Below are 72,089 nucleotides of genomic sequence, written 5' to 3' on the forward strand. Positions count from 1 at the left end.
TTCTTGACCTCTCAATGATCATACTTTTCCCAATAATAAGTTAAACAGATGTTTTCAAATAACTCTGCTATATGTTTCTGCTTACATAAATAAGACGGTCAGCATTTGATAATAAATTGTCATTTAGTAAAATAATGAAGAAAATCTTATATAACAATGCAACATTTAAACTGAACTTCACCTCTTTTATTATTCTTGTTTTATTTCCAAAGGACAATGTTTTTTGGAAATGTTTTCTTTTTGTTATAAAGGTGTTCCAGCTTTTACATAGATCATTGTTAGCAAAATGTAGAAGTCTAGACATTTAGTAAGACGTGTAGGAAAGGAATCCTGCATGAGAAAATATTCCGTAAGAATCTAATCATCATGTTGAAAGTAGCAAACCTAGCATTACTGTGTATGAACTATTGTATATGTGTGAGAAGAAAAGGAGTGATCCTGTTCCCAGGAGACCAGTGAAAGCGATGGGACGTGAGAAGGCGGAGACGCATCATGACCTGCAACATCATTTTCATCTGTTTATAAATGTGCATGTTCCTAGAGTATGTTTACATTTTCTGACCCCACTGGTTAAGACTTTCCCAGACTCACTTGCCATTCCACATCTTTTTGTCCATTGCCGTTTGTGATGCTACTGCTACCGCACATTGAGCCTGCCTCATTTCATGTTGCTTTGAGACTATTGAGTTTCTTGAGCCTCACTTCAGTACAAGTTCTGCTTTGATTGATTATTAACTATTGAATTGATTTATGCTTGATCTCTCTCACTCTCTTGAACTTGAACTCTTTATGGTTTCTGACTGACACCTTTCTGCCTGATTCTTAAAATAGGGAATCTTTCCTTTATGGTACATGCTTTATGCATTTTATGATGAATCTTGTCTAATCATATTTTTTATTATTGCTTTCTGTTCACAATTGACTTATTAAAATGTATACAAATAGAATGTACAGCTTTGAATAAATATGACTTACTAAACTTTAATATGCAAATCCTTTAAACTTGCACCCAAACTCTCATTATTAACTGAATGTAGAATAGAAATTGTAATTAAAAATGGATGTGCTGATATGCTTCTGATCTTCTCTAAAACAATGGCAAAGGTCCATCTGGCCTAAAAAGAGACAGAGGGGATCAGCCCTTGTGATGGTAAACCAAGTTTATTTAAACTGATTTCTACTTCAGCAAGCTCATGACTATTAAGTCTGGTTCCCATAGTTGACCCTGCTCAGTCTCAATCCTCACATTATCCTCACTAGTATCGACTGGCCTCTGCGATAAGCCACTAACTTCCACATCAGTACACAGCCAAAGTAAATGAGCCACTATAGAGTCTTTACTACAGTACAGAACAAGAAGCTCTCTTAATTCTCGGAAGAATGTATTCCTTAACTGGGCAGAAACAGCCTACCAAGCCTATCAAAGCATGTAGGTTGTGCTAGTGATGGCCTTTATCTCCATATGGCACTGGGCAAAGGAGGCGTAGGAGCCCTTATTCCTATGGATTTTCCTACTGCCTTTAATGCAGTATCCTACAATGGTTTTGCTGGGTGCTTCAAAACGAATACTAGGGAGGGTCTTACATGTTTTCCACATAATTGTGGCAAGGTTGTTACCATTTATCCATTCAGTCATTCATTCATTATTGACTTTATTTCGAGTCCAGAATATTCAAGGTATTGGTACAAAATAGCATTTAAGGCTCCGTTATTTAAAACAATAAGTTAGTATAAAAGACATTAAAAAATCTATTAAACATTTGTATAGGGGCCCATGAGAACAAGCACAACTTCCGGTGGAGATACAAAAATGATCATAGTATCTACACATCAATTTCTAAAAGTCGCACTCTCTTTCTCCACATTTCCTGCAAAAATTTAGACATTGCAATAACAAATAGAGGTTTCGTGTCAGATTTTAAAATTCTTAGTGTGGCTGAATAGTTCCTTATGCCTAGGTTCCTACATACTTGTGTGATCCATTTATTCCTAGACTTCTCATAGGCCATTCAACAGAAAACCACATGGACCTCTGTTTCTTCTTCCGTGTGGCACCCAGGACAAAGATAGCAAGAATCACAACCAGGGTATACTTCTAGCTGCTCCTGGCAACTGTAGGAACGACCTGAGCTCCTCCCTGTTGTGTCTTAGCTCCTCAGTGCTCCAAAGGCGACGCCAATATAGCAGTGGTCGGCTTGAGATAAGATCAGCCACAGGGGAGACACCCAGGTCCATCCTTAATGGTACCAGTGGGGTGTTAACTGGCAGTACTGCAATGCTTCGGAGGAATTTGTTTTCAGTTATCGTTAATTTTTTGGAATCACTGTGCCCCCAGAGTTCCGCCCCATACAGGGCAGCGGATCGGGCTTGCACTTTGCAAATCTCCAATAGCGGGCTTATTGCCTTTGATGAACAACCATTATTAATTTTCCTTATCCCACCTATGGTCTGTATGAGCCTCAGATTTGCCTTTTCAATTTGGGGGGTCCAGGCCATTTTATCGTTCAAAGTCAGTCCAAGATATTCAAAGACCCTGACACGCTCCAATGGGATGTCATTCATGGCAGGTTCCGGATAGGTAGACGGTTTGGCACTAAACACCATGTATTTCGTTTTATTGATGTTAATTTGTAGTTTCCTCTTTTTACAAAAGTCAGTGAATTCCTTTAGTACTCTCTGCATCCCCATAGGTGACTTAGAGAGGGGCAGGGTATCATCCGCAAACATTAATGCAGGAAATTTGCGGGAACCCAATTTTGGGGAATCCATATCTTTAGCTTGGTATAGATCTCCCACTAGACCATTGAGGAAAAGGGAAAAAAGGTTTGGCGCCAGTTCACAACCCTGGTGAACCCCTTTATCAACCGGAAATGGGGCCGTCAGGTGTGCATCTCTTCCGTACCTTACTCTGGCAAAAGTGTCTTCATGAAGGCTTTGCAGTTGTAAACAGAGATAAGGGGGAACCCCCATAGTATACAGGATCTTCCATAGTTGGTCTCGGTCAACCATGTAAAAAGCTGACTTAAGATCAACGAATGTAAGGTATAGACTCCCCTGTTCAAGTATGACATGCTTCCAGTGGATCAATTGTAGCCTAAAAAGCTGATCCACTGTGGACATCTTGGCCCTAAAGCCTGCCTGAAGGAGGGTCAGAATGGCCTGATCTTCAATCCAGACTTGCAATCTCCCCAGCAGTAGCCTCCCATTCGTAAACTTCCAAACTGTCAAATGGGGTGTGCCACCGCAATCTTCTCTGGTTCAGCTGTAGCACAACTTATGCATGGGAACATTTGGTAGAATTAACCAGGTGCTTTATAAATCACGTTATTATTATTATTATTATTCACTCAGTTGACTGGCATTTTACACCTATCTGGTTGATTTGCAGTTTATCCACTTGGATACCTAGCTGTCTGTCTATTAAGTCAGCCTTCAAAATGCCTGAATGTAGTTGTTTGTTGGATGACTCGTAATACACCAAAGTTTAATCCTAATGAAACCTATGCCATTATCGAGAAAAACTATGTAACCCCTCACCAGTTACCTTTTGGCCAAGCTCACTGAGTACTGCTTTGGTTTCCTCCCCATCCTTTAGGAATGTGGATTATATAATAGTTAAGGATTCATCTCTGAAGAATCCGGTGAGCAAACTGAAATGTATTCTCTTTTTGCTCACACCTTCGAGACAACTCTCTTCCCTGATCTTTCGGACCGACATAGTCCACAATTGCACGCCCTTCTGACCTATAGGAATATCCTGTATATGTAAGCTTCCCAAATTATCGTGAAACTGAGAGGTAAGTTCAACTTGTGTTTGTTGTACCCTACAAACAGGACAGCCACCACCACCTCAAACAAAAAAAAAAATCAGAATACATTATGCTATGTTGAAACATCTTAAGGCCACTTCTGTACATAGTCCTAGTTAGGATTTAACACATCTTACTCCATTAATATTGTGCATAAAAACTAAGAACTATATAACTCATGAAAAAACACCTGAAATAGCACGCCCAAGGGGAAACTTAACATAAGAGCTAAGATTACACAACAGATAATCAATGAAGAAAATATAGCACATGGATAAATAGGATTCTACTTATACATTAAGGAATTCTTCAAAGCCAGCTGATGCTCCTGCTTAGAGAACCCAGCCCTAGTATCCCCCTGTGGATTAGGCATGGGCGGAAAATCCGTTCCGCTCGCGGATTTTGCGGATTTTCGGGAAATCCGCAATCCGCGAGATTTGCGAATTTCCTGCAAAATCCGCAAATCCGCGAGCAGCGGATTTTGCTCGCACTGCTCGCACTGTTCGCGTGAGTTCGCGCCCCGCGAATAAGTGCGAAATTGCAGAAATACGATCTAAGCAAAACTGAAAGTAACTACTTACCAGGTTCAAAAGTTCAGGCACATCATTAGTAGCCATTTCCTGTAGTGCTTCCTGAGGGGCCCCTCCAGAGTTCAGTTGCCAGTTGAAACTATTATGTGACCCTGCTCTGAACCTCAGAATAGTTACACATATGCCACAAAGGTCATGAATTACAGCTAAGGGAGACAAGCAGGAGCCAGGCTTGAAGTTAAAATCCATTAATCAGCCCCTAATTCATTATTGTCAGTTGGGGCAGGGCAGGTGTTGTAACTAATTTTGCAACAATGAAAGCACTTAGCAAGTGCAAAAGATCACTAATCAGGGCGCACTAAGGAAGCAGGTGCCAGCTAAAAAAATATTCTGTGATACATTAATCAGCCCCAAATTAATTCAGGTCACTTGAGGCAGGGAAGGTGTGCTTTGCTTTGCCGAAAATAATGTACACTGGACAACCAGAGGGTGTGGTGATGAAACAGAGGGTGGCATGGGTGGGCCAGAGGGTGGCATGAGTAGTCAGAGAGTGGCAGTGGTGACAGAGAGTGGCAGTGATGAAGAAGAGTGTCCCAAACAGGTTGGACACGTAGAAACAACAAGTTCGCAAAACTTGCGACCCGACAGGTAAGTTCGCAAATTGCGAAATTGTAAAAACCCTCGCGAACTGGCAGAAACACGGGCGAACACAAAAAAAAAAAAAAATCCGCAAATTCGCGGGAATTCGCGGATTTTGCGGATTGCGAGTTCGCAAATCCGCAAATTCGCGGATTGCCAATCCGCAAAATCCGCTCATGCCTACTGTGGATCCGAACTTCGTTCAGGCTTTTTTACCTCAGTAGAACACCTAGAACCCAGCACACTGTTTTTCACGTTTTCTACTCTCTCCATGTTCCAACACAGTCCAGTAGACTTATTCACCACATTCTTTGCCAAGTCAACTACAGTAAGATCTCTATCGTATTACAGTCTCTCTTCTTTCCTTTTGAAGGAATTTTTATTAACACTACATCACCCTTATTAATTGTAGTTCTTGTTACATTTGAGGTGATTACATCATTTTGCTTTTTTCTTGTTCCACCTTGACTTTCTTCCCTACACTATCTGACTCCTCAACTTTTTCCCTACAATAACATGCTTCACATCGCCTTTCTTTTCCCTACACTATCCTTCGTTCTGTATTGTGGGGCACCTTCATTCAACCAAGAAATCCTTAATACATCTTGGATTATGTACCCTTAAGTGCCTGGAGAGGTGTTAAACCTGTTGTTTAATGTGGGCTATTCCTACACACCAACACATGTGCTTACTAACTTTGTGGGTGAGCTTACAGGCCACACCTATTTTAATGACTAACCCATTTAAGAAGTTTGGCCTCTCCCTAGAAGTGAATTGCACCTGAATTGGCTGAACACAATTCATTGGGTCTCTCTTCTTGAGAAAACACTTCAGTTAAAGACTCCATCACACGCCTGTCATTAGGTTCTTTCCCAAATTGTACCTCTAACCATTTCGACCTATGAGGTATCAACACCAAAGCATACTTCTAAGAAAAAGGGAGTACATTAAATGGTCTCTCGAAATCAATGCATTCAGACACTTTCTGATATCCATGTTTCAACCATAGGTTTGATGTTACACTTAAACTTGTGCCATATTGCTTACACACAACACAATTGTCCATTATCATGACTCAGTCATACCCATGAACAACATCAGATTGTCTCGCTTTGAATGTGTGGATGCCTAATATATATGCCTAAGCAAGCCTGGTCTAGGCTCAGTGCCCTTGCTTGAAATCACATGCACCAGGTACTCTTACACCTTTACACCCAATGCACACATATTTTTCCTAGCTAGCCACAGCCCCGTAACTGATTTCAATGAGAATGTCAAGCTAGAAAAATATTGGAAGACACCATACAGTGTGACAAGCTGTTGGTAAAGCTGTTTTCAAGTCCAGTTTTGAAAAAGCACATGCCCAATTCATCATACTGACCATATCGTATATATTCTTGGCCAGGGATGCCCATCCATCCAAACAGCACTGTTCACACTTTACAAATCTATACATTTTCTTCGTTCATTATTGGTTTGCACAGCACCACGATGAGCAATACCAAAGTAAACTCTCTATAGGTTCAATCGCCCTTTGTTTACACAAGTGACAAAACTCAACTTACTTTTCACCGAAGCACTTACTCCTAAGTAGAGGTTTGCATAATTTGCTTTTGCGCCAAGTCGTGAAATTTTGGTAAAATTATGCATAACTATTCTAAATGCAAATCTGTAATTTTGTGTCATATTTTAGAATGAAAGTGTCCTCACGTCAATTTCTGGCGTGAGAATGCATTAAAACAAAAGCACAGTGATCAGCCAATTGTGTTCTGCAGTGCGCTTTTACAGCGGATGGTGACAGCTGCTATAAATGTTTACAGCAAATTGTGCGTAATTACATGAAGTAGTGTAATTTCAACAAGTGTGATGCGAAATTCCTGTTATTATGCAAATTACACTGGTGTTGTTTAAATGTTGCAAACACAAGCAAATGATGGACAAAGCACTGAAACTTTTCGGACACTCACCCCCAGTCACAGATCTGGGTTGAATCCATCATCGTTCTTTAGCTCACTTCGCCCCCCTAGTTCAGTCATTTAAATGTTGCATACTCCTAAGCATTTATAAGTAATCAAAATCTGTTGGTTTACCCAAGTTTTCTTTGAAAGCCTCTTGATTTTTCTCCATCACCTGATTCAAGTTTCTCCTCACACCCTTCTCCTTTGGTCTACAATAAGTTCTGCTCTTATATCATGGCTTAAGGGGGATGGCCAGACAACTCTGATGATACCAACCTCGTATTTCAATTCTTAACTTGCAGATGTACATCTTTCGAAAGCTGTTATCCACTGTGTTGTTGTCTAGTTTTTTTATTTAGTATTCTTATTTAATTTTATTTATGCCGTGTATGTACATTATTTGATGCTTTATACTGTAACAGACATCATTGCCATTCATTGTATTCTTACTACCTTTTAAGGCTTTTAAATTTTCATGTGTTTATGTTTTTTACAAAATAAATGAACAAACAAATTGTTTTAAATTACTTTGCCATTCTTTGTTCAGTACACTGTTAGACTGATCCAATGTGTGTTGATGTACCTGACAATTTTTAGGACCCTCAAGTTGCCTAGGAATTGTTATATTTGAAACATCTTTCGAAACCCACCTTGCTGGTGAAAATCCACCTGGGTTTCAAATACCACAACAGTTCAATTTTGGGCTCCCTTCAGCTCCAGGAATGACATCTCTGATTTTTGGGTAGTTTCTTTGCACTTTATGTGTCCTTTAATTTAATTGTCAGGTTCGATCCTGAGTCCATAAGCAAGGGAACTTTTACTCTGTCAGTCAAGAAAGATTCAACTGGATCCTTGAACTGTGGTATATTTGCTTCATTTACTTTTACTTTAGTAACTAATACCATATTCTACACGTTATTGGCCATTTCACTTTCCTCATTCATCACATATACTCTGGGCAGCAGTGGCCCATCCTTAAGGGCAGAGGGGCCACGCCCGCACCTTATGGACACCTTATGGAGGTAAACAATGTCTGTTTGGTTGAACAAAGGTCAGCCTGACAGACACTCTTCAGTTTCTCTTCATAAAGGTCAGACAGCCAAGAGCTAGATATGAGTTATATGCGCAGGAGGCTCCTGGTTGCCTGAGCTGAGCTTTGGATGTCACAGCTCCTGTGGGCTTGACCTCCACAGTTCGCCAAAGGTTCTCAAATCCCTTCTCCTTATGACGAAGGGTATTGTCAGTGATAGCCCCGTTGACGGACGTTCCAGTTTTAAGCCCTGAAGTGCCCAGGGCTAAGTGTCTGTCATTGACACCTCGTCACAGAGTGGATGAAGTCAACAGTCTCTCTGACCCCATCCTACTCGGTGATTAGGGGGTACTTTCCACATTAAGCACTGTCAGAGGAAGTGGTGGCTCCTTCGCTAAGGCAAGATTACTTGTAATCTGACAGGCAAGCGGCAGTGACTCTTGGCCTTGGGGGGTTGTGGCGGTGGCAGATTTCCAGCAGCCGCAGCCCGGAAAGTCATAATCGGGCCGTAAAGGCCTATTAATGACTTTGGCGGTCTTGGATCGGGACTGCCACGCTGATGCCCCGCTCTAAGTCTGCCATAGCCGTATGAGGACCGCCTGCCAGATTATGAGTTTTTTAGTCTCTGCTGGGCGGATCTTTGGTGGTCCCACGGCAGGGCCTAGGAAAAAGGCACTGCAATGTGAGCTTTAAACATAGTTCCTGCACCGCATGGACTGGTTCAGTCCATGCCATGCAGAAACTGGGGTGCATGCACACAGGGGGTTAGCAAATACCCCCATGCATGCACCAACATGCATGGGGCAAATGAGGCCCTGTCAGGCCCCCTTTGTTTCCTGACCACCAGCAGTTTCATGGAATAAGAAACTCCATGAGGCCGCTGGTGGCCAGGAAACTCATAATATGCATGGTGGTGCCACGGTGGCACCACCAGCATATTGTGAGCTCCTGGCGGCCGCGCCTGTGCCAGGGAATGTGGTTCCCTGGCAGTTGTGGTGGTCCAATGGAAGTCCACCACCAAAGTAGTAATACTATGGTCGACTGCCGGTGCGACGGTTGTCGGACTACCAGTGAGGTGGTGGCTGGACTGCCGCGCCACCGTGGGTTTGGCGCTCTGCCCTAAGTGTAGAATACTCTACTAACAGCCAATTCACTTTCAAAATGAAATAAATGAAAGCACTAGCCTATGTCTTTGTTACGTGGGTCATCACCCATTATAAATTCCTAATAGAAAGCCCATTCTACCAAGAAATTGAAGACAAATATAGTCCCCTAATGGACTGTTTTAAAGACACTTGTGTTGGCCGATTGCATCAGTAGGACCACAGATGTGAAGTCAAATACCAGATACCATGGTGGAAGTCCATGACAGCACCGTAGCACAGGAAGCCAAAACAAACAACGCTTTGGAAGGATGGCTCAAGCCTTCCAATCCCCACTAGGCAGAACTCAACCTACATTATACAAATTTATAGAAGCATTACAAAAACAGCAACGCTACCAAGAACTAAAAATAAAGCAATCTGTTACCCAAATTGGCCCGAAAATTAGTAAATATGACATGCTACAATATAAGGTTGAACTCTTCATAAATAGGAAGGGACTACATTGCTTATAAATGATAGCCAAAAGCATATTATAAATTAAATATCAACCTGCTAAGAACCTCAAACACTACAACAAACTCTAAACCAACAATCCAGAGCCTTTTTCTTTTTTAAATATTTTAAATAAATATTTTATTATGTCAGTGAAACGATGATATAAAATAACAAAGTTAATAAACACTGATATAATACAAAAATATTAATTATTTAAAAACCAAATGTAATAATAATCAAACAACCAGCTTAAAAAAACAAATCAATTACATCACATCAAAAAATTCCCCCTAATAATAACATGCACATAGCATAAACAATATAATATCACATTTCCCACCCACAAAAAGTATGAAATGTAACCTGCTGTTTTGTAGGTGCAGATCTTGCTTCATTCACATAACAAAAATAGTAATCCATAAAAAGAAAGAAGAAAACTCATCCATAAACAAAAAAAGAAATTCACAACTATAAGCAATCCAATCGAAATCCCTCGAAGAAATGCAAAGTCTGTAGGTTCCATATAAAAAACTGAAAACTGTTTTAAAAAGTTACTGCTCCAGGAAACCCCCAAAATAAGGAAAACTAAGGAAAAACCACCAGTTTAAAATAAAGTAAAACTGATTTGCTTTAGTAAAAACATAAACTCCAAATTCCCATACAAATTGTTCGTAGACAAAAACCTGTAACAAAATGTTAAAGACCCACATGCATATTACATTACAGTCCCAAATATGAACATAATTGACATTTAATCCTCAAAACATAAAAAACATCACATACGTTAACACAAAACATTCATACATTGATGATAATTTTAAAAAATGTGAAACCTCAAAATAGTGAAATAAACACTACTAAAAACACATTTAAATATACCAAAAAAACTCATAAACAACACTATATACAACTTTCAAACATGCATCCTTAACCTCATAGGTGCTCGTAAACATCCTTCCCCAGTGCTGCGCTGTCCATTGGAACTAGTGCTGAATGGACGTCCAATGGTCGTGCGCAGCACTGGGGAGGTAGTGCTGCCGTCGGCCAACGCCCCGACGCAGCACTTAAGGGGTTAATTCCCCCCCTACTCTCAAAACAGAAAATCCTTAACACGTATTTGCAATGCAGTTGGTCTTGCCTTTGGCACCTTATAAGTATTTATCTCTGCTGGACATTATTGTGGGTATAACAACATTTACTGTTCTACTGTGCATGAAGCAGTGAAAGGGTGCAGTACCACAGGCTGGCACTATGTCCCCCTTGGGACCTCTTTTGGCCACATAAGGTACTGCACCCTGCAACATCATTAGAGAAAGGATATGCTCACCATCCTGCAAGTATGGGCTTAAATTTCGGCGAGCACCTGGATATCTGCGCTGCATAAATGAAAGCTACTAATTTAAATTAAGGCCAAGACATCAATGCAGCGAACTCGGTGGGGGAGTACAAGCAGTGTTGTTCGAGGGGGGTGAGGGGAGACGGCAACCGGAGATTAAATGAGGACGCTGCAAGCCATGCAAAAATTAACCAAATGAAAAAACAAGCAAAACAAGCAGTTGCCTCGGAGGGGTGGTGGGGGCCTGCAAGCAGAGTTGTGGGAGATGCGAGGGGGAGGCATGGGGAGATTAAGGGACGGCAAACAAATGAAGCAGACCAAAGTTTCATTGCACAACAGAAGACTTAATGAGCATAGAGGCAGATCAACCAAAAAAGGAGTGCTCTCAAAGTAGAAATAATCTGAAGAATAAGAAGACATGTAACAGGGGCAGTCCTCCTGGGTGGATACAAAATCCAAAAAGTGGGATTACTAAGTGTATTCCCCAATGGAAAGCCAGCATTTCTAAAGGACAGCAAGAGGACCCAATTAAAAAGATTGGCATTTTTTGAAGTTCATATCCTAGATACACCATTTCTCAAAGAGACAGGGCATGCGCTGCCTAGGCAAGGCCTAAAAAGGACTTACCTGTTCCGATAAACAACAGTACCTAACCATGAATAGGTTCCTGGAAAAATTACTCAAAATAACACTTATAGACCACAAGATAGAAGGTAGCGGGAAAAAACAATGACTGCCAAATGAGACTAAAAAAAGACTATCTGCTCATAGAAATCAAAGGGAAATACAGTACAAATATTTAATAAATGTGAAAAAAGTAATATTTTTTTTAAAATGTTGAACATGGTAAACAATGTTGTAATAAATTTTGAAAAAATTCTGAAGTATAAATTAAATATGGTATAAAATATATATATACAATGTTTTAATATATACTAATAAAGAATATGCTAAAATAATGTTAAAAAATGTATTTATAAAGTTAATAAATGTTTAAAAATTTTAATTAATGACAAGTAACATTTGAAAATGTACATTATATTTTTTACAGTTACAAATGAGCTAAAATATTTTATTTAGTTCATTTTACAGTTGCTTTTCATGCATTAAAACATATTTATTAAGTTGTACAACTGTACAATAAATTAAAAATTGTAAAAAATATCAAATGGAAAAAATATGAGATCTTTTTTTATACTAAAATTGGAAAGAATCTTGGACACTAAATGGGAGACATTTACTATTCCTGCTCCAATCTAAACCAACTTGGGGAAGGAGTTTGATTCTAAAGGGGTGACATTTTCTATTCCTGCTACAATCTAAACCAACTTGGGGAAGGTTGTGGACAGTAAGCGGTGGCATTTACTATTCCCACTCCAATCTAACCTAAAGGCGTGACATTTACTATTCCCATGTGCAAAGTAAACAAAGTTAGGCAAGGTAATACACAGAATGATGGTGGTGGCTATGCCCAAAGTCTTTGCACATCTTAAGCCGCACACACATTTAGGGAAGTCAATATATACAGCAAACAACATTTTGGATTGATTGTTTCCTGGTATGTACACCCTGCCACCTAGGGTTGGATAGCCAAAACCAGGAAAACCCTCGTTGGCATACAAATATCAAAAGAAAATACTGAAGCACACACGAAAGTCCAAAAGCATAACATTAACTATTCCAAATCTAATCTAAACCAACCTGAAGAATTTGTTGGACACTAAAGGGATACAAACTAAAACCAACTTGTGCAGGTATTGGGCACTAAAAGGGTAACATTTACTATTTCCACTCCAACCTAAACAAACTCGGGAAAGGTGTTGGGCACTAAGGGGTGAGATATACTATTCCCACTCCAATCTACACCAACGTGAGGAAGGTGTTGGACATTAAAGGGGTAACATTTAGTATTCCCACTCCAAACTAAACCAACTTCAGGAACGTGTTGGATAGCAAGTGGTGACATTTACTATACCTACTCCAATCTAAACTACCTTGGAGAAAGTGTTGGACACTAAAGGGGTGATGTTTACTATTCCCACTCTAACCTACACAAACTCGGGGAAAGTGTTGGGCACTAAGGGGTGAGATATACTATTCCCACTCCAATCTAAACCAACTTGACGAAGGTGTTGGACACTAAAGGGGTGACATTTAGTATTCCCACTCCCATCTGAACAAATTTGAGGAAGTTGTTGGACACTAAAGGGGTGACATTTACTATTCCCACTCCAAACTAAACCAACTTGAGGAAGGTGTTGGCACTAAAGGGTTGGTATTTACTAAGGCCACTCCAACCTAAACCAACTTGGGGAAGGCGTTGGACACTAAAGGGGTGACATTTACTATTACCACTCCATTTGCACAGTTGCATCTTTCCACAGTTTGTTATAGAATTCAGACAGCATTACCTGCAACCAGGTCACCTTTGTTGTTTCTGAACCATCCACAAAATGAATTGCAATCATTAGGTTCTCCCTCCTAACTGGTGAGCATCTAAGATGTTAAGTTTAAAGTCTGACAGCAGAAAAGGGTATTTTGAGTAGCAGAAAGTAACAATATTTAATGTCTAGACAATCTTGCAGTAGGAAGATGCTGATTTTCAGTGATGAAGAGAAGAGCAACAACATATGGGGTGCAGCAGTATTTTCAGATGTTTCAACAAGATGGGCAGCAATGAATACTGAGCAGAGAAAAGAAGGAAGTCCAACCACAACTGTGTGCAAAGTGTTAGAATAATAGGTACTGGCTTTATCTGATCATTATGATCCTGTACCCCAAAACCAAAATCACTGTGATCATGACAATATAGAGTAAAGCAGAGTTTAGCATAATCAGGGAGGCCCAACCCGTTGCAGATGTCAGGGCTTGTTTTATTTGTACAGGTGCATTTGTGGCCTCTTTAAACTATTGCAAGGGCTGAGGGGTTTTTATCTGACATAATCTTGCAAGGGCTTTGCAATAATGCCCTAGTCCAGGATCTACTGTCTACAGTACCCATCCATAAAATAAAATGTGTATCTGGGAGATGGTCACTGGACAAGGCAACTTAAGGATACATTTAATTTGCTTGAGAGACAGGTGGGGCTCCCTAACTAAGATTTCATGACCAAAGTATTACACTTTGAGAAGGCAAAACTGTAGTTTCTCCTTTGCAGCCTTATGCCCCTTCTTAGCCAATTTAGCGAGGAGACAGAGAGGGTCAACCTTCCAGGCATCTAAAGTAGCAAATGTCAATAATATGTTATCAACATATTGCATGCATATGCATTCATACTCTCACTTATAGTTAATCAGAAATGTCTTATGTTTCAGTTCTGTTCTATTTTAGACCTTTCTTGTACATTGACACCCTCTCTTTAATACTGGTACTTTTCCCAGAATTTCCGTTAGCTCTCCTGCTAGAGTCTTGTTCAGTATTGATAATCATATCCAACCAATCACTGGTGCCGTTCTGTTCCTTTCTGAATATTGGTTGGTCTAATACATGTCAGTGTGCAATGGTGAATTTTAGTCCCAAAGGGGTATTTTGGGAAGGAAAAGCCTTGTGTATGGTGAGGAACATGCACACCTGTCCTTAGTGTCCAGGTTTCAATGATATTTAGATCCCTGGTGCTGATTTTCCTTAGCCATGGTCGAACACAGATCATGAATTGAAGTCTTGTTGGCCCAGTCGGAGCACTCAAAATGCTACCATCATGGCAGCTGCCTTTACCAGAAGTCAAGTAGCATGAGCAGGGTGGTGGCAGCATACCGTGTAGTGATCATGTAGTGTACTTCCTATATTCCCAATAGGTTCTGCGCATAGGAATAATATATCCTATAGATGTGGCATAGGACTTATGTCTACTAGGTCTCTATTGAATATATTAGACTTAATTGTGAGTGCCAGCTAGCTCAGAGGTCACTAGAAACTTTCTCGAGTTCACAAGAAGGGATTTAGTTTCTGACAACCGAATAAACATGACAACATTGTTTCCCCAGGATAAAACTGATCTTCAGAGTTGTGGAAACAATAGATAGATATTTCACTCAGTCAATCGTGCCTGCTTTGTTTCATCAGAGGTGTTGGGAAATAGATAGACAGGCGTTTTCAATAAAAGGATTTATTGAACAGTCTTCTTTCTCAAGCATAAGAAATGAACTGCTACAATCGTAAAACTGGTTGCAAAATATGATGCATACAGTAGAAAGAGTAGAATAAAATAATACTGTAAGAGCATTGTATAGTTCCTAAACCATAGATAAATACATACATAAATAACAGAGGCTAAAAGTACTCAACTGGTGCTTCTTAAATACACCTACCCCGATGTACCTAACCTAAGCTTAGTACGAGGGAACAAGTGAGGTGTAGCATAAATATACTATTCTTTGCCAAGAATCTGTCCGAGATTTCTCTTAGGGTCTAACCTGCTCCGTACCTTGATTTGGGATAAAGAAGGTCAGGCTCAGGACTCGATTTCCCAACAACCCGCAAGGGTAGCTTGGAAACACTGGAGCTGGATTTCTCGGCAGGAGAAAAGACAGCCTCTCTCTCAGTGCGTCTGCTTGAGGGTCGGCTTCCTTCGGCACTGGCTGTAGCAGGATGCGTCAGGCAAGTAGATAGTCGAACTGCTCCAAACCACCGTGTGTTTGCTATGGCAAGTGTGGGCATATTTATACCTTGAAGGTACCGAGTTTGACGTAAAGGTGGACATAATAACGTCATCAAAGAGTCTCAGTTCTTTGAAAACTCCATGAGTTATTGGACAAGTCAGTTCTCAAGCAGAACTCGTTGTAGATTTTCGGAACCAGTGGAAGTAGCCCATCCGTATTTTGACTGCATGAGCTATGTCTAAATATGGTTATGATTTCTATGAATATATAAAGATATGGTGATTTATACCTATATAAGGGCATGAATTGGGAAAATTACAATAGGGTCCTAAAATGGTACACAACACCCACTCCACGGTATCATGTTTATCTAAGATCAAGCACTAAAACATATAATCTAGAGCATATGTTTACAATCCCACCCAAAAATACATATGAAATGCATTTGAAATGGTTGCACACGAAAAAATGAGCATTTGTACTGAACGCATTTAAAAGCAATGATTTCATTGTAAGCCTGTAATATGATATTGGAAATGCCAACCGAATGAATCATGAAATTACATTTATGAAATGGCTCTTAGTTACAGAAAGAAAAATCGAGACCATCCCATAGCAGAATATACAAGTTGTTCTGGTTTGTCGATTAGGTCAATATTGTTTCTAGGAAGTATTCAAAGAATTCTTGTTCTCTAAGAATAGTTCTACTTTAAGCAGATTGCTTTGTGCCAAAGTTCATTGTGTTTTGGAAAAAAGTCAAATCAAATCGTAGAATGAGAGAGAGAGAAAGTTTTCAGTGTTGAAAAAGGTGAAGGTTGAACTTCAGATTTCAAAAGAACGCTGTGTGCTTACTTAAAATGTTATTCTCTGTGTCAGGAGAAAACATTAAGTCGTCAAGGCTGGCAAAGAAATCGTCTACTACAGTAGATGAAAGTTGAACCATTTCATTAAGAAGATCAATTGTACACAGATGTGAAACATCGCAGTCAGCGTCAGCCGCGTTAGCAATGTTCATAGTAGATGGTACCTGTGTGCCTGTTGGTCCGCGTATCACATCTTCAGCTGGAATTGCCGGTGAGATCCCAACGAATGCCGTCATCAGGATTGGTAGCCGTTGGGGGCAACACAATACATGAGCCGTTACCGGACCCAGTAAAGCGTCAACACCCGTTGGCATTGCTGATGGACGTGTTAGACAGATATCTAACACGCATTCCTCTCCACAAAGCAGGCATCGTAGAACAGGTAAGATGCAACCTTGCCAGATTGGTCTGCATGGTCTGTATTCAGATCTCTTAAACAAGCCAAGCCAAGGAGCTGTGTTATTTTTTCACGATACTGCATGGCCAGGAGAGCATTCTCCATGGTAATTTGGGTATCGCTGGTGGCCGGACTTGCCATAACGGAGCAGGAGGAATAAAAATAGGATCCCTGCTACGAGTCCCAAGATGAGAGGCAGGCCGCCGAACACAGAGTACAGGAAGTTAGGAAAAATGCCCAGGACTGCTTCAAATGGTGTTAACAGTCCCGAACAAATTGTCTTAAATACATGTACAATACCGCTGGTATCAGACATGTTCAAGATACGACCTAGCATTTCTGCGAAATGTATGGGGCAGTTTGTTGATAAAAATGCATGTATCTCTGCAGAGGACCTTGCAACTTGCAGATCAGATGTCTCTTTGGACGAGGTCAGTGGCACAGTTTTTTGTAAAAGATTGGCTTTCATTCTGCTTAAAGTATCAATTAGTATAGAAGAGATGTTCAGTGAAGGCCATAGTGGCGACTCCCCGTCTGTCTAACTTTTAGTAAACAATGCTTGCCTACAACAAGTGACCCTAGCTGACACACTAACTGGATAGGCTATTCCTGGCATCATTCCACAACAACTGTGATCATTCAACATTATGTAGCCACCCTTGGAAATCTGCCTAAAAATTGGATCTATCCCCGCCGACTGGGAACCCTGCAGGTGGCATGATAAGTTGTTTGAAGAACCCTCACAGGCTCCATGTAAATTAATGCCTTGACACAGAAGTGTACCGCTTAATGTGTTTTTACAATTTCTTCCACTAAGAAATACCTCCTTTCCCCCACTCCAACATTTGTGTGTGTATGGTAAATCCCAGGTCGACTTTATGTATTCTTTACCCAACCTTTCATACAGGCTTGCTGGTTTGTGTTTTAAGCAATATTGAACCTGGAAAATCGTCACTGGTATTGTGATGGTGCCATGTATTATCCATTCAACTGATGGTTTCTCAGAAACGGTCAATGGTAATCTCTCCAGTTTTTCTATGCTCAGCACCCTATAGTCTGCTCCCCTCTGTGCCAAAGAGATTTGTTTATCTGTAAGGTTAAATACAGTAAACAGTGACGTGGTGTTGATTAGACGCCAAGTCACATAGCCAGAACGAAGGTTTTGTAATGTCCAGCCTAATAGCAAGCATTATAGAACGTACTTGAGACTGGGCATGTTATAACATTAGCAAGTCCTGTTCCATAATGTCTATGGCAGAGTATACAATGCTGTCCAAAGAATAAATTCTGGATGACAGAGTTGTTAACCCATTGTCAACTACAGATAGTGCTTTCTCTAGATTAATACGATCAATTTCTCGTATTCGTTCTACAGTTTCCATTTGCGTGACTTTCCAAGCTTCATTGTAAGCAGCGTATATGACGGCGTATATGAAACGTTTATGACGTGGTTTACGAGGTCCAAGTAAGAATTCTCGTAAGTCAACACCATCTTTAAGTAAAGTTAAGTGTTGTTTTATAACTGGGAGTGTGGATTTTTGTAGCCATTCAAGGCACAGTTTTCCAACACTGTAAGTTGTTATTATCCCTGGATGTTGTCTCTGGACATATCTTGGATCTGGCCGAGTTACTGTAAACCCTTGTGTCTTGTTCAGGAATCTATCTTGACAGATATTCATGTCTGTGTGCCAGATTAACCATTTTTTCCATTCAGGATTACTTCTGTTTTGTTGTAAAATATAATTTACGTCTACCTCCTCATCTGTAGTTCTATTACTATCAGGTCGGGGCTTAGGTATGGACGGTTTATTTAAATCTTTTATCTTAGCCATGCCAAGACAAGATGTCTGTTGTACAGTCTCATTTAAGAACAGCATTTGTCCTGGGATGATGCAGGCTCTGAACAATGCTTCTAAACCTTACACCTGCCAGTCTTTTGTGGCCCAAACAGTTTTTGTCTCAATGTTGTCTTTCCAAAAGTCAAAGCCTAATGTGGACAATTGAGCATAAAAGGCCGCAGAATAAATCTGTTTAGTATTTATCAACATACTTTTCACGCCTGTCTTATTAACATTTTTAAAGTAAAAGCTTTCTGGATTTGTGACATTAAAACCTGTAAAGTATGGAAATTTTCTATATAATGTTTTAGAGCTACCTTTTGGAGGTGTCGGACAATGTTCCCATTGATTATAAGTTAAAACATTTCTAGGGTATGTAGATTTGTGCAAATAAGGATAACCAAAATGATGAAAACATTACATTTCTTCATAATTTGATGAACCTTCCAAGTATTCATGTTTGGAAATTTTGCTGACATTTCTAAGTCTGTCATGATGTTATTAACAGTCTCAAAGTCCCAATCATCAGAAAATGTTCTAGGTGAAACAAAATCACTCAAGGAAACCTTACATTGGTGTGGAATCTTCAGCAGCTTGACAGGGCCATAAATGTCATAATCAGTTCTATCCCATGCTATTCCACCAGGTAGATGAACAGCTGTGATGTTCACTGATGACAGGTCTCATTGTTCACGATGAGATGATTTGTGTGGTTTCAGGAGCAAGTTGATATTCTTACTTGCTGTGTCCATTTTCCATCTTTCAGCTTTCCCTAACTTAAAACAAGAATGAGCCATACGCAGGAGAAAAAGTACACCTAACACAATCCAAAATTCAACCCATGGTGAAACTAGATATGTATTTGCAAGCTGGTGACAAATTTCCGTTATTTGTTCCTTGAAAGTTTTATTTGCTGGCGTTCTTTCTGGCTCACTTGGATCCTCAGAAAACGTATCAAAGTTGATGAAATAGCCAGAGGCAGTTCTGTCAATTGTTGGTATCACATCCAGATTATTTGAAATTGCTGGAGCTGCTTGTTCCCTTGACATGTTTGTATAGTCAGATGCTACATCATTGTAGACGGGAGTGTCTTGAAGAACTGTTATTTGGGTTTCAAGAGGCACAAGTTCCATGGCTTTATTGCATATTCCTTCTTTTCTCACTGCAGAATCTTCAAAGGTGATGAGTTTTTCAGTTTGAACCTCTTGGATAGTAGCAAGATTTGGTTGTCTGATACACCTTGGGAGTCCACTGGGCTTACTACTTCTTATCGGCCACATTGTGTGGTTTTACCAGGTCAATTGATACGGACCAGTTCTCCTTTCTTACTGCTAGTACAGGTACTGGTTTTCTGTAAGAAGGCCCAAATTCCTTCTTATCCGCTATTTTCTCTCTGACCAGATCTCCAATCTTTGGAATCCAGATAGGTCTTGCTGCGACAGGTGTTTTTTCTTCAGTGGTCATTGGCTTTTTGATAGTGTTGCTTAGACTTCTTCTTGTTTTATTTAAGTCCTGTAAAACAGCCAAACGATCTTTGATATCAAAGGGTTTTTGTTCCACCACTGAAGTATGACGATCGAGGTCTTCAACCAACATTCTAGTACCAAAAAGGATTTCATATAGCGCGATTCCGCCCAGAGAATTTCTTGGCAGGTTACTAAGACATCATTGGCCATTTATTAGTTGTTTGACCCACCCATCACCCGAACCTAATACCCTAGCTGTTATAGATTGCTTTATGTCATGGCTTTTTCTCTCCACAACCGAATTTCCCTCAGGAACGAATGGACTCGAAAACTGCAATGCAACGTCCAAACTGGCCATGGCCTCTTTGTAAGCCCTAGAGCTAAACGCAGGACCCTGGTCAGAATGTAGAGTGCCGATTGCGTATGTGCTGGTAAAGACTCGCAAATCTTTTATAACAGTTCGGGCGTCAGTCGAGCGCTGAGGCCACATCCAAATGAATCTCGTCCTAATATTTATGGGACCGCTTTTGTCCATGGGGACGTCTGAGCGTGGATAGTCTAATGTTATCTAACAATGGTGTCTGTCCTGGGCTGTCTACACTGTAGTCAGGAATCTGGTGGCGCTCCAAGCTGTGATCTCTGTAACAGTCATCGCAATTAATTCCGAATTCGTATATGTGAGCTTTCATCCCTGGCCACCAGTACATCTCATCACACTGATGACTCTGTGTATGGATCACGTGAGTCTTTTCTAGTTCTTTCTGTAAAAGAACTACTTGTTCCCAAAGCATTTTATGCTTGATTGTGCCACCTTTTGCGTCTTTAAAACCATTTTGAACCCAGTTCTGCAGATATTCATTGTAAGACTGGATGCAGTAATACGAATCGCACACTATGAGTGTGGGGAATTCACGATCAGTATTTTCAAGCGCCATCTTGAAAGCCTGTAGTTCAGCTCACTGAGCTGTACAATCTCCTAGAGATTGAGTTTTTGTGACCATGGGTCTGAATTTACCATCGCACCAGTGACCTTTAACAATCGCGCATGCAGCACTATAAGCTTGTTTTCCCCCAATTGCGGACTGTGCTGATCCGTCTGTATATATTATACAGCCGTAATGTTCTAGAGGCAGAATTTCAGTGGGCAGAGTGGGCAGAGTACATTCTTGTTCGTATTCAAGTAAGGATCAAAAACGTATTCAAGGTCTGTTGCAGCAAGAGAATTAACCCATTGTATCCATCTTGGATGTAAAGCTTTTGCATTTGGAATGCTTGCCTTTGTCACTGCCTCTAAGGCAGGTACAGGAGTAATGACTTTTATGTGTTTACCCTGCACAAGGGCTCTTTCTTTTGCTACCACAGTCTGAACTGCTGTCAGAAATTTTTCTGTTGAAGTGAATTTCATTTCAGCTTGTGTGTACAAGTGTGATTTGTAAGCTATTGGTACCTTTTCACCTTCATTAAAGGTTAGGTATGTGACTCTGCATCTCCCTGGGATGATTCGGATTACAAGGTTGTGTTCATTTACACATGTCTGTAAATGGGTTGTTGCTAACATGTCTGTTTGCACTGAATGCAAAATTTCTGTGTGTTTTTGAGTCCAATTAGTTTGTTTGAAATCAGGTTTTATTAGTTTGTAGAGAGGTTTAACCCTTTCTGCGTAGTTTAGAATGTAAGGTCTTCAGAAATTCCGGAATCCTAAAATTGACTGTAAATTTTTCAGTGTTTTTGGAGGTTGGAGCAGCGCACATTTTTCTAAAACAATTGCTGCCAGGCTTTTGCCTTCACTTGAAAGTTCGTATCCCAAGAATAGGACGTTGAGGTAGGCAATTCTTGATTTTTTAAAATTTAATTTGTACCCCTCAGAGGCGAAACCAAGTATTATGGTGTTCACCCTGTTCAAGTGCCTGTCCAAGTCATCATCTGTAAGATAGATGTCATCGACATAAGATAATGCCTCATCATCATACGTTTGTAGTAACTCTGTTATTCTGGCTGAAAATAATCCAGGACTGTTCTTGAATCCCTGGGGGAGACGACAAAAGTGTTGATGTGTCCCCATTATTGAGAAAGCGGTCAAATACCTGCTTTCGGGTGCAACATTTTGACATAAGAAACCGTTTGAAATATCTAATGTCGTTTTATATTTTTTGCGCACAATGTTATTCATCAGTGCTGCACTGTGTGCATTTTGTACTGCAAAGGTTTTGCAGCAGGAGTTTAAATGTCTGTAATCCTGCATTTTCTGGTTTGGAGACAGGAAACCAAAGATTGTTCATGGAGGAGGTGCATGTTTCAATCACCCCTTGGTATTCAAGTTGATATAAGATCTCCCTGACCTGTTTTTTAAATTCTTGTTTAACCGGATACTGCTTCTGAGCAGTTGGTTGATTTTAACTGGATCTTATGGTGAGGAGAATCCTCATCTCATCCCACATGATTTTTATATAATGCTGGATCCTGGGCCACAGGCCATTTTCTGGCATAGGTGTATTTTTTATGAATAGGAATATGATTTGAGAAGGCTGGCATAATGATCTCTTCGCCATGTGGGCACTCCCTGACAAATTCAGGTGGCCAGTCTTTTTCAGCCAGAAGGGTGTCATAACCCTTTGATAGTTTTTCCCAAAAGAGTGCTTTTATTTTCCTAGTTATGTCTCCCTCTATTCGGAGTGTGACTTCATATAACTTGTGTGGTACACTACCCCTGGTATCTGCAGTTTCAACTTGAATGCATTCATTCAGATCCACTGTCTCTAGATGATTCTTCAGGATCCTACGAGCTATGGTGACCTCTGCTGCACTGTCCAGCATTGTCTGGGCCCACTCCCCGTTCTTGAGTTGTGTCCTCAAGATCCACCGCATGTCTGATTTTAATACTTGCTACTTTCTTGTTGGTGAATTGAGTTTTCTTATTTTTTGGAACGTGTTGATCGTCTTTGGACGTCAAGCGTTCTTCTTTGTGTTCTGATTGTCCTCTTCTTTCGGATTTCTGCGAGGAAGTCTGAAAGGTACGAGAAGAATGTGTATCAGTATCTTGATATCTATCAGGTTTTCTCAAATTATCCCTGTTTCTGAGGTTATACCTCTTTTCAGAGTGCTCCTTTTGAGGAGGTCTACCTCTGGACTGAGAACGCTTCTCTTTACGAAGTGACTGTCTACTATTTTCCAATTTCTTTTTAGGTGTAGTAAGATTGTTTTTGATAAAATCTTTTTCAGGATTTTCTGTCAGTTCAGGTTTTACTGGTTTCCCACCCAAACTATCTCTTCCTAGTTCTTCAGAGGATTTTTCAATAATTCTAGCAAGTTCATACGGTTGCTCAGAAATATCAAGTTCTTTTAATTTTTGGCAGATTGCCACGGATGCTGCTTCACCTTTAATGTTAGTTAATAATATAGCCGAGACCTGTTTGTAATCTTTTAGTGATTTCATACCAAGATTCAAGGCATGTTCTGGTCCATATTCATTTTGAATCTGTTTCAGGACGCCAGGTATTACCGCCATTGATGGAACACCATGTGTTTTTGTGTAGATTGAAGCAAAGACTGTACCCCAAGTGTCACAGTCCTCCACGTGTGGTGCGATCCCCATTGGTTAACAGATTGTTAAAATCCTGTGTTTTTCATGAGGTGTACTATCCGGAAATACTGCCTCTATTTGAGTAATCTTTTGAGCTAACCAAAATGGAATTTGTTCCCTTTTTGTGGGCAACTTACCAATGACTGATTGTATAGTATGTGGTGTACTTTTCTTGGTGTTCCCCTGATGAGGGGTGTGCCGTGGAATTCTTATGGCATGTTGGACTAGTAAAGTCTGTATGACATATTGTACCAATTGTCTTTGGATTTTATTTAATTGTTTTAGCTGAGCTAACAGTTCTACATCTGTCATTCTTTCAATGTCAGGATGTGGTGTATAGCTGGCTAGTACCGGCCATGTTGCTCCTGGTCTACCTAGTGGACCGAGCCTGGTAATGTGATTTTGATGTTGTAGGGGGCCTTTAAACCAGAGCTGATGCACATGGTAAGTTAGTGGAATCTCAATGTCCTCGAAAGGAGTATATTCCGCTGGAGGTTCCTCCATCTTGTAGAAGTGGATCACATGTGTTGTTGGAATTGCTCGTGGAAATATAATCCATGAATAGAATACCTCTGTCTGCCGATATTCATGTGCCTCTATGGTAAATATGACTCTACCACCTCTTGCTGATAGGCCATTTTCTATAAGCTTTATAGCTATGACTTTCCTTACGTTTTCCGGGATGATTATGGCATCCACGTCATCTTCATTAAACCCTTTGGTGTCAAAACATGGTTGAGTATTTCCAGCTCCACCGGTTTTGGTGTTGTCGTTATTCGACATTGTTCATTGAAAGTTTGCAGAGCAAGTTTCAAGGAAACAAAGATTAGGGGGTAGATGTATCAACATACCCTTTTGCGATTTCTAAATAGCGATTTTTAAGGCATCGCTATTTAGAAATCGCAAAATGGGATGTATGTAGAAAATCGCAATTTTTTTGCGAATTCGCAATTTGCGAATTCGCAATTAAGGAATAATTTCCCATTCATTCCTATGGGCCAGGAGGCCCATAGGACTGATTGTGAAATAATTCTCAATTTGCGATTCGCAATTTGCTAATCGCAAACTGAGAATAATTTCAAGGGTGCAGGGGTGTCTCAAGGACACCCTGCTGCACCCCTGAAATTTATATGTGTGTGTGCATATGGCGCACATACATGCCCTATGGGCATGTATGTGCATCACATGCCACCTTCACAAATGCCAAATTGTGCATTTTAAAAGAATTTGCAAATTACCACCAACTACAAGTTGGTGGTAATTTGCGATTTCTTAACCTAAATTCGCAATTCCAAAATGCTACATACATAGCATTTAAGGAATCGCAAATTTTTGCGATTCCTTATTTTGCAAATGTTTGTTACATGTCAAAACATGCAAAAAGACCGTTTGCGATTCGCGATTCGAATTCCAGCCTTTGCGAATCGTAAACGGCTTGATACATCTAGCCCCAAGTGCACAATATTTTGGAACACTGTATCCTTCAACATTGCTCAAACCAAAAACTAATACGTAGGATTTTTCGTCCTACTAAGTTTAAGGTGGATAGTTTTATCCTTTAGCCCACTCCAGACGTCTATTGGAGTTTTTACGGGATGAAAGAGGTCCCTATGAAAAGCACGACTGAGTTACTCGAGTATCTAGTGTTAAATTAGTGCCTTACCAAACATTGGGCGCCATGTAGTGTAGTTCCTATATTTCAAATATGCTCTGCGCATTGGATAATATAACCTATAGATGTGATGTAGGACTTATGTCTACTAGGTCTCTATTGAATATATTAGACTTAATTCTGAGTGCCAGCTAGCTCAGAGGTCACTAGAAACTTTCTTGAGTTCACAAGAAGGGATTTAGTTTCTGACAACCGCATAAACCTGACAACTTTGTTTCCCCAAGATAAAACTGATCTTCAGAGTCGTGGAAACAATAGATAGATATTCCTCTCGGTCAATCGTGCATGCTTTGTTTCATCAGAGAAATAGATAGACGGGCGTTTTCAATAAAAGGTTTATTTAACAGTCTTCTTGCTCAAGCATAAGAAATGAACTGCTACAATCGTAAAACTGGTTGCAAAATATAATGCATACAGTAGAAAGAGTAGAATAAAATAATACTGTAAGAGCATTGTATGGTTCCTAAACCATAGATAAATACATACATAAATAACAGAGGCTAAAAGTACTCAGCTGGTGCTTCTAAAATACGCCTACCCCGATGTACCTAACCTAAGCTTAGTACGAGGGAACAAGCAAGTGAGGTGTAGCATAAATGTACTATTCTTTGCCAAGAATCTGTCCAAGATTTCTCTTAGGGTCTAATCAGCTCCGTACCTTGATTTGGAATGAAGAAAGTCAGGCTCAGGACTCGATTTCCCAACACCCTGCAAGGGTAGCTTGGAAACACTGGAGCTGGATTTCTAAGCAGGAGAAAAGACAGCGCCTCTCTCAGTGCGTCTGCTCGAGGGACGGCTTCCTTCGGCACATGCTGTAGCAGGATGCGTTGGGCAAGTAGATAGTCGAACTGCTCCAAACCATTGTGTGTTTGCTATGGCAAGTGTGGGCATATTTATACCTTGAAGGTACCGAGTTTGACGTAAAGGTGGACATAATAACGCCATCAAAGAGTCTCAGTTCTCTGAAAACTCCATGAGTTGTTGGACAAGTCAGTTCTCAAGCAAGGGGAAGTCCCTAGCTGCTGAAGCCGAGTTTTCCAAGAAATCGTTGTAGATTTTGGGAACTAGTGGAAGTAGCCCTGCCGTATTTGGACTGCATGAGCTATGTTTAAATATGGTTATGATTTCTATGCCTATATAAGGATATTGTGATTTATACCTATATAAGGGCATTGTTGGACCCGGTCCTTTAGGCAGTTTCACCCCAAGACTTTTTGCTATTACCTTGCCTGTTTCTGTGACCTGGTGTTGGTGATTTTTTCCTCTGCGCACTTTTTCACTGTGGTACAGTGTAAAGTGCTTTAGCTCTCTGTGTATGTGTGGTGAGTGACCTGCCCTCCCATAGGAATGAATGGGGAATATGTATGCCCATGGTAGTTCCTGATGTGTGGGGAGTGCAGGGTCGAGTTTGATATGTACGAACTTGTGAGATTGAATGCTGCGAAATGATATATGCGGCATGGCTGTGTCTAGTCTAGAAGTGCCACTTTTAGAAGTTGGCATATTTGTGTAATTTGTGTCTGGCGTGTGATTGGCTGGTGAGCCTGGTCCAGGAGTGCCTGGGCCTGCTTGTGGATTGACTGTCTGGTTTGAGGATGACAGGGGCTGGAGAGCCCAGGAGGTTGTCTGAGTCACCCCGTGGATGAAAGGCAGCATCTGCTGCCAGGGAAGTGGGAGGAGATGGCACCTGATAGTGAAGGGCTGTGCCTGCCTGACCACAATGCTGGCTCCACCCCCCCGCTGGGCGACTGTCACCTCTGTCCCTGATACTGACAGGACTTCCCTATAACCAGTTCTAGCTGGTTCTCACACTGCCTACACAAAGACTTCAAAGACGTTTCTGTGTATAAGAAGGGGCTGTGTCCCCTTCCAAAAGGTTCTTGTTTCTAACTTGAATCTGCCAGGGGCATGCTGCTGCTGGGGCTCAGGGGAATCCCTGAGCCCTGCCCAGCCCCTGGACTCCTGATGGACTTTCCCTGCTGGGAGCTGTGTTACTCCATCTTTTTTCTGGCAGGACTGCTAAGGACTTTGCTGCATCTCCTGGAAGACTTTACTGGACTTTGGACGTCCTTATAGCGCTGGGGGCGCTGTAGGTTGATTCTCAGCACTGATAGCACTTTATTTTTAATCCTGGGCTTGAGGGCCCGTGTTCTTGCCCGTTTAGCGCTTTGGAGCGCTTTATCTTGCCCAAGCGCTTAGTAGCGCTTTTATTTTCATATTTATTGGAGGCCGGTGCCCACCCGGCATGGCCCCGTGTGCTCACCGCCGCGGCCTGGGGTCCTGAAAGTGACCAGGAGCCGAGGAGAGGAAAACGAAGAGGCCGTGACCTGATTGGTCCCTCGCCGACAGGAGCCGCGCTCTGATTGGCCGTTGCAGGAGGCCTGTCCCCGAGAGCCGCGTTCTGATTGGCCGCCTGGCCCGCAGAAGCTGGGACGTCAGGAGGGGCTCATTGGTCCACCCCAAGTAAGTGTGGTTCCTGCTTCGATGCCGGTCTCCCGTGTGGAGAGGGAGACCGGGAATGCAGCTTCGAGCGAGGGAGACCGGAAGCGGAAGGATGGGCGGTTGCGGGGCTCCCATGTGCTGAAGGAGCCCCGAGTGAGGAGAGCCGCCGGCTGCCAGACCCGGTGAGTGTTGCAGAGAAGGAGGGGAGGGGCGTCGGGGCACATTGCCGGTGCCCGCCCTCCCCTCCAGTGCGAGCACCTGGGTGCTCAGAGGCCGTGGAACTTCCGCGGCTGCCGAGTCTCCCAAGGGGGACTCCTCCTATTGTTTTGGAGCCTGAGAGGCTCGAGGTCCAGTTCCTAGTTGTTGGAGCCCAGCGAGGCTCGCGTGGCCGCATTTGTTAAGAGCCCTGAGAGACTCACGGCTCATGTCTGTTTTGCGAGCCCAGAGAGGCTCGTGGGGCCATCGTTGTTGTATTTGGAGCCCAGCGAGGCTCAGGGGCCATTTTTGAGATGTCGAGCCCAGGAGAGAGGCTCCACCGACCCCCACAGTTATTTACAGAGCCTGCTAGGCTCAGGGGGCATATTTGTTCAGAGCCTGTGTGGCTCCAGCATTTGGCCGCAGTATGATGTCAGAGCCTGTGTGGCTCCAACGATTGAGCGCAGCTCTGTCCCTGAGGGCTAGTGAGAGCCCTGCCGCAGTTCTGCATCCCAGCTGCCCAGCAATTAGTGGGCAGCTGCACCGTTTACGTTTTGTGTGATGCCCAGGTGCCCAGCAAGTAGTGGGCACCTGCTACGTTTAGGCTTGTTCTTGGACTGGCGCTGCATGGCAGCGCGCCCGGACATTGGACACAGGGCGTCTGAGCCCCAACAAGGCCAGTTGGCCTAGGGACTGCCACAGGTAGTGGCTTATGTGAGTTTTTGCGCAATTATATGGTTATTGCACCTCTGAATGTGTTCTCTTGCATCATGTGTTATTCCTGCACCTCTGAATGTTTTTAGACATCATGTGATTTTTGCGCTATTGTGTTGTTCTGGCACCTCTGAATGTTTTTAGGCATCATGTGTCTTTCTTTCCATGCGCTCCACCTCTGAATGTTTTAGGCATCATGTGTCTTCTTGCGCTGCACCCCTGAATGTATTTTATTGCATCATGTGCTCTGTTCTGAACACCGCTGAATGTGTAGGTTTATGCGTCATGTGTTTCCCTTTACTACTCCTCTGAATGTATATGTATGCATCATGGGTAATGTGTTCTTTCCTAGACCCCTAAATGCTGTGTGATACTTAGGTGGTTGTTCTTTTTAGTACAGGTGGTCCTAGTGAGGTCCTGGTCCCCTGCGTGACATGCTCCTAAGGTGTTTAGGGTTGCGTAGTGTGCACTTACCTGATCCCAGTAGATACTGGTTGTGATTTCTAACTGTTACTTTGTGCTACAGTGATTTTATATACTTATTCTAATTTCTAAAAGTGCTATTTCTAACAGTGCTGATTATGACAGTGGCCCATGTGGCCCTGTCTTGTGAATAATCCCTTGTAAATATTGCCCGTGCCAGTTGGCACAATGTACATGTGTGATTCTATCTGATATGTTTTGACAATACAGAAGTTATTTTTATAATAACCTTGTGTGGAGTTCCTTTTGTGGTGTGCCTAGTATGTTGTTGCTGTTGTGTGCTAGCGCAAATGCTTTACACATTGCCTCCGAGTTTAGCCTTACTTCTTGAGCCAAGCTACCAAGGGGGTGAGCAGGGGTTATCTTGGCGTGTGACTTCCTTGCCCCGACTAGAATGGTGGTTTCTGCCTGGCTTTGGCGTCAGCCTTACCCTACCAGAAATAGACAGTTCTAACAGGCATGAATCTGGAAAATAACATTAGGGTCCTAAAATGGTACACAACAATCAGTAGGAGTGAACAGGTCTTTTTGCAGGTGTCACTGGAGGGAGGCCTACAGGCACAATCATGTAAGGCTCCACTGCTGTGTGCTATGGCTTACATCAAATTAGTATGTAGGTCTGTGCAGCGTACATGTGGTTGCATGCGTGTTCTAGGTGTATGTGTGCATGTGAGTGGTACGAAACATGGAAGGCTCTGGGTTCCATTTGGAGAGACCCGTGGCTGACTGGAGGAGCATGAGGAGGTGGAGGATTCCCGCAGGCAGATTTGTAGATCCCTGCTTTCCTGAGAGCTGGGTGGGAGGCACACTTGAAGAAGGAAGATCTAGGCTCTTCAGTATACTTCTAGGGTTGCTGCTTGATTCTGAGAGAGGTCACTAAGAAAGGGCCAGGGCACATCTTAGAAAGTAGAACTGACTGATAAGAGAATCATAAGGAGTTGGGGTGAGGCCCTTTGATGCACATATCACTGGGGTTGAAATCCAGGTGTGAACATTTAGCCACTCCCATGGCTTGTGTTGTGGGGCTATTATTTTTGGAGTCACTTTTGTTGTGATGTAATGAAGAAGGATAGGAGAGAGGAGTGGACACTTCAAAAGGAAACAGACCCCAGGACTAACTGTAAAGACTCATGGCCTGATAGATTTTCTCAGGCCACAAACGTCCTGATTCACAGAATCGGGTCATATGCAATAGGAAAAAAGCCTTTTTCTATGTACCAAACCCCATTTTGTGAGTCTGTAACCTATTACTGAATTGCAAAATGGGTTAGCGATTCATTATTAGGAAGGGGTGTGTTATGGGTGTCCCTTCCTAATAGCGACTTGCAGTGGTATCTCTGAATGTTTTGCGACCGAATTGCAGTCACAAAGCATTTGTATTTTATTGCCTACTTCAACTAGGTGATAACCCATTCACAAACAGGAAGAGGTCCCTTAGGGACCCTTATCCTAAGTGAATGGTTGCAAAAACCTTTTCTAAGAAACGGAAGTTGTCCTGGACCACTGCCTAGTCTTAAAAAATGAAAAGAAAACTTTTTTTTTTAAACGCATCCCATTTTCCTTTAAGAAAAACGAACAGGCTGCATTTACAAAAAAAAGGTTGCTTTAATTAAAAGCAATCACAGACATGGTGGTCGGCCTAGCAGGCCACTATCCCTGTCATCTTCACGATTCCCAATGGATCTCAAACAGAGACCTAATTCATGAATATTAATGATGTAGGTCAATTAGTAACTCACTGGGAATGGCAAACAATGTAAAACACACTGTTTTACGTAGCTGTTTGTGATTTCCTAATAGCAAATTGCAAATATTCTATATTAGGTAATCGCAAAAGTAAGTCTATGTACATCTGGCCCACATACATTAAATTACATTTTTATGTCTGGAAATGGAATATAGAAAGGGGAGCTGAAGCCCACAAAATTGTCAATTGCCAAGCAGCCAGTCTGGCTTTATGTCGAGGAGAAGCTTTGCAAGACTTCACCTATGACCAGGACTGGTGTGGATAAGATCTGCCAGTCTCTCATCTGGGTAAGGGGACCTTACCCAAGGAAATCCAAGACCACCTGCTCTGGAAGAGGTTGTATGATGTTACAACGCGATCTTTTAGATCGCGGTACATCACAACGCATCTTTTACAACGCAAGTCGTTACCACGACTTGCGCTGTAGGGTGCTGGACTTAGGAATAGTAAGATTTACTATTCCATTCCAACTCCAGCCTACGTACAGTAGGGAAGGTGTTGGAATAGTAAATCTACTATTCCTTAGTCTACAGCGCCCTACAGCGCAAGTCGTGGTAACAACGTGCATAGTGAAAGACGCGTGGTAATGGTAGCGCGGTGTTTTGACCGCGTTGTTATGGATGTTCCCCCCTGGAGGAACAGTACCTGCCTGCTTGCCAAGACCAGTGCGCCCTATGAGGAAGAGGAGAGTGCATTGGGGGAGCGAGGTGTGAGGAAGCGACTGCTACACCCATCGGGCCATCGCCTGTGTGCAGACTCAAGTTGGTGACTCAGGGTACCTGATGGGGCCACTGTGAAGTTAGCCGTTGCTGCACCGATCAGACTGTAGCTCATGTGCAGAGTACAGTTGGAGATCCTGTGTGCCAGAGGAGGCCTCCACAAAAAGCATATTACTGTCATGCCGATCAGGCTGTAGCCTATGTGTGTAGTAAGGCGGTAAACCTGGATGCCAGATGGGGGGCGGCCATGAAGAGCAAGAGTCATCACCTGGTTTCGCTGTTGCTGAGAGATAAATCATCAGCGAAACCAAGATGTGACCTGCTAGTGCTCGAGCCCCAACTAAAGCATCGGAACTTGAACGATCGCCCCCCCCCCCACATGTGAGAGAGATCAGGGGAACGTACTGTGTTATCAGGAAGACTTGCTGCTACCCCTGCATATCTGATAGGGCTACTCACTGCTAGCAGCCACCTGAGCATTCCTGGGGACTCCGGTAGAGCAACTCTGGGGGGAGCGGGTATGACTGATCACACAACCGAAAGGCCAAGGCAAACTTGTTCTGCCTTGTAACACCATGGGCACTGAACATTTATGACTTTAGAAGAGTCGGAGTGGGACCACAAAGACGCAGAATTCTAGTGGGGGGTAACAAGAATGTCACCTATTGTGAATGGGGAATAACCAGCAATAACAGAGAGAGGGAAGTAGGACTCAGGGCCCTCATATCTAACACCAGTGAAGCGACCTCAGGAGAAACTGTGTATTTTTGTCTATGCAGTATTTTACTTTGTGTTCATACATAAATACCCCATTTTTTATAAAAGCAAGTATTTAACTGGACAATCATTTATTGCTGCTATTAAATGTATTGTGAGTTGTGAGCCTGTGTTCATAACTCCATCTAACCCCCCCTTGAGATGTCTAGGTCTGCTCCACCCACACTACTACTGAGAATCAAGTTCTGAAGGGGTCGTGCCCCATGGCATTGGAAGTACGGGGCCAAACACTCATGGTTGGGACCAATAGCTCCAGCTTGCCTGTAGGCCTATAAAAGGGTTTCAGACAGGTGACTTTGGCCCTCAGATATTCGGTCATGAAAGCTAAATGTGGGAAGGAATTTGGTTGGGATGAGATTCCTAAAGAATATAGCCAACAGTCCCAATTGTCCACATGTTCCAAGTAAAGAACAGGATAATAATATGTTGGTTAGGAGCCCAGGGAAAATCGGCAACGGGATCAGAAACAGAAAACACTGGTTGCGGATGGTGCCAACAGCATCCTGGGATTGGCTCAGAACCACTGCTCAGTAAAGTTGATAAAAACACAAACGATGACTATAAGACACTTGTGAGAAATTGAGTATTCACCGGCAGAACACTCAGGAGTGCATTATGAGCTTATCTCTTGCTCAGCTGGGAAAGTGCTGTAGCCAGCCCCAGCCCTATCAGGATACTGGCTCAGTAAGTAGATATTATGGAGAGATGTCAAATACTACTGAGTTTGAAGAGGCACCATTCTGGCAGCAGTTTCTTGAGAACAGTGATGAATGCAAGTTAGGATGGATATATTCATATTGAGGATGGAGGCAAAGCAATGAAGGAAGGAAGAACATGCATAGCAGGGGAAACAGGAAATCAAGATAGAAAAAAAACACAAGCAGGAACCCAAGCCTGGATGTGTACATTGGAGTAAGCAAATATGCAAGAACTGGCATTGTGGATGGCGAATAACTGCCTGAAATTGAATGGTAACAAGACCGAGGGGCTTGTTATAGGGAAAACTCCATCAGTGTGGTCATCGGCATGGTGGTCCCAGAGTCTGGGATCCACCCCCATGCCCTGTGCACAGGCTAAGAACCTTGGGGTTTGGCTGGATACCAAGGTCTCTTTTGAGCACCATACCAGGCGGGTGGCAGGCGCCTGTTTTGGAGTCCTGATGGGGCCTTTGGAAAACCTTGGCTTTGCTGCCTACTGCAGCCAGGAAGACCATGGTGCATGCCCTGGTGACATTGCGCCTGGATTATGGTAACATACTGTACCCGGGTGCTACCACTAAATGCGTGCAAAGACCCCAAGGTATCCAGAACACTGCAGTTCATTTGGTTCTTATGCTTTCGAGGAGAAACTCTTCTAAGAGGGCGATGATCTACCTTCACTGGTTGCCAATTAGGGAGAGAGTTTGTTCAAGGCATTGTGCGTTTGCCACCGGATCATACAAAGACTGGCCCCTCCTACTTGTTTGACTTACTTACTCTCTACTCACCAACCCGGCAACTCAGATCGAGCGGTACGGGTCAGGTGTGTGTTCCTACCATTAAGAGAGCTAGGATGGGTGGCCGGTCCTTCCGTTATGTGGCTGCACAGCAGTGGAACAAATTCCCCCAGAGCCTTCGTCTGGAGGACTCAGAGGTTGCTTTCCGTAAAAAACTGAAAAATCATCAATTCCCCTCTGCATAGTCCCCCCTTTTAGGATAGATTTTTGAGTTGCCGTGCGTAGACTGTACCACAGCGCAGGGACACACTGGCCTAGTGTAACCAGGCGCTTTATAAATGTGATTATTATTATTATTATTATTATTAGTAAGGTGAATCAATTTGTAAATTTTGCCAGACACCTTGCCAATGCCGGAGAATCTTATATAGGAGCCTTACCCTGAACGACCTCAAAACGTTTAGTCCCTCCATAAGGCTGGAAATGAGGCTCATGTAGTTCTCACTCTATGCATGCTACAGTGTGCCAATCTTCCTTCATATTCCTTGTATTACATACAGAGCTAGATTTATCTTTTTTTTTTCTTTTAGACTGAGTGATCTTGCTAGTCATCTACTTGGCTCGTGATGGATATAGTGGTTTCTGTCAAGCTGCACAAAACCTACAATCCAGACTCAAAAGGAGTGAGGTAGCTTATAGCATGGGACAGTCACACAAAGAGAAGCTTGCCATGTCATGAAACTTGAAGCTAGGAAAGTGCTCAATAGACAGCTAAAACACTTCGCTCACACCTAGTGTAGCTGTGTTTTATGGGGAGTGGTATATGAGAAGTAACCCGAATAGTGACGTGTCAGGAAGCAGAACTGGAGGTGCTGTTTTCTGCTTAGTATGGTCAATGTGTAGGGAAGGCTGGTCATGATCGGGGCCACTGGAATTGTGCGGAGGGGGATGGCAGGGTTGAGTATATTATGTGGCATGAAAAAGCAAATTTTATGTCAAGACCCGGAGGCTAATATTATGCAATAATTTCCTTTATTGCCACCACTCAGCAGCACATTTAAAGCTTCTAGACTTAAGAACTTAGAACTTTCAAAACAATCCAAATAGAATAAACCTCCCCAGCAACCAGTCCACTACCTTCTTTTATTGCTGCTGCTCATTCAGTTAAGCACTATACTTTTCATGATGATATTCATGCTATGAGTGTGTTCATTAATTTGTTTGAGGTATTTTAAATGAGTTTGTTTGTACAGTCTGAATTAGCAACAAGCCCTTTACGAACAGAAGCCCAATAGTGTGCTTTATATTCCTGTTTTGATGGAAAGCTGGTATGTCTCGGAGAAGTCCATAGCTGATTAAGGCCCATCTCATCCAGAATCAATTTTACTTCACGCAACCAGGGTATGCTACTGGACCCCCAAATGGATCTTACTTCCTCAAGTTCTCTAGCAAAGAGGCTTAAGTCTGGGAAGGTCCAAGTTCGTCTCCACATAGCTACTAGTCTGTATCTAGCCATTTCATTAATTGGGTTGCAACCCATATCCAGACATAGAGGTTTAATTGGGGAAGATTGTGGAAGACCTACTAATTTTCGCATAACTTTGTTTTGAACCTTCACCAGTGTTAATAGATCCATATGCCCCCAAAGGTCTGCCCCGTACAATATTGCGGAGCTTACCTTAGTAGTATAAATCTTAAGTGCTGGTTTGATATGGCTGAGATACCCGCCACCCCCTCTCAACACAATCCCCAAGGATGGGAAACCGGAAACGGTTCTGAACTTTTGGAAGGCGGGAGGGAGTGACCCTCCCGGCCGTATTTATTAAAATATGAAACAAAATCAAAACATTAAAATAACAGTTTCATATTATGTACAATTTCATTTCCACATTACGATGTTTGGCTAACCTTAACAGATCTCTAATACAAAGGTTCTCCTAGCCGAACTAACATCCTACAAAACATTTGACTTGAAATTGTACATCCTAACGTTAAGGGCCAACGGCAAGGTCGTAACCGGTGTCAGATCCCTAAACCATAAATATCACCCTCACTTGTGAGGGGACCAACCGCACAGAGTCGTACCTCACGTGCACATACCAATTTCCCTTGACTTGACGGGGGCCCCAATTAACTCGACGCCATTTAACGGTCGTCCGAGGACTCGTGTGAGGTGTCTAGAAGGTAGCGTAAACCCCCCTCCCGAACCCCACACAACTTACCACATCTGCCGTCGCAGATGTCCTGGCCCCGGGAAATTCCCCAGGAGGGCCCGTAGCCCCTCCTATCCAGGAAGGGGCCTTGACCACCTTTCCTTTCCTTCCGGCGGCCTATCCTTAGACGGGACCGCCTCCCCGTTGAGGGGCCAATGGCCACCTCCCCCGAGCGTTCCCATCCGTAATGGGTGACGCCCCCCCATAGGGATCTTCCAATTACTGCTCACCGATCATGACCTTACCGCCACAGGCCGGATAGTTGACCGGCTATCCGGACCCCCCACAACACTCCTGCCTAAAGGTCATGTCATAAACTCTTTAACCAAGCTATGAGGTCTCCTATGAGTAACTCATTCCCCACCCGGGACAAATGAACACCGTCCCCCAAATACATACTGTCCCCTTTAATACAACCATGCGAAACAGAATGCAGTGTACTTGAACGAAACAATCGACTCACTTTGTTATTAATTTTCCTTACTGAATGATTCAGAGCAGAAACCGAAATAGCCCCCCGCCACACTTTTCGTGGGATCATATGGGACCATGCAATTGTGCACCCTGGAACTCTTCTTGCCAACCAACTTACTGTGGAAAGCATTGCCTCAAGAAGAAGTCGTCTACCAGTGGCCACCAAATCGTTGCCCCCAAGATGGACTATGATTATAGACGGCGGTGACCTTGTCCGCCCTAACAAACCCTCAAAAAATGATTGAAACTGGTCAATACAGAGCCCGCCCTTTCCGTAGAAGGACACACTGTACCCGTATTCCCCAGCCACGTGAATCATGTCACCTGCTTTGAATACGTCCGCGGCACGCCTCACGTATGAGTGGCCCACGACCCACACCTCCTTTTTCACAGCCGGTGATGTCTGACCGCTGGTCCCCAGGTGTCGGGTCGACTGCACAGTCCGCCCCGCCTCGTAGGCTTGCGCAACTGAAAGCAAACAAAAACAAGAAGCGTGAGTACATCATTACAGCTTCACAACATATGCAACCGCACATACCTTTTATAACAATCCGAGGACCAACGCCCCACACGTTTTACTTGATCGACATTCAGACCCCTGGCTGTAGCCTCCGTAGCAGCCCCTATCCGAAAGGAATGGGTCCCAAACTCGCCGGGGATCAGGCCCGCGGCAGAAATCGACACCGCAAGCACCCGCTGAAACTGAAACCTCGTCAGTGGGGTGGCGTCAGCGTGTCTCAACAAGGTCCCCCCCCATGATGCCTCCCTTTGCGCTAAATATTCCTCAACGCACCCCACCGGGCACATGGATGACCCGGGAATCCTTTGTATCAATATGCAGTCCCCCATCGAACCCTGATCGGTCTTGGACTTGACAAACGAGACAGTCATTGTCTCCCCCCTGACCTGAACGTGCTCTCGGCACAGTCCCCCCAAGGTATCCTGCTTGTTCCTTGCCACTAACTCGCTTACCCGCATAGCCCCATGGAATGCTAGCATAAAAGCGGCTCGGAATAACACTGCTTCATACTGGGATGAACATGTTGCAGGAAGTACAGATAACAACAAAGCCAACCTATCCAGACCTATCGGGCGCCTTTCATCTACTCTGCGACCCTCAAGGCGTTGCCACCCACGTAGCGCCTTTTGCACAACAAAAGACGCAGTCGGGTCCTGGATCCCATGAGCCCTTGCCATAAAGGAAATGGCGGCTCGATGCCTCTGGGCCGTAGCCACCGATTTGCCTGCCCGATGTAAGGATAGCAGAAAATCGACTACTAAGTCTTCCTGGCCCCAAAGCTCCCTCCTAGCATCCCCCACAAAGGCCCAGTAGGATCGGAACGCCCCTTGGTATGCCTTCCTCGTCCTGGGTGCTAAACTCTCTCCCACGAGGTTCTGTAAGTCGGGGCACCGAGAGACCAGAGAGCTTCGGGAAAGGGTGCTGCCACCGGGTCCGCTGTGGGCAGAAAACCCCAGAAGGCCTGCATACGAAAACGAGAAAGCGCATCAGCTGCCTTATTCATTACCCCTGGTACATGTCTTGCTTTGAATAGTACGTTCAACTGCATACACAATAACACAATTTCCTTGAACAATCTCAGGATCCATTTGCATTGTGCTGCCTGGCTGTTGATACACTCAACTACGGTCATGTTATCAGACCAGAACACCACAGAGTGATCTCTGAACCCCTCGGGCCAAGTTTTCAGGGCCACCAGAATGGGAAACAGTTCCAAAAAGGCAATGTTACTTGTCAGTCCACACTCATGCCACCATAACGGCCATTTTTGAGCCGACCATCGTGTGCCGAATATGGCACCAAAACCAGCGCTCCCTGCCGAATCTGTCCACAGCCCCAGCTCCTCGGAGGACACCGCCGGTTTGTTCCAGACAATTCGACCATTGAAATCCGCCAGAAATGCCAATCAAATGTGCATATCCTGACGAACCTCAGCCGATAACCTTGTGCGATGATGACCCTCCTTCAGGCCGACCATGGCCTGGGCGATCGATCGAGAAAAGGGGCGGGCCATCGGCATGACTCTCAGGGCAAAATTCAGCTGTCCCACCAATTGTTGTAACTGATGCAGCCTGACCTTGGACTCGCTAATACAAGTTTCCAGGGCTGCCCTGAATCTTATCACCTTCTCTCTAGGTAATCTAAAACACCCTTCCACAGAGTCGAGCTCGATCCCTAGGAACTCGAGGCAAGTTGAGGGACCCACAGTCTTACCTGGTGCCAATGGCACACCGAAATGCTTCATTAAGGTACAAAATTCATTCAAAGCCTGTCCACATTCCGGAGCCCCGGCCGCCCCCAGAAACAAAAAATCATCGAGATAATGCATGACATGCGGAAAACCTGTCTTCTTTGTGAAGACCCATTGCAGAAAACAACGGAACTTTTCAAAATAGGCACAAGAAATAGAGCAACCCATTGGCATACATTTATCCATGTAATACTGACCCTGAAACATGAAACCAAGGAGACGCTGATCGTCTGGGTGTACCGGGAGCAACCGGAACGCTGACTCAATATCTGACTTCGCCATCAGCGCCCCGGGCCCTAGGCGATTCAACATGGTAACTGCCTCATCGAAAGATGCGTACCGCACCGAACACACATCCGGGTCTATTGCATCATTTACGGACAGACCACGTGGGGCTGATAAATTATGTATCAATCGGAACTCACCCGGGTCCTTCTTAGGGACCACCCCCAAAGGAGAACAAACAAAGTTAGCACGTGGTGGCTCGGCAAATGGACCTGCGACTCGCCCTCGAGTAACCTCCTTCCCAATCTTTTCCTGAACCACAGTCGTATGTTGCAAGACCGATATTTGATTTTTACATTTCCGTACACCCTGAAACTCCCCCACTGGGATGCGGAAACCATATGAAAACCCGTTCCGCAACACCCCAGCGGAAGCGTGATCCGGGTATTCGCTGAGCCAAGGAATCATTGCCATGGTATCAACCGGAGTAGGTAAAGGCGCCCCTCGGACTATTTCAGACCTGTTTGGCGCCTCCTTTACCCCCGTTATCACCCGTTTTGGCTCTGCACATGGATTCGGTCCCCCTTCCCCGTCTTTATCCGCCATCCGCTTCTTCAGATCGGTCACCTCTTTCATAAGAATACGCAGCATCTGGTCGGTAGTCATTCGCTTTCCAACCTTCTTAGGCATTCTCCGACAGCGTATCTGTAAGACAAAAAGAAAGATTACCACGCTCAAAATTGGCTCTTCGTTCCGTCTCGAGCTCACGTGCAGCGGGGAGGTGCAGCTTCAGAGCACAGGAACAAGAGGAAGCTTTCTTGGCTTGTTGCTCCTTTTATCCGTCTTCAGGGCGGGCGTAAACCCGCCCCCGCCTGCCTCCGTGGGCGTGGCCGGTTGCGTCCGTGTCTAGGACAGCCCACTCCAGGGCGGGAAAAGGCGCGCCCCGGCTACGCCGCTTCGGGCATACCAGCCGAGACTCGCCTCCCGCCCAAGATGGCTTCCCGGGGGGATCGTGGTACTCCACCATACGTTCGGGGGGACCGAATGGTCGCCCCTTTCCATACGTTTTGTTAAGGACCTTTTTTGCTCCTGTAAAAGACAACCTGTGAGGCGAGCAAATTTTAAATGCAGTGTATCGACCTGTGGTTTCCAACGGAGTCGGTAATCCAGAGTTACTCCCAGATAGTCAAGAGGGAAAAATCTTCCTCCAACCGCCCACCTAAAAAAACTCCAGCCGGAGCACCAACCTCATCCAATGAAACACCTCAAACCAGGATTGACCCAACAACCACGGAGCCTTTTTTAGAGGTAAGCCCAGACAGAACCAACGACCCAGACGGGGCAAAAGGGCAGGACAAAGACACCGAAGCCATGCAACAACCATTGAAAACCAAACCGAAAAAGAGGAATCGTTAGTAATTAACATTTCTGATACCACTTTAACCAACCATGAAACCAAGATTCTCCAGAAAGGGATGTCATTTGTACCCACCAGCAACACCAACTTACTGGAACTTGAATTTAGCACTTTCAAACTTACAAGGAAGCTAAGGTTAAAACATTTCTTTGAAATCGTATTAGAACCTCCCAAAGATCCAAAACCAGACCAACTTTTGGGCTTAAGACCACCGAGCACTTTCATACCACCAGCAAGCCATAAGAGCATCGACACTTTCGAGACCTTGGTGAACAGGATATAGCTAAAATTAATTACCGTAAGAAAATTCACAGAAACATTACCAACAAAGATCTAGACACTTTAAAAAACATTGCCAGAAATCCATCTATCAAATGCGTGAAAGCAGACAAGGGGGGAGCCCTCGTCATCTTAAACACACAACTATACGACCAACGCATCACTGAACACATCTCGGATCCTAACGTCTACCTACCTCTCGAAGGTAACCCTACGAGTGAATTTAAAACAGAACTGTTGAAAATCATCGACAAAGCAACATCTGATGACATCATAGATAACAGAACAAAAAAATACCTGACTGTGGAACACCCCAGAAGCCCTACCATCACCTTGCTACCCAAGATCCATAAGAATCTTATGGATCCTCCGTTTCGACCTATCGTCTCGACCAGAGGTTCTATTCATGAACCTACGGGAAAATTTATTGACCGTTATTTACAACCCATGGTTTCAAACCCTTCCAGTTACATCAAGGATACCACGGAGTTCATCAACAGACTATCTTCCTTACAAATCAATGAGAATGACAACTTGATATTGTGCACAGCAGACGTCAAAAGTCTCTACACTTCCATCCCACATGAGGGTGGGATTGCTGCAGTGGAACAGGCCCTATTACAATCAGATATTGACGACCCTCTGAAAGCTTTCATTCTAGAACTTATGATTTACACCTTATACCACAGTTATTTTGCACACGAACAAAAATGGTACTTACAAATGTCCGGGATGGCCATGGGAAATTGTGCGGCCCCTACCTATGCTAATCTGTACATGGGTAACTTTGAATCCCATCATATCTATGGAAACCAAATTTGGACTGACAACCTCATCTTATACGTACGGTATATCGATGATTTATTCTTTATCTGGAAGAACTCACAAGAAAGCTTGGAACTTGCTTTAATGGACCTCAACTCTAAAGACGACCGCATAGAGTTCACGTGGAACATTGATAATCAAGAGATCACATTTCTAGACGTTTTGGTAAAAAACACCTCTCAGGGAATCCAGACTGATCTATTCCGAAAACCAACCGATCGGAACAACACACTACTTTATAGTAGCTTCCATCGACACTCCCTCAAAAAACATTTACCATACAGCCAGATGTTGAGAGTCACCCGGATCGTCTCTGATCCAGGCACTAGATTGAACCAGATCAAAATGATGGCATCTAGATTCCAAACAAGAGGATATCCCGAAGAACTATTGAAGGAAGCTATTGAGAGGACCACTGCCACCCCCCGAAATGAGGCTCTACGGAGCAATCAGAAAACAGATCAACAGAGGATGGTCCTAGTATCTAAATACTCCACGGCAAGCAACAGCTACAAAAGCATCATACTGAAACATTGGCGCATTTTGGCTTCTGAACCTGACTTTGGGAACTTATTTAAAGAACCTCCTATTTTCGCGTATACTCGACCGAGAAACATCAAAGAAATCTTATCTGCAACCAATCTCAGCACCACCTCCGTTAAACACACCGGCACACGTCCTTGTCACCATTGCAACAATTGCAATAATATCATCAAAGGCAACAGCATTAACCATCCCATGAGAGGCCACAACATCAAGCTAAACGTAGATGCCACCTGCGACTCTTCAAACCTCATATACCTCCTTAAGTGCCCTTGCGGCAAAATTTATGTAGGTAAAACTAGCAGGAAAATCAAGCTCAGATTAAATGAACATAAATCCAACATCCGCACCAGGAACATCAAGTCCAACGTAGCTACCCACTTCAATGAAGCAAATCACAACGTGGCCCAATTGAAATTTATGGTCCTAGAGACTGTTCCGAAAATTGAAGGAAGAGACAACAATAAGTTTCTCCTACAGAGGGAAACCACTTAGATCTATAGACTTCAAGCACAGAAACCGTGGGGTCTTAACGACCGGACTGAATTCAGCTGCTATTTATGATGCCCTTGTGGCACAGTATTGATGTCATATTCTTCGCTTTTGTATGTATGTATGTATTGGCATTTATATAGCGCACTACTTACCCGTAGGGTCCCAAGGCGCTTCGACCGCTGCGAAACCCTTCCTGGCTTCCCTGAGAGATGGTCCTTTAATGGGTATCTCCAGGGTGACACCAGGCATCCCCGGCGGTCTGGTGGGGCCGTTAGTGAAGATGAGGCAAGCTAATGCCCAGAGTTGCCGAGTGTGATCGCTGATCAGAGTGGGCACCGAGGCGAGAGAATTATCGAGTCCGCTGACCCTGGTCCAGAAACCTGCCGCGCCGGGAATCGAACCCTGGTCCCGGGCCGTCCTCTGCTCTCGGGTCTGCCGCCTCTAACCAGTGAGCCACACTACTTCACTACAGCTTTTGCTGATTGTATTTGAATGCATGCCTGATGTTACTTTACTTCACTCTTTCACTTTCCCTTATGCCCAACACCCATTTGTCCCCGTTCCAATATGGCCGCGCCATTTCACTTTCTTTTCGTTAGTCCCTCATCCCTTTCATTCACTCTCCCTTTGAATCCGGGAACTCCGCGTTGGCTCCGCGTAGTTCCTGACTGCTGAACCCGCTAACCAGACGAGAAGCGCTAACTCCCACCATTGTAAGTTGCACTCCGGTTTCTACCGGGTCTTTAATCCTGTTTCGTTAACCCCACATGGAGCTAATGCGATCCTTTCGATTTTTCCATTTTCAGCCTGCACGTTTATCGCGCATAATTGCAAGTAAGCCTCGCGTCCCGAGGATTTGTTCATGTTCCTTCGTTTCCGTAGTTACTTTCCCCCTCAGCTCCTGTTACTTCTAGCCTCTGTCATCCCACACCGCTCAACAGTTCCCGTTTTAGCACCGACCCTCATTCTTTTCATTTCACCCGTTTTCCAATGTCACTCGTTTTTTCCATTCTTTTCACCTTCCATTCCTACCTATGGACCCTCTGCACATAAATTTCGGTATTATCACGCTTCCTCATTAAGAGATCTTAGAGGGCAGCATGCGGTTGTACTATCCATTCACCCATGTTTTTTACTCATGCTAGGTACTCCATCTTATTGATCCAGGTCATTTTATATTTTCTGTTGCAGTGCTCCTTGAAAAAGGACTTGTTTAGTCCGAAATGCATCGGAGCCAATTTAACGTTGAATGAAACGATTACCTTATGATTATATCTGAAATGATAAAGTAAACCTATGAAGTCGAAATGAAATGAAAAACTTTCAATAAATTTCACAACTTCACCACTGGAACTTTTTTATTGAAACCTTCAGGAATCTATTGTGTCACCCACACAACAGAACCAGAATAAGTGTGCCCACCACAGGGATGCGCCTACACTCCAGTAGCGCACTCACTTCTCCTGTTACTCCCAGATAGGTCATAACCTCAACTTGTTCTAGACCCACTCCATTCAAGGTCACTGAGCTCTTAATGGGACGGCTTTTACTTCTAATACTTCTGAGGTGGTAGTTGTGGCTGTTGCCAAATTCATGGGGTGGTCATGGGTGATTAGATTAAGATACCTGCAGGCACCTTGAAGATGTTTCCTGATTCTGTTCTTGCATCTTAAACTTTTAAACAGGTTTTATCTGTATTAGGTCTTTATTAAATTGTTTAATTCTGATATTAGTATTGTAATGCGATGAAATATATGAAATTGTAATCACTTTGATTGTATGTATTATATTACTATGTATGTTTAAATTTTATTGTGTTTTTAAATTGTCTTTTATGATCTAAAAAATCGAAATAAAGTCTTAAAAAACCTGAAAACCTGAAACCTGAGTTTGTTTGTAGGTATGATGTACGACTGGTTTGGCTGTCAGGTGGTTCATTTTTTAAATTGATAGGAATATTGAGTTTTTCAGTTCATTAGTATTTGGTTAAATCGTTTTAATTTGTGCTGATTTGAGAACTCGCTTTTGTGGAGATTTGGTTTAGAAAGTAAGTTTTATTAGAATTGGGTGCTTTTTTGGCCTACCTCGGGCCTTCACGAGTGAAACCATTGTCTTTGTGATTGTGAACTCACTGAGGGTTGCTACAGTGACTCTCTTACCTTTGTCCGGATCACGAGCAGGCTTCGTTGTGCTGAGACTCTGCGAGGGAGGTGCGCGTCATGGATGTGTGCATCATGGAGCATATTGATGTGCTGCGTGCGAACACAGTACCGAAAGACTAGACGGCTGATTTGATTTACTGAACAGTTTTGGATTGTCCAGGCTCCCGTAGCAAGTGTCTTTTTTAGAACAGTCAGCCGGATGGGATCGGTTTATTCTGTCAGAAGTGAGTCGTTCCATTGAGACTGTTTTAGTGAGGTGATTTTGGAGTTCAAATAATTGGAGTTTGGTGAGCTGTTCGATCTCTCTTTTGTAATTTGAGTGTTGTGCTTAATTTATATGGATTTAGAAGCAAACTAGATGTTTAAATTTTTGTATAGTTCTTTTACTTGTTGGTGAACAGATTTGAATTTTATAATGGAACAGGCAGAGCATTCTATGGAGAGTTCTCTGGAGGAGAAATTGAATAAGGCTATTGTAAAGATTACAAGAGAGGTTTCACTGAGAATAGAGAAGAACTTGGAGCTGCTTGCTCTTAAATTGACTACTCCTGATGAGGAGCAATTCTGGTCGGCTACTAAGGTTGAAGTAGCAAAAAGATCCGCATGGAAAGCTTCACGAAAAAGGAAGCATGTGTCAACCAATGATGGTTTGGCATAAAGAAAGAAGTCTACTACGGTAGAATGCGTTTGTTGTAAGTACAGACATATGGGTGATGCTGAGGGCATCAATGATGGCCAGAAGTTGAAAGTGGTAAAAAAACAATAGGGAAGTACACACAAGGTGGTAATTTGTGATGAGTCCTCCGAAAGTGCTGAGGTGGAACTCAGTTGTTCGGAGTTAGACACAGAGGAAGAGATATCTTCTGAAGGGAGTTTTTGCAAAGGATGGAAAGTTTAAAAAGGATGATGGCTCTATCTTGGATCCATTTGGACAAACTACCTTTGACCCTCTTCTGATTAAACACCCTTTATCACCTGAATCGTCCCCCTCTGATCATGTAGCATAATATATTGAATATTGGATAAGAAGAGAAATACCAAAGGAGGTATGTGTCAGATTGAGATCTGAATGCCCTAGACCCTCTGTTGATAAAAAGGTAGTTGACAGGTATACAACCTTTACAACAAATCTTTTACCACGCACTACCATTACAACGCAGTCATTACAACGCAAACTATTACAACGCATTGCGCTGGGGGGCGCTCTAGGATAGGGAATACGTTTAATTTACTATCCAACACCTTCCCTAGTGTCCACGGGGACTGGAGTTGGAATAGTAAATTAAACTATTCACTATCCAGCACCCCAAAGCGCTATGCGTTGTAATGGTATGCGTTGTAAAAACTGCGCTGTAAAGGTATGCATGGTAAAAGTATGCGTTGTAACGTCATACATCCAGTTGACACTCCAGAATTGGAGTATTGCTAAAAGGGGACGCAACCCAAGAAAGAGTCTGGATGAAGGTTTCAGGACATGCCAAGATAGGCTTTTGGATGTTGTGGGACCTTTAACTAAGGTTTTTGATATGACTGAGGAAGCTTATATGTATAAGAAAAATGTTGATGTGGACAAACATCGTCAATGGATCAAAAAAGCTGTATGTCTTTTGGGTAATACCAATACGGCTTTATCAATTGAGAGAAGGAAAGGCATATTGTTGAAAATTGATCCAAAATTGGCGGAGTTAGCAGGGAAAGAAGAAGGGCCTTTGGCAAATAGACTATAATTTGGTAATGAATTTATAAAAGACCTTTCCAGATATGTAGGCACTTTTACTGCCCTGCAAAATTCACAAAAATAAATCAAGATGGTATTTCAAGAGCGTGTTTTTGGCTTGCCGGGAGAACAAGGAGTTGGTTCCTCGACTGAGGTCAGGGAAGAACAAGAGGCTCTTTTTCACGAGGTTTCAGAGGCTTTCAAGGTCAACAAACCTTTTGTTGAGGTGAATTCTTTCTGTAGAGGAATAGATCTTGGGGAAGATACGGTCGAGGGGAAGAAAGAGGCAGTGGCTCAGTTGGTAGGTCAAGGCCTTTCTGCTATCCCCTTAAAATTGGGCAGCAGACTTGCCCAGTTTTATCAAAATAAGTTGGTGATTACAGGGGATCCTTGGGTGTTGGAAACTGTTCGGGGTTTTCGAATAGCATTTGTTGGAAGTCCAGAGCAAACTTGTTTGCCAAGGAGGTTGGTTTTTCAAAGGGATCAAGAGAATTTGATAGATTTGGAGATTCAAGAATTAATTTGAAAAGGAGCTGTGGTGAGAGAATTAGATTGCGCAGCAGGTTTTGTGAGCAAAATTTTTCTGGTGGAGAAAAATACAAGGTAATGTATCTTGTGAAAAATTTGAAGGAACTGAACGATTGGGTAGAGTGTCAACACTTCAAAATGGAAGGGATGCATTTGTTGTAGGATGTGTTGCAGAAAGGGGCCTGGATGACTCAATTGGATCTGAAAGATGCATATTTGACAGTTCCTATTTGGGAGTAACATCAGAAGTATTTGAGATTCCAGTGCTTGTGGAAATTTGTGTGTTTACCTTTTGGTCTTTCGTCGGGACCATGCTGCTTAATGAAGGTACTTCGCCCTGTGGCAGCTTCTTTGAGACAGAAGGGTGTTCGTCAGATTATTTATCTGGATAACATTTTGATTATGGATCTGAAAAAGACAGATTTGGTTTGCCACACAAATCTTGCAGTGAAACTGTTGGAATTTTTAGGTTTTACAGTGAACAAAACAAAGTAATTATTTTCGCCAAATCAACAAACACAGTTCTTAGGTCTTATAATAGACACTGTGGAAGGATTATTGAGGCTACCAAAAGAAAAACTGAAAAGAATAAAAAAGGACTAAAGAATACCCTGAAGTTAGATTGTGTTTCATTGAGAACGTTAGCCTGTATTGTTGACTTACTCTCTTCAAGTATCGGACCTTACAAAGATTGAAAGCAAGTCATTTGAGAAATGGCTTGAGGTACTCAGAAAGGGTTTATCTTTCATTGGAAGCAAGACAGGAACTGAATTGGTGGTTAAGGAATATGGATGCTTGGAATGGGCGTGCAATTTTTGGAGAAAACACAGACCTGATTATAGAATCGGATGCAAGCTTGGAAGGTTGAGCTGCAAGATGTGGATTGCTGAGAACTGGTGGTCGTTGGACAGAGCAAGAAAATAATTTACATATACATTATTTGGAGTAATTGGCAGGTTCTTTTGCTATAAGATGTTTTGCAGAGGAAAGTGTGAAATGTTCTGTAAATGAGGACCCAAGATTTTAATATTGAAGCTTTGGGCTGACTCAGAATAGTGTATGTATCTTTCGGACAATGTTTTTATGTGGCAACCTAGCCATTATGATGTTTTACATACAACCACATCTTTGCTCATATTAGGTCATACAGTAATTTAGCCTAGTGTAAAAACAACAGGTAAACGCTCTTGACAAACCCAGTCTTCCTTTGCCAATGCTAACAATTGTTCAGCTTATGCTAATGCCTCATATAATTTAGCCGCATTACTAGATGAGCATGCTTTTGCTACTTTGTGTGTGGCCTTACTAATATCCTTGGAATGCATGTTTGTTTGTTCTTTTCCTCCCTTTTGCTCTGCTATCTATGATATTTAGATATGTCTGTTTTGTGGCTGTTTATGTTGGGGATTTCTCCTATTGGTGTTGATGCAGTGTGTAATATTGATTATTAAGAAATAGCAATATGTAGCATTGTGTTCTTATGCATTTGGACAATTGCAAGTGTTTGACATGCTATTAGCTCCAATTTGTTATTTTTCTGTTCTAGGCTCTAAGCTAAATTTCTGAAAGATCATGGAATCCCTGTTTCTTTTTAGTTGTTGGGTTAACATTAATGCATGTCCTTAAAGGCATTACAGGAATATAATGCACATCCATCCATATGACTGGTCCACCCAAACTATTGAAACCTTTTTGCTCAATATTCTCTATTATTTCCTAATATGAGTGCAAAGGGCTCTTTTTGTTTCCACAAGTCAGTGGCATTCTGCTCTGTGTACTTTCTTAGTTGTGCTCATGGCAAGAAAGCAATGTGCTGCAGGATTTGGCTACAGCACAGGATTCATTCCTATGGGCCAAGAGGCCCATAGGAATGAATGGGGATGCATTCTCAAATTGCGATTTTCTATGAGAAAATCGCAATTTGAGAATCGCAATTCCAAGGGTGCCAGGGTGTCAAAGGACACCTGTTGCACCCCTGGAATGTGCATGTAAGTACATGTGTCACACATACATGCCCTAAGAGCATGTCTGTGCGGACCATGGCACTTTGAATTTTTAAAAAAATGGATTTTAACAGGAAATCGCAAAATACCATCTACTTGGAGTAGGCGGTGTTTTGCGATTCCTTAAGCCACAATCGCAATTTGCAAGGCACCCCTACATAGCATTTAAGGAATAGCAAAATTGCAATTCCTTAAATGCTTGAGCAAAATAAGGAATCGCAATTTTTGTGATTCCTTATTTTGCTATGTTGCCCATACATACCAAAATGCCGTTTGCGATTCGCAAAAACGAACGGCTTCTTACATATGCCCCATAATTCCTTATTTTGTGACCGAATCCACTAGTACATAGGTCGGGTTGTAAAATAAGTTTCTGGTAACAAAAAGTAGAATTGTAAATTTAGACCAGAAAATTAGTTCATATGGTCCATAAATAAGTGAACAATTATAGGTACAGCATTTTTACAATGCCTCATGCCCACAGGGTGTTATATGTTATGTGTATTTGTACAGCACACTGTCACCCACCTGGGTATCCTGGCGCTGAGCAGGTGGGTGTGCCTCGCACTGCCTCTGGTAGGTTGGTTAATTCAAATCAAAATCAAAAAGTCCTTTATTCGGTGTTTCATAATTAAGAAAATCATAAAAGTAAATTTTCTTTAAAAATTACATTAAAACAATGATTAAAAAGGAGATACAAATAATATCCACTAGGGATATCAAGCTAAAACAATGACAACTGTTCCAGTGAATAAAATACCACAGTACAGGCTGAATATATAAAAAACATTCAATGGATGGCTCTAAGCACAATAGGGCAGCAAGTATCATTATTCTTGTTCAATTAGTATTGTACTCTAGGTTTGGCCTATGTTTAACACAAACCTTCAAGAATTGAGCAATATTTTTCGCAAAAAGTGGAACCTCCATAAATTGTAAAACAAGATAAGCTGGACGACATATCCTTAAACCCAGATGTTTTAGTAATGGAATCAACCAACGGGTCCTCAGCTCTTTATAAAATTTGCAAAATAGGACCACGTGCAACATAGATTTGGTTGAGACTTCGTCACAAGGACAGCTCGTTAGGTTCTTGGACCAATCATTTATTACCGGGAAGGACACCAGGCGATGGAAAATATTCCACCTAAACCGAATGAGCAAAAATGTTTCGTAACCACTTAGGTCAAAAGTTAAATATGGTTGTATGGCCAAAGTGGTTTGTATGGTTAACATATGTTGAACGGAATATTTGCTTGCCTCGGTGGCCAACCTCAGTTGCTCTAAATCTGTCAAGCATATTTTTTTAAAACCCTTTCTTTATATTTTAGGAATTGTTGTGGGAGAATGGTAATACTTTGCCAATCCTAGATCATACAATATTGGCTAATTGAAAAGCCAGGTCTTCAGCTCTTTACTGAATTCAAGAAGAGAGTAGGAGGCTCTGATGTGCAGTGGTAGGCCATTCCACGCTTTATGAGCCATGTAAAAGAAATAGGGGTGAGCAAAAATTCCACTCGACCAGCGGAGTTATGCCCACTCTGCATTCCACTCTGACTGTGCAGTTCTGGTAAAACTCTGCCAACTGCAGTGTGGCAGAGTTTTTTCTTGAGCAATACTCACCATTGGCGAACGCAAGTGAGAATTTGCATTCCTTTGCATGATTTTCAGTTGCTAGAATGCCTCCCTGTGAGATTTCTTAATGCAGGCGTTTGTGGCAGGTTGTGACTATGTGCGATTAGAAAGCTGCCGCTCGAGTAGAAAATCTGCTTGAGTGGCAAGAAGGAACAGCGCCCTCTGGCATGCCCCATGTTGCAGTTTGCCCTGATTTTACAGAGCAGAACAAGCTCCCGGCGCACAAATCATAGTGAGCAGCACAATGTGCCAAATTCCATTTGCTCACAAAACTCAGCGGAATATCACAGAGTTTTTATGTAACTCTGTGGACTTTCGTAGAGTGAAACTGCGAGTTCTGCCCACCCCTAAAGAAAACCCCTATCCTCCTGATGTGGTTCTGTGTATGCGTGGGATGTGTGTGAGTAGAAGTCCTGGAGGTGTCTGGGTGGTTGGTGGAAGGAAATAACGAAAGTGGCCCTAAATTGTATAGTGCCTTGAATGTCTGTAAGGAGTTTGAAATAAGTGCATTTGTTTATCGAGAGCCAGTGGAGCTCTTCGAGGTGTTGTGTGATGTGAGTTCTGTGTAGGAGGTTGATGATGAGTCTTTGCTACTGAGTACTAGATGGTATACAGTCTGCCAGTGAGTTTCTTGGTTATCGCAGCATAAAAGGTGTTCCCATAGTCCAATTTGCTGGTTACTAGGGCGTGAGTGACAGTTTGCTTGGGAGCCTTTTAAAAATATTTTGTAGAATTTTCAGGGTGTGACAGAAGGATACAAGGAAGCGTGGATTTGTGCAGTCATGTCCAATTTGCAGTTGATGATTAGTCCAAGGTTCCTGGTATGGGTGCTGGGTGTGGGTGTAGGACTGGGTCCAAGTCTAAGTTCGGCCAGCTATCAGTTAGAGCCCCATGATGAGGTTTTCTTGCTGAAAATCACTACTTCTGTGTTGTCTGTGTTAAGCTTGAGACATTTGTCTTTCATCCAGTTAGCAACTATGGTCACACATGCTGTGAACTCATTTATTGTGTTGAGGGTCTTGTCTGATAGAGAGAGTTTGAGTTGGGCAAAAGCATGTTGATGTTATGTGCACAGATCACATTGGCAGAGGGATCATATATACATTGAAGGCAGTGGGACTGAGCGATGAACCACTCCGCAGATGAGTTTGCAGACTTACAAAAAGTACGCTGCCAGGCTGACAGATTTTCCTCCTCTATCCTTTAAGAAGGAGCAAATCCAGCAGAGAGTAGGTCCTTGGATGCCAATCTCATGCAGATGAATGATGAGTATAGGGTAGGAGACTGTGTCAAATGCTGCAGAGAGGTCCAGGAGAATGAGTGCTGCAGTGCCGCCTCTGTCAAGGATCATGTGGATGTCATCTGTGGCAGCAATATATGCTGTTTCTACACTGTCTGAATTGTGGACTGTGCTTCATCGAGAAGCTGGTGGTTGCTGAGGTGGTCGGTGAGGCGTTGGTTAATTAGTTTCTCTAAGACCTTTGATGCGTATGGTAGGAGCGAGATGGGTCTGTAGTTAGAGGGTGTAGCTGGGTTAACGTATAGTTTCTTCAGCAGGGGCATTAGAGTGGCATGTTTTCAAACGTCCAGGTATGTGGCAGTCGCTGGAGGCAGGATGCTTGATATATATCCAGTGCCTGAAACAAACATCCAGTACAGGATAAAAGTGATAAATAATGTGTGAAGAATGAGTGATGCTGTCAGCTGAAAACTTATATGACAGTACTTCTCTCTTTATGATACATTTTTATAGGGGCACCTGTAAATAAGGACCATCCTGTCCAAGATACATTGGCAAGCGCAGGTGTGACCAATACATTTCCTATAACTTAGCTGGACATAATGCTTATTTGGCAATTGGTCAATCCTGTTAGAGACTGCCAGGAATACATTGATATATTGTTGGATTCTGGAACAGCTTTTTCCAAAAGATAGATACATACAAGAAATTCACATTAGATGTTTTAAAAGTCTTAAATATTATACGCTTGGGTTTACTGGCAATTATATTTAAACAAATTGAAAAAGATAAAATGCAATATATAAAAAACTATAAATCTTGACAGCATATCAGATGGCAATCATTAAATCACATCTACGAAAGATTCAATCTTTATTAAAATCCTTCGCCTCTTAGCCACTAACTAATGTCAAAATTAGCACATAATGCCTTCTTAACGAGTTTAATAGATGGCTTGCATATCTTTTTCTTATAATTAAAAGATGGTTTCCCTGTCTACAACTTTGCTTAGAGAAGTGACACCAATCTTTTGTCATAGGTATGCCCTACTGGTCCTTACAAAATGACCTTCAGGTTGGTTGTTTATGACTTTGATGTTCCCTAGAAATTCTGAAGCTTCTATCTGCGCTAAAATGCGCATGCATCGATATTATATACTGATTTACAACAATATAATGGGAAAAATAGGCTTTGTGACTTGTGATGTAAGGTGTAAAAAACGAGTGAATTCTCTTGCAGCCTTGCATCAACTTATTCTGTTTCTTTCTTTAAAAATCATAATGGAGAAGTAAATACCAAATAAACGCCCAACGCTGGTGCTGGAAACCAGGGTTCGAGCATCAAGGTCGCGTCCACATCCTGTGATTCTGGGCAAATCACTTAATCTCCCCGTGCCTGAATGTGTAATGTAAATACGGTGCTCATGTAAAGCGCTCCAATACCTTCTGGTCGAGTTCGCACTACATAAAAATATGCACAGAAAAAAGCCACCGATAGACTATCAATCTATCCCAAAACATCATTATACTGTGAGCACGTGAATGAAATAACAATCGAAAACTGCACTTTCACTATAGGCATTTATGATGATGAATACACAAATAAATTAATGCAATCAGGGTTTAAAAAGCTAGAAAAGGTCAAAGCACATGGCACCCGCATTCCATTACCGTCCATATTATCTATGAGCAGTACTGTGAGCACTGTGTCTATACTGTGCCAAGCCTAGTTGGTTTATATAGATATCACACTTCAGATTATTGAACTAAAACACATTTTATCCATCCTCTGATCGTGTGCCATCTCCATATTGTTTGTTGGAACCATTTTTAACAAGCATTGGCATAGCCAATAGGTCTCGCCTTTGGAACATACGTTTTTAGTTATGCTTTACATTATCGTGGGTGGAAGCTTAAACATATGTATTATTAAGAGGGATTCCCAAACAGAGGCTGCGGGCCACGCCTCTGCTTGTCGCCAACTTTACCTCAGCATAGGCTTACACAAGAACACTTAGCAACATTTATTTAATCTTGCAAATAAACCTTACTTGCAGAAAACATGGTTCCATTCCAAACTATTGAATAAAATAACTTTATAAAAAAGAGCGATTTTCATGCGTATTCGGAGAGTTGTTTATGCTCTCAATGTTGTACATTTAGCATGCCCTGAAAAGTGCACACAGAAAGAAATGGAAAGGGAAAAACGTACGAACAGGCAAACACAAATGAGCAACACAAATAGTTGTGTATAAAAACAGAGAGAGCAAGACACGGACAGTGAGAGAGGGACAGGTATAGATAGATACGCAAGCATACACAGGGAGAAGACATAGGCGCCCATCTGGCCTATGTCCCAAATTTTAATACATCTTTATTTTTTGCTTGGACTTTTGCTAACCAACAAAAGCCAGCTTGCGACCCACCAGTGTACCGCGACTCACATTTTGGGAAACAGTGGCATAAATGGAATACAACTGCACAATTACAGCACCTGCACCTGTGTGTACAAGCTATGAAGATGTTTGGGTTGTTACTGTTACTTTTAAGTTTAGGCTGGCACAACTGTTGTTTTAGGCAGCAAACACCACCAACAGAACACATTAAACATAATCTGAATACATATCGAACTCACATGCAATGTACCATATAGCTAGGTATCACTGAATCACAAGTAATCAATCACAACCTTTAAAGGAATTCAGTTAGCGAACAGTAGTACTTCTTTCTTCAAAAGAAAATATCCCTTTCCGCAGACAACACACAACATACTACAGCAACACCACACAGCTAGGTAGATTTAAGCGGACTGTGTGAGGGCAGGAACCCACTAATCATAGCTATCCATACGCATACCCAAAGTGACCAGATGATTCCATATCACAGGGACACCACATGACTATGGATGGACTTAGCTTTAACCCATCATTGTCCGCAGGTGTGTTGGTCCAACTGGCTTAATTAAAATGAAAGCACTGATATGTTAACTCAAAACCCAGAACTCGATAAGTTGCGTCCCAGTGACATGGAGTCATCTGGTTCTGTTCGCCCTTAACATACCGCGCTTCGGGCAACAAACATACCAGTCCCTCAAAAGCCACGTAAAACCCACCAACTAGATATACAACCAAAAATATAGAAGAAATATTAACAGCACTGACCCCATCGATATGCCTAGTGAAACTGAAAGCTGTCGCTAGTAAGTAAAGGATACATTAACACTTGAGGGTTAAGATTGTTATCCGAGCCCCTAGCTCTGCCAGTGTGTACGGTCAATACAGCGGGACACAAATCTCTGGTAACATGACAAAGTGACCTGTGAAATGCTATGACGTAGAATATTCATGAATAACATAACATAATTGATCCTTGAGGACTCATTTAACTTGTTGCCATATATAATGATGATTGATGAATATTGTTCTATGTTCATTGGGAAATTATTGGATTGTGATAATTGAATAATTCTATCACATAAATAAGTTGTTTTTGATATAAATCTTGTGAGTTCTGTCAAATTGTGTTCACTGCTGTGACATTATAAGCATTAATTGAAAGTTAAATGGATCCTCAAGGATCAATTATGTTATGTTATTGATGATACCCAGTTCCTTGGGGAATATTGGGTTGCCCTATTGATGTATTAGAGTTGAATATTCATGGCCATTATTCTTTACCAGCCCCCTCACAGCTCAAGTTTAAAGGTTTCAGTCACCCGCGCCTCCAATTAAAGCAAGACTCTTTACCCACCACACACCCACATAAAGTACACCGGTCTGTGAGGAGTGCAACTATCAATTCATATGCGGTGTGCACCCTCCCCGAGTCAAGAGAGCTCCTACACCAAATCTATACTCAGACATTAAAGCGTCTCCTACCAACATGAAATACCTCCGGGCCTGCATTAAAACCTGCTTGGACACTGCAATCTCAACGCACAGCGAGGAGCTCTCTCTTCCTTCACGAGACAAGGAGGTGTCAGTATAAATACACCAGACACTTTCTACTAACAAAGGCTCGCCTATAAACATAAAGAAAGATAAAAATACCCAGTAATGGAGGCGCACCGCACAGCCGTCACCCTGCCGTGAGCTGGGCACTCTACCAACCCGGTGATCACTTTCCTTAACGACTGGCCACTCTTCACCATGGTGCCCGCTCACGGCCGGTAGTAATCTTCAAATGAGTGTGAAGTCACTCACTCCTGAGTAGGAAGAGGTCCCACCCCAAAGGGACGGCTATGATTGGAAAGGGGGGCGGCTAACAAACCTGCCATTCAGAGAATATAGGTATCCATCTTATATTATTTTTGATACTTAATTACGACAGCTGCCTGCGCACTCCAGTGCGTAGCAACAGCTTTGCAAGCATGTATTTACTGCTGAATGTTGCGTTTGTAATATTGATTAATTTGGGGAAGTGGTATTTTAAAAATATAAAATTCATTAGATGTTTAAAGCATACGGTATGACACGAGCAGGACAGAGCAATTGTAGAAACATTTGCAGTAATATATTTCCTTTGGAGGTATTGAACAAACATGTGGCTTTTGTTAGAACTGGTACTTGATTTTGCTGCAAATACCTTTTCTAATATGGCTGCTTATGAAGCAGGCAATGGGTGCGTGAGCTCTGCAAAGCAAGAAATCGAAAGCAGATCATCAGATAACAGGGCGAAAAAGCCAACATTGTATAATTATATAATCGTCTACTAGAGGATAATGTGACATAGTTCTAACAAGTGCGCCCGCGTGGCTGTGAAAGTAAAAGAGAAAGCAACCTTTGTAATTTGACCTAGAACAGATGGCACCCTGTGCGCCACTGCTCACTCCAGACAGGTGTAGGCCGCGGGAGGAAACATTTACAGGGAAAGGTGGGACATGCACCCACCTTTGGCAAATTGTGTGCTTTCATTTTTTAAAGCCACACGCAATGGCCAATAAAATGTGTGCAAAAAAAGTCCCACACACAAGTTTGCTTCAAAGCCGGAGTGATTCCTAGAGGTCATCTCCTAGAGTAGCACATGCGCGCTGTGCTAGGTGAGACCTACAAATGAATATTAAATAATCAGCGGTTTAGGGTTGCCCCTGCTTAGAGTGGCCATGCCTCACAAAATGGGCAATTACTGTGAGAATCTGGATTATTTTTTGAGGTGGTTGAATACCCACCTCAAAAGACAATCACAACCTTTGTCATGGTGAACCCTAAAAGTCACTAAACGGACCTGATTCATCCCACAGGTAGCTGTAGCACAGAGCCGACAGGCTGAACTTGGGGCAATGTGTACAGTATGTATGCAGGACCAAAACAGTAATACAGTAAAAAATGCAAAACAATAAGAATCCAGAAATGAATTAGAGAGATGGTGTACAATTGAATAAACAAAATGACACCAAGGTAACAAAAATATAGTAAGGTTAACAGGATTTATGCATTTTTAAAGTTCTAAGTAGAAGTTATGTCAAAAAGCACAAAATGCCAATGATAGTCGATGATTGTAGTAGACCGGGACCTAAGTGCAAATCAAGGCTGTCTGTGATGGAGTGCTGGTCAGATACATCAACCAGTTTTGTCCTGGTCAAAGATTTTTCCTTTTGATTTTATCCTTTAACCCTAATCCACATCAGAAGTACACTTTTAAAGCCCTCCAGGACTCCAAGGGAGGCACTTAGAGACTCACAAGGTATCAGGCATATGCCAACAGCAGGGTCTTCTCTAGGTCCCATTGCCACTGGTCAGCTGGGTACATCTAGGAATAGGCCTCTTGTAGCGTGTTGCATCCCTGTAGCTTGAACAGGAGATCAACCGTAGGACCCTTGGAGTCTACTTCTTTGTCTTGGGTGCAAGAGGGAGCAGGTCACAGACAGCAGGTGCAGGACTCTTCTGATCTTCTGCAGATCCACAAAGTGTTCTGATTTTGAAGTGGGTGAATGTAGGCTCCACATATATTCCAAACATAAATGAGAGAGTGAGGAACAATGAAGCTTGTCCTTCTCCCCTAGGCACTTATGAGAAGAATGACATCTCAATCGACCAGCTTCCTGTTAGTCAATGAGTTGTCTCCCAGGAGAAAAACCCACACTCACCAACCTAGTTAGTGGCATTCTTCATCATCGGATTCCGGCTTAGGAGGGCTGAATGCATCCTAGGTATGCTGCGATGCATGACTACAGTGCAGCAGGGTTTATTGGGGTGAACAAGTGAATTTTAGTGAGTGTGAACCTTAAAGCTACCTCCAGGATAATCAGTCAGATAATGATAATTTTAATAAAGAGTTCCTCGGGCAGGATTAAAATCAATAGGTGGATGTGGAAGAGAAAACATGATCTCACACATCTAAAGGAAATGAAATAGTCTACATGTTTTAGCCAATCAAGTCTATGTCAGGAGAATTTCTTGAGGACCAGTGCTGCTAGGGCTGAAAGCGATCTTGTGATCGTGGGGTGTGTGCGGACCGGAATAACAGGCATGGAGGCCGTATATAGTGGGCTATTTCTGAGCCAGTTTTTATTCTTAGTGTACAGGTTTCAACAGTTCGTGAGAGAAACAAGGGACAGGGCTGGCTCCGGGGCGATGCTTGGACGTAAGTCGTCTCAGTGGTTCCTCTGAAAAGGCTGGTTCTTGGCCGGACGTCTGTTGAGGTTCGTCCACCTGGTCCAGTTGACTGGTCACCGGGATGATGGTTCCTCGGAGGTATGGGAAGGAGAGAAAGAGAAAGGGCAGTTAGTCCGACTGGTTTACGTTGCCTTGGTATCGTATACCGTCACCAGGTGTGCGGGATATGAAGAGACCATGAAGGGGGGGGGGTAGGGAATGGGTCAAGAGGGAAAGCAGAAAGAGTATGAGGGCCAAAAAGGGGGTTGATGCTGACGTGAACAAGTGCGGGGATTCTTTACAGTGGTGTCCATGACTGAACGGGTACTATACAATATATACAGTGTTAAGTGCAAAACGTGCGAACGTGACTCTCTACGCTACGGCTATTTACACTTAATACAAAAAGGGTTCGTTACTCACGTGCCCCTCCGCAAATCTCCCGTGAGTTGCGGCCGCTCTCCAGAGTCCTCCACCGGACTCCACCAGTCCTTGGTCCAAACTTCCTCGTCTTCCTCGTCTTCACCGACCTTCTTCTCAGGTTCACCGCAAGCCGTCTCCTGCCACGAGTCCAACTCCTTGAACGAACTGCCGTCCTCGCTTCCGGCTTTTCCGTGTTCTGGCTCCGGTTTTCCGCTCGTCGTGATTGGGTCCTGCAAAGAAGGAGAGAAGGGTGGAGTCCGGGTTGCTTGGGAGGCCGGCGGACCGGTTGTTACTGTCCGGGACCTTGAGGGATATGGCGGACTAGGCGAGGTGGGGGCGTGTCCCGTTCACAGACCTTAAGCAGATGTAGTGTATGCACACACCCTAAGGGTGGCTTCACAACTTACGATTTGCACCTAAAACAAATGATATGCCAAAGAAAAAGGAGACAAGACATCCATAAAAATGCGCCCAACATCAATCATTATTAGTGGATGGCGCAGCATGTGAATTGTCCTGCACCAATGACCTTGTGCCGCTGGCTAAAGGTCTAAATACTGACCATACATGCATGCTGCATTTACAAGCCGCATGCAGCCCTAGCCTTCACAGACAGTGTGTGAAAGATGGGATTTGTTCCTAAAAAGCAATAGCATAGTCAAATTGTTTGCTTCAGATTTTACCCCCAAGAGAAGTAGTCAGTGCTCATGCACGTCTCGTGTTGTTATTAGTGACTGCCAGCATTAAATCATAAAATCATACATTCAAACATTAAAATTCACAGCCAGGCAAAGAATCCTGAATCATGGTGAAAAAGTCCCATACTTATATATGGATAGGTGGTCGCCCCTTGATATACAGTAATAGATAGCACCTACTAGAGTAAACGTTACGATAATTTTTCGTAACATGGATCCCATCAGGAGGCAGTGCCTCCTGACACCTTTCCTGACACACTGTCAGGAAAGGTTAGTGTAAACATTAGCCAAAACATGGAAAAGGAGGAGAGAGATACGGCTGTGGCAGTAAACAAAAGGAGCGCTCACCGATTCAGAGGAGCCCTCCCTTGCTTGTGCCCGCTTACTTCCTCAAGACCTTCTGCCTGCTTGGTTACCTACTTTGGCCCTCAGCTGGATCTCAATGATGCTGTGCCTTTTGCCACTGAGGGCTAAATAGCGGTGTACTCATTATGCTTTGCAAAACTTCCAGCATTTGACCAATCTGCAACCTTAAGTATTTCCTCCAAATGCCCCCAGATAGATATAATTTATTTTCCATTGCACCGCTCAGATGTGGCTTAAACCTGTTCACATCTACACCTGTTTGCATCATAACATTTTTCAGCCATCACGCAATAGTTGAAGAACCCATTGTCTTATGTGGTTTGGCATAAGAAATCCATAACTGCTTCTCTCCATGACTCCTATGTTCTAACATTCTCCCCTCATACCCATGCAAACAATCCACAGCACATAATTTTGAATTCTTTGAAAATCTACGATAAAAACCAGACTCTGACATAGTCTTCGTCCTCATCCATATCTCAAAACGTACTCCTTCTGGACCATAAACTCTATTATCTATCTCCAAGGCCTTAACATCAAATGATCTTCTACAAGAAACTAGTCATAAAACAGTAGCTTATTTCTCTGTAATTATTTTTATATCTAAGTACTTATTTACAGGGCACTCCTGAAACAAATGTAAGACCATATTCACATTCCACAAAACTGCATATCGTGCCCTGGGAGGTCTCCGTAATCTCACACTCGTCATTATTCTACAAACTATAATATAAATCAGAAACTCTTTCAGAAAAAGTACTCCTAAATATCTTTTAGGAAGTGTGTTGGCACAGATATCGGGGTGCAGAACCAAACCTGCACCCCCGCATTGTAAGATTTCGGTCTTCTTTTTATTAATACGATATCCCCCAAGCGCCTCGAAGACTTCGAAAACCTGGAAAACTTTGGCCTGAATCTCTAATTCTGGCTTGATGAAAAGCATGATGTCATCGGCGTATAATTTCAATTTCGCCATGGAAGGGATAGGGGGACGGATATCAGAGCAGTTTTTTATAGCTATCGCCAGTGGTTCGATAAAAAAGGCAAACAAAACCGGTGACAAGGGGCACCCTTGCCTTGTGCCTCGCTTTACTTTAACCTGTCCAACCACAGAGTTATTAATAATTACATTTGCTTCAGCCTTATCATACAAATTACGAATCAGGGCTGTGATCTTAGAGGAAATACCAAAGTGATCTATAATATTAAACAGGGTTTCCCAAACAACAAGGTCAAAAGCCTTCTCGGCATCTAACAAAAGAACTAACACAGGTATTCCATGAGTCTCAAAATAATCTAACGCCTCCAACAGATAATGGGTATTAGATGCTAGTTGCCTCTCTGCAATAAAACCGTTCTGATCCAGATGTATCAATTGTGCCGCATAATGATTGAACCGAAGTGACAACAATTTAGTAACGATTTTGTAGTCAGAGTTTAACAACGTTATCGGTCGGTAGGAGTTCGGATCCTCGCTGTTCTTGCCTTTTTTTGGGAAGCTGACTATATTGCCCTGTCTAAAGGACTCTGGTATTTCCCCCCCGTCTAGCATAGAATTCACCAAACAAAGAAAGATGTCCGCTATTGAACTAAAAAAGACTTTAAAGAATTCAAGCGGAAACCGGGCCATAGGCGTTCCCCTTTGGTAGGTTTTTAATAACACCCTCCAGCTCTTCCATAGTGAAAGGGCTTGCCATTGATAATTTCTCAACATACGAAAGTGTTGGGGGGCTGTTGTTCAGAAGAAATTCTTTTAACAAGGTCAGATCCACTGTCTGGTGTTGGCCATAGATGAACTCATAATGCTGTTGCATTATTTTGCCAATTTTAGCTGGATTGTTTATACTTAAGGTGGTTGAGGGGCATTTCAGTGTTTTACTCTGATTTGTGGCAGCTTGTTCCGTGTCCTGCCAAGCTAAAAATTTACCAGTAAAATTGCTTTCCTCATAGACGTTTTGACGATGTTGCTGAAATGAGGCATCACTCTGGGTGTAATAATTGGCACTGAGTGCATGCTTAGACTGGTCCAACTGCAGCTGCTTCGAGGGGGAGGGATTACTTAAAAAAGCGGAATAAGACATTTGGATCTTCTGCTCCAAAATTCTCTAATCTTCCATAACCTTTTTAACTGTTACAGCATCTTTGCCAATGATTAATCCACGAACAAATGTAAATGTAAATGTAAATGTATTGCTATTTATATAGCGCACGTATCACCTGAAGGCATCAAGGCGCTTGCCTTGGGAACCCATCCTGGTATTCCCCTGTGAGATAACCCCAGCAGTGTATCCACAAGGTGAAAGCCAGGCATCCCGCCGCGAGGGGCCGTAGTGGAGATTAAGCAAGCTATTGCCCAGAGTTGCAGAGTATGAACCCGTGAGTCGAGTAGGCACCGGAACGAGAATTATCGAGTCCGTGGAATTTTTGAGCCCAAGACCCGCCGAGGCGGGGACTTGAACCCTGGTCCAGGACCGATCTCAGCTTCCGGGTCTGCCACCTCTAACCCCTGAGCCACACTTCTCCACAAAGGCCGTTAGTGCGTCCCATACCACACTCAGAGGCGTAGGCGCAATATTACGTGATACAAACTCTCTTATCTCAACCCCCATACAGTTGACCCAATCATCTTCATTTCAATATTGTTTATTCAGCAACCACCTTTGAGGAGACCTAGGAAAATTACCTAAAGATAGCTCAAGAACCAGCAAGGCATGATCAGAGAATCCATTATAGAGAAATCTTTGCTGACAAAAACTCAAAATACGTGAAACCAAAATAAAAACGATACGTGGCGAACGAAATCTGCCTGACCAGCAGGTATATGCGGTTTTAGTAGGAAAAGCCATGCGCCAGGGATCATGAAGATCCAAGGTGACTGCATAATGTTGCAAGGTTCTCAAAGATTTAGTTTTCGGCTGCTTTTTACCCTTCACTGATGAATCTATTTTGGGGTTCATTAAGATACTAAAATCGCCCGCCACAACCAATTCCCCAGGAACCTGAATTAAGGACTGAAAGAGATCCTTCTAGGGCTTATGATTATCTTCTACCGGAGCATACATACTAACAAACGTTAACGGTCTCTTACTTTGCCTAAGGGAACAAGTAACCCAACACCAACGTCCCTGTGGATCTTTATCAAAATTGACAACCTCTGCTTGAAGTTTTTTGCTTAGAAAGTTTGCTGTTCCTCTGTGAGAGGCTGAAGACGAAGAAAATCCCCTATAGGCAGCCCACTATCTAAACATTGAAAATTCTGACAATTTCACAGCTGGAATATGAGTCTCTTTCAACAAAATCACTGCCGGGTTTCTGATTTGATCCACGATTCGATTGCATGCATTTTCTTTCTGTTATTAAGACCGTTAACATTAAAAGATACCGCAGTTCTTTACTAGCCATGGTTAATATCTAAATCAGCTTTAAGCCCCTTGAATTTCCCAGCAAGAGTCATGCTTACAGAACTAATGTATAGGACCTGAAGAGACTCAATGGCCTGAATGGAATCAGTGAACAAGAAAAGGAATCTATTTTTTAGCTCTTTAAACCCCCCACCCACCCGGTGCGACCCACCCCCTGAAATGTGGAGCCTCTCCCCTCCAACCACATTTCCACCCCACCCCCTCTAACCTGGGTGTCATGTAATTGCACCCGATGATTTAGCCCCTGGTCCCCCCAGCAATGGTGCAAAAAGAAGAAAGAAAAACAAACAATGAATATGTACTGGCAAGCAGGCATGCACATTGAGACTACAACATCTACTATCATCAAATGATAGCCAATCCAGCCCAATTGCCTTAATTGAGCATGCCGGAAAGAAAGATAACAAGAAGACGTTGTACGACCCATTGACCCACCGACCCACCTACCACCTTGTGGCCCTGCCCAGATGGAAGTCACAATAGACAGCCTCTTTCCCTATGTCCCGGAGCCCTGCGTGATCTCCTTTAATAACTCTTGGGCTTCATCCAAATCAGAGACCATAAAAAATGTGCCCTTCACAAGGACCCTCATTTTGGACTGCTGGCCGATGGATGCTTGTGCCCCATTAGCTTTAAATAAATGAAGCATTTTCACAAATTCCTTCCTCCTATAAGCCGCAGCGGCTGTCATATCAGAAAAAATGCAACATTTCACAGTTTCATTTACCGGAAATTGTCTCTGCTGGATGGCCTTGGACAATATCCTCTCTTTCATAAGAAAATCTGCAAAATTTAACAGAATCGTCCGTGGTAACGTGGAATTTGGAAAAGGGCAGGCAGGAACACGATGGGCCCTGGTGATAGTGAGATCACCTTTAAACTCTGGAATGACTTTTTGTTTAATAAATGAATTAACCCACTGTAAGGTTTGAGAGCCCTCAGTTCCTTTCGGAATTCCCACTATCCGAAGATTGGACCTCCTTGAGTGATTTTCTAACTCCTCCAGTTTATTTTCTTGAGGGCTTGCTTGCTTTTAACTGCCACTTTGGCCTTGCCCATTATGATGACCATCTGGGGCCATATGTAGGTGGCCAAATACCTGTCGGTAACACCGAAAAAGGCTCATTTTCGGTGTTGCCGACATTTATTTAGCCATGTGAGATGTACGTAATACAGAATCGATTCGATAATAACGAATCGGTAAAAAATCATATTTACCGATTTGAAATTACCGAAACAATGAAAACCGATTCGGAATTAACGATTCGGTAAAACCCCCAAAAATGCAATGTAGCAAACCTCGTTAATGCCGAATATGACCAAAATCGGTAATAACGATTCGGTATTTACCACGTTTCAAGAGCATGTGGTAATCAGGTGCAGTGCATATAAACAGGCCCAAAATGCATCTGTGTGAACACAATGGCAGGCCTCTACCTCATAGCAAGGCGGCTACGCTTGAGAGCAGCAGGAATGAGGATCTGGAGACGTGAAGAGCGGGTATACAGATTACCCATCACATTGTTCCAATTGACAGAACCTGAAATACATGAAAGATACAGATTGCACCCAGACACCATCCTGGACCTAATACGGGACCTAAGACCCTATCTGGAGCATCAGACTCCAAGGGCCCACGCAATCCCCACCCATGTCCAGGTACTCTGCTGCCTGCACCTCCTTGCATCAGGAAGTTTCCAGGGTGTGATAGCTGCAGTGGGTGGAGTGTCACAGAGCTGTCTATCCCGTTTCTTCAACACCTTCCTGGACGCCATGATGGACAGAATGGAACATTACATTTCCTTCCCCAGTACACAGGCGGAGCTGCAGAGAACCATGTTGGAGTTCTACCAACTTGCCCATTTCCCCCACGTCATTGGCTGCATCGATGGGACCCATATTCCCATCTGCCCACCTGCAGCAAGTGAATACATATACAGAAACCGCAAATCCACCCACTCAATCAATGTGCCGGTGATCTGCAATGCCAAATACATTATAACTGACATCGTGGCCAAATTCCCCAGGAGTAGCCACAACGCGTACATCTTCAGGAACAGTGGCATACATACACGTCTGCTTGCTGGTGAATTTGGCGACGGATACATACTAGGTAAGTAAATGTGACACACCATGATGTACACCCTGGCTCAAGCTGTTGGTCACACAAATCAATGCCACTTACTTCTGTTCATAGGTGACAGCACATATGCCCTCCGGCCGTATCTACTCACACCATAGCTCAACCCAACCACCCGAAGGGAGAGGAGATACAATGTGGCACATAGGAGCACCCGCAACGTGGTGGAGCGCACAGTGGTGGAGCGCACATTTGGATTGCTCAAAAGCAGATTCCGTTGCCTCCACAAAACAGGAGGTGCACGTCTGTACAGCCCCATCAAATGTTGCAAGATAATTGCTAAGTGTGCAATGCTACACAATCTGGCCACTAAAAAAGGAACAGCAGTGGAACTAACTGAGTACGAGGACGAGGACAACCCTCAGCCAGAGCTCTGCGCAGCTGGTGTTGCTATTGAACATGATGGGAGACAGAGACGGGCAGAGATTACGTCAAACTATTTCTGAGTGAGTAACGACACTGAGCCATTAACAGTTACATGTAGAGGTGTTTATTGGGCACACCTTCAGTATTGCGAGCATTGTCCAATTGGACATGGGTTACATCACCCATCATATGCATGTACACAGCCATAGTCCTTTACTTCCTGCGTCCACGTGCTGCACGTGCACGTTCCCCATCGACACTGTCTGGTGTGTTGGACTGTTCCTGTGCTGGCACGTTTCGTCCACTACGCCTCCTGCACTCGGTGGGTGAGGGTGTAATGCTACCACGGCTGGTAGCCTCCTCACTGTCCCCCCCCCCTTCCATATTGGACGCCTTGGCATTCTGCATGAGCTCTAGCACTGAGGTCATGGACACCACCCCCCTGGCCACATCCCTGCTGCAATGCGCCATCTCCTCCTGCATGGCGATGAACCTGCGACACATCAGTGATGTAGTAGTGGCCAGCCGGTTCACCGACTTGGTATAGGCCTGGATTCTCTGTCTCTCCCGGCGCCTGCCAACACGGTCCTGCTCAAGCTGGCTGCAGAGGTTGTCCACCGAGGTAGCTACTCTCTCCATCCCTGCACACAAGTTCTCCCCCATGGCACTGATGCCCTTCTCCATCTTGTGCATATGCCTGTTTATGTTTGCCACCTCCCTGTGCATTGACTTCATCTCCCTCCATTGCAGGCGCTGGACCTTCAGCATGTTGCCTTCCAGTCCAGCAAACACACTGTCAGCCTGCTCGGATGCTTCTGGACTGTCCGGCCTTGCCCTGCGGCGTCTTGATGAGATGTGGGCACCTTAGGTCTGTTACAACACAGTCAGGATCAGCTGAGAGCTGTTATACAATTAAATTGGACATTACAAACAGATTAGGTTTTGTGCCTTAGCAACTTTGAAACAAAACAGCTATCTTCACCCTTATAATCTGACTGTAACAAAGAAAACAATAGTGATAAAAGAACCTGAGAAAAGTCCAAATGGAATAAACAACTCCTTCTATGACTTTGCAAAATGTGCCCAGTACACTCTTCCTAAACTAAACTTTCAGGGTGGCAGGGCAAACAGTCAAATACCTATCTGAAAACTAAGTGTTGGGTGCAAGCACTCGGAACTTAACAGTCAATCAACAGGCACAATGATAGAATATCCAGCCTAGTGCTTTATCTTTAATTAAAAAAAGAGTACTTTAATGCCACAGCAAAAGAAATACCACACAGTCCAATAAAGATTCAGGGTTCTAATCTCATCTAGAATTCCCAGCAAGGCGGTGCACTCTCTCTGGGATCCCATCTAGGACCTCTAATCATTACTGGCCCTCGTATGATATATGATTTTATACAATAACCAAGCGCAGGTGCAGATTTCACTGGATTACCCTACTGGCTAATGCTTAGATCAGCTGAATAGCTATCATAAAGCAGATTTTTCTGAGCAATCAGTCTATTCACATTTAGCACCTGATTGATAGTACTGTCTTTCTAGAGGCATTGGCCCATGCGCTCAGTATACCCGTTCCTCTAGAAGCCATTTTAGTGGTGCAAAGCTGTGATGGCAGTCTCATTTGGGGTCACAATCTCTCTGGTGTGGATCAGCGCAGCAGGCTTCCCAGTGTTGCTTGTGTTCATCAGTTGCAGCCTCCCAGACCAGTTGCAGACTGGCATTCAATCACGACATTTGCAACCTTGGGCAGACTGTTGAGTGGGTAATTGTCTTTGGCAATTATGGCTTCCCAGACAAATGGCAGCTGGGTGCTTGGTAACAGCAAACATAGCTTCTGGGCTCCGTGCTAGGTCACTGCAATTATAGTTTCTGGGCTAGTGAGGTCTTCTACATCAGAAATGACGGTCCGTCTTCTTCAGACTGCAGCAGCACCAAAAGACTTTAGGACACATGGCGGGGTGGCAGATGGCATAATGTTACTTCTCACTTGAAAGGCTTGGTGCAAGTCTCAACAGGACCCACTCAGGAAGCCTGGGAAAGTCCACACAATGCAGGTTTCTTCTGGCTTTGCTTCCATGGTGAATCAGCTTCTTCTGGGTGTTCCTCAGGTTGGGAACATGGGAGACTTCTTCATTTTGAAACTCTTTCCTCATGCAGAGCATTTTCTTTCCCTCTCCCAGCAGGCACACTTCTAGCTGCGGTGCTAGACAAATCTCAGCTCCATCAAGAAGTGCAGCTTTCAGGGTACGTCCTCTCAACACTGAGACTGGCCGTCATACAGACACCAGTCTCGCTCACACAGCAGTCCTTCCAGTCCTCTGCAGAGCCCTCCGTTTCCTGTTCAAGAAGAGCTTGGAACTGGAACAAAGTGGGCTGCTTTTGCTCTAGTTTTAGCTCATGTTCCATACCTGTGATGTGGAGATCCTCTAAGACTTTGGAACTGGTTTGGGTTGGTTCTTATGCAAATGTAATTTTCTGGCTGTCTCTCAGGCCTAGCCTTTCTGCAATGTCATGGCTTTCACAGGAGGCAGCAATGATGCTGGCTCCAAGCAGGAATTTCCAAAACAAGGGCAAAATGAGATTTAAGATGTCTGCACCTGGTAGTCATCAGTTTTCCTGAATAAGTAACCAAGAACAAACAAAAGGGCAGGTCCTAATTAGAAATGTCCTCACCGTGAACAACAAAAACTACTGTCTCACCCATTCCATCTATCAAATGGCAGTACTCAGGAAGAAGTCAGAAGCCTTTTTCTACCAATGCCTTCTCTGAATTGCTAAAACCAGCCCTGTCTCCATCCTCTCTCACTTTATTGCCTGGGTGGCCAACCTCCAGTTACAGGCATGCAGTCAGTACACCTATACTGTTTGGGAAAACTGTATCCACTCTCCCCCTTCTGCCTTGTAGACCAGATCTATCCAAGAAAGAATGTACTGGTCACCGGACTTAGACCCTCACCATACCCAGGGACATATTTACAGTGTCTCCTTTAATGACACTCTGGTGGCACAATACCCTCCTCCATATTTACAAGGTGGTGCAATGCCACTTTGCATGGCTTATCACTGCCTTGTAAATACCGTACTCTTTAACACCGTTTTTTTGTGTCAAAGGGGCATGCAGCTGGTGTTGCTATGGGCGCACCCATGCAACACTCATTGCTTTTTGACACAGTCCCAGATTTACATGAAATGATAAATCTTAGGCGGCGCAAAAAACTAATGCCATTGAAAGGGTGGCGTTAGAAATACGCAACAAGGAGAAATACTTTTATTTCTCCTCGTTTTTCACACTTTCTATATGTGGTGCATTCTGCCCCACACATAGAAGGAGCAAGTCGCCATTAGTGATTGTTTATGTACAAGAAGGTCTTCCGTCCTGCACATAAACAATCACCCCTGCAATGCAGGCACCCTTGCACCATGTTGCAAGGGTGTATGTGCTGCCGCTAGGCAGGCTTCTCAGCACTGGTGCAGAGAAAACATAGGGGTGCGCCGTATTTGTGTGAATGCGGCTCATCCCTGCTTTTTTGGAATGCCACAATATGGCACATCTGAATTGCTTGCAGCACCACTCTGCACCATTTCTTTTTAAATATGCCTCCCAGAGTCCTACTACATCACTTGTGCTACACATCCACTGTACATACTCACTTGACATACACACTGAATGTCAACAAGAGGTCTGGGGTTCACACTAATTCAGAACTTTACACCAGTGGTCTCAGTAGACCAGACTTTTCCTTGACACAGAAAAATGTTTGGTCATAACATATGATTCACAAACATCTGTACACTACCACCACAACGTTGTGTGACTAACCCAGGATGTGGAAAATAGTCCTATGCCATCTTTTGTGCACTTGGGGCCGTATTATGCATTTTGATTTTCATTGTTTGCGCCGGATGCCCTATTGAAAGGTGCGCCTGGTGCAGACAATGAAAATGCGCCCTAATACTGTGAGTGCGCTGCTTCCAGGGCAGCGCAAACTCGTGCTGTCCTGGGTGCAGCGCATTCATGTGGAAAACATGGAGCGGCTGATTGCAGCTGCTCTGTGTTTTCACAGTGCAGGTGGCACCCACCTGCACCTTTACAGGGGAACAGAGAACCCGTTGTAAGCGTGTGCAGTCAGAGACTGCACTCGCCTGCAAGGGGATATCTGGGGGGTCCACAGGACCCCATTTCCGCACTCCACAAGGCTGATCTCATGGGGTGCACTCACAGTGCACCACCTAAAACTGTGAGTGCACCCACTAAGAGGTTCTTTGCCTCTGTGCCCATGCACTGGTGCAAAGACAAAGGAATTCTCTCATTTGCATGGGGCACGCCCCTATGCAAATGTGGGAACGCCAGGCCCATGAAGGCAGCGCTACTGCTCTAAGTGCGCCAGCGTTATCGGTATTACTGAAGGGGACACACAAGCATCTGCGCCCTCTTCTGTAATACCAAAGGCCCCAAGGGGCGCACAAAGCAGGCGCAAACGCCTGTTGCGCCCCCGGGGCACTTACTGTAATAGGGCCCCTGGTGCGGCCTCCCCCCCCTCCAGGTCACAGAAGAGGTCTGGACACGGCCTCTTCGCACGTCTTAAATGAGTGTAGTTACAGGGCCAAACAAAAGGTCAGGATGCCAGCTTCACCTGTCACAGGACACTCAGAGAAGGGGTACACACCTGTTTACCTTGCAGGGGATATTCCCGTCCAAACAATGGAAAATCTATTAACCAGTGGAATGGCCTGGAGATGTGGATATTGGCATGCAGCAAAGTGACATCATCTATTTGTCCTCAGTTAGCATTGTATCAGAGAAGTGTTAAATCAGACACTGGATGCAATTTGTAGTATATATCCTTTATTACCAAGGAGCAACTGGAAGATGCAGCTACCTCAACTACCTTTTCCAATTGAATACAAACATTCCAGGAATGCTTGCTAACCAAGCATTCCTGGTAACTAAGCAGCCACAACACATCCTCCTTCTTTAACCCCTTCGCTGCGGCGGCTATTCCGCCGCAGCGCTAAAGGGGCGGGGCGGCCGCGCGGCCGCCGCATGCTGGTGACAGAACCGCTCCGTCACCAGCTACAGTTGAGCTGTGCTGGTGACGGAGCGGTTCCGTCATGACCCGCCCCGCTCTTTAGAACGCCCGCGCAGGCGCGAAATCAGCGCCGCGCAGGCGCGGCGGCCGGGCCATGACGGAACCGCTCCGTCATCAGCACAGCTCAACTGTAGCTGATGACGGAGCGATTCCGTCATCAGCATGGAAGGGGTTAAAAACAAAAACAACAAAATAAAACAAGGTACTAATGAAAATTAATGTTGAATGGTTGCAACCATGTAGTTTAATACATGAGGTACAATCTGCATAGAACACATTAATCGAGAATAGTGAACCATAAGAGTTACATTAAACTAAAATAATAATATGAACTAAACCTTGCCCGAAACGCTCATCATGAATTGTTAACAACAAAATCTTTCAACCAAACAGGCGCCTTCATTTCCCTAACATTTTTTTGAGCAGGCTCCTGGTCAGATTGATGGTCAGAAGAGGAAACAACCTCCTCATTAAAATCTGTAGTAAGTAAAGAATCCTCTTGTCTAATGGCAACACTAGATGCAGAAGTAGAGGGTACATTCCCATCAATACAATGAGCAGACCCACAGACAACATCATCATCCATTCAATCAAAATCATTCTTGTCAACCTTATCTTGCTTCACATTCCCACATTTAGTCACTCTTATTAAATTCCAAACTTTCCCATTCCTAAGTCTGCAAAACTTTCACAACTTCTTCTGCATCAAAGAAAGAACTGTCACCTTTATATACAAATCCTGTTTTTTTAACAAGTACCCAATCACCAATGGCAATTTGCGGTCATTTTACACCGTGTTTTCCATCAAAATATTTCTTGCTTTTGTCATGTGAACTCATCATTCTGTTTCTTACCTCTTTTCTAGGCCACTGCTCCACACCAGATGTGCATAACAATTCAGGATTAAACTTAGACGTAGGTTTGTGTCCTCTCATCATTAACAAGCATTGGCATAGCCAATAGGTCTCGCCTTTGGGACCTTATAAGTATGTAGTTATGCAGCAGGTCCCAAAGGCGAGACCTATTGGCTATGCCAATGCTTGTTTTAATTTTCTTTCAGTGACTCCAAGACACCAAACGTGTATTCTAGCTCTCTCCAGGTGCTGCTTCCCCTTGTCAAACCACCTGTG

The sequence above is a fragment of the Lissotriton vulgaris genome, chromosome 5 (assembly GCF_964263255.1).
Source record: "Lissotriton vulgaris chromosome 5, aLisVul1.2, whole genome shotgun sequence".
Lineage (NCBI taxonomy): Eukaryota > Metazoa > Chordata > Amphibia > Caudata > Salamandridae > Lissotriton > Lissotriton vulgaris.